Genomic DNA, 60,948 nt, shown 5'->3' with positions numbered 1-60,948 from the left:
TGATGGTGGAGGTTTTTTTTGGGTTTTGGGTGTTTTGTTTTGTTTTGTTGATACGAGGTCTCTCTGAGTATCCCTGGCTGTCCTAAAACTCACTCTGTAGAACAGGCTGGCTTCGAATTCACAGAGATCTGCCTGTTTCTGCCTCCTAAGTACTTGGATTATAGGCATACACTACCACTGTCTGGCTTGAAATGTTTCTCGTTTTCTTATAAACATTGTGAAATTTTAGTTCTTACATGAAGACTTTTTGATCCATTTTGAGTTTTTAAATAGCATGAGAAATAAGCAAATAAATTCAGTCTTCTACACACAATATCCTTTGATATCAAAGAAGAAGAGCTTGTTTAGATTGTTTCTGACAACCTTGTCAGGAGCTGAATGACAATTGGCTACATGGGCTGATGTCAGAGTTTTCTGTTTTATTATTCGGGTTTGTTTGTTTGTTTGTTTTTTACATAGTTCTGGCTGTCCTGAAACTCACTCTATAGACCAGGCTAACCTCAAACTCACAGAGATCTGCTAGCCTCTGCCAGTGATGGTGTTAAAGGTGTGTGCCACCACGGTGAGCTTGTATTATCTTACTATCCTATCTTTCCCTTCCCTCCTCCTGTCCCTCCTCTCCCTTTCCTTTCCTTCATATCACATGCACTCCATTCCTTCCGTTGTTTGATTGATTGTTGCGTCTGCTCTGGCATGGCTGGGCTATTTTAATGTCTATGGTCTTATGGTATAATTTGAAGTTATAATCCTTTCAGAATTACTTTCTCTCAGGAGTACTTTTTTTCTATTGAAGGTTTCTTGCCTTTCTATATAAACTTTGGGATTTTTGTAAATCTGCAAAGGCGGGGATGGCATTGAGTCTGCAGCGGGCTCTTGGTCATATGGCCACTTAAACAGTATTGACTCTCCCAGTCTATAACACTGGCTGGATGCTTTCCACCTTGCCGTGTCTTTGCCATCTCCTTATTACAATGTCTCATTGTTCTTCACTGTACCAAGTGAGGCTCGAGTTTGCCTTCCTCCTGCCCCTGTCTCCCAAGTGCTGGGATTAGTTATACATCACCACACATAACCTTCTGAAGACTCTATCTGTATTTCATTCAGCTTAATATCTTTGGTCTATTGCTATGGAATTGTGAGCTGTAGGTGTCATGATACTTTGATGTTTATTGTGTTTCTGTGATGATCTGTTCATGTTGGGGTGGACATCTCTTTCATTTACTTTTGTGGTAGGGGCTTCTGTGTAAGGAGCTCCCCGCCCTGACTCTCCCTCGCTCCCTCCCTTTCTCTCTAGGCGTGTGTAGAAAAGATTAGCTTTATTTTTATGTATGTGTCTGTGTATATGAGCATATGTGTGCATGCAGTGCCCATGGAGGCCAGACAAGGATGCTGGCTCCCTTAAAGATAGACTGCCTTACGAGTGACGGTAAGCTGACATAATGTCAAAAATCAAACTCGGGTCCTCTAGCCATTCCTAACCACTGAGCAGTCTCCCCAGCCCCAAGCCTTCTCTTTATCGTGTGTCTTGAAGTATCAGTTTGTATGTGGTATGTTTAACTGCAGTTAACTCCGATGTAATCTCTCAATGGTTTCTTCTCTGTGGTTGGTGAGTCTAGGCATAGACTGTATTCTCATAAGCGCCATGTCTCTGAGATAAGTCAGGATGGCTTGGTGTAGATCACAACCTCGATAGCTAGTCCTACAGTGGAAGTGAAAGCCCCAGCCTGGTGTGGAGGAGAATTTTGCAGACACATACTGTTGATATTGTCTGTTAACATTAAAGTGGTTCCAACACTGGCTTTTCCAATCTTGACGATGGATCATAAACTTTTGTCTTCCTTAGCCACTAGTGCGGTCCTTGGTGTTCTGTGTGAAGTGGCAATTGGGACTTCTGCTATGTGGCGCTCACACCCCCATGTGGCGCTCACGACTCTCACATGTGATGTCTATGATATCTGTGTTACTTCTCTTGCTGTAAATGGGTAGGTGAATGTCCCTAGGTAGGACATGAGACCCCTCTAGGTGTACCCACTTAGGGACATCCTCAGCTTGTCCTCACAGTGCAGGTGAGTTCTGGTGCCTCTAATTCTGTCTCAAGTCCTCACTCCTCCAGTGGTAGAGCTTTCTAGTTGCTTTTGCCCCCAACCAAGCAAGCAGGAAAGCCAAATTTTTATTTTATTTTATTTTTGAGACAGGGTTTCTCTGTATAGCCCTGGCTGCCCTGAAACTCAATCTATAGACCAGGCTGGCCTTGGGCTCACAGAGATCTGCCTGTCTCTGGAGTACTGGGATTAAAGAAATAAACCACTACCGCCTGGCTGTCAAGCAAAAATTTTAAGAAATGATAGGCAATATCCTGGAGTGGGTTTGTGTTTATTAAACTTAAAAATCTGTCCAGTCAGGATGAAGACTGATATTCAACAAGCAAATCCACGTGATCTACTATATCATTTTCCTAGACCTAAATCCTCTCAGTTTCAAATCTGAGAAACCACTGCTAAATCCAAAGTCATGCTCTCCTTTCTGCATAGCTTTAAAACGTTTGCAGCTTTGGCCATTATGCCTAGCTCTCTGATCCACTTCGAGTTAGATATTTTCCCCCATGCAGCTAGATATCCAGCTAAAGAGGCGTTTGAATGACAAAGAAAATCAGTGTTCTTTAGGGCCAGTCACCCAGGCTTTGTGCCTCTGTTACATCCGCCCGTCCAAGGCTCCAAATGTTGAGTTCCCACAGGCATGTGAGTAGTGTCTATATGGTGTCACATGTTTGTGTGGGACCTTCCACAGTCTCAGAGTGGTGATCTTTTCCTCATACAACGGAGAACCTTGACTATGCAGTAGCCTCTGGTATGACTGTCATTTCTGCCGGGGCAAGGAGGGTTTGATGCTCTGGGAGTTCTTTCCTGGCCTCCTGCTCCTGACCAGATACTCAGATAATCAGAGTTTACAGCCATCTTTTGGTGCCTACTGACTCTCTCCTGAGAACCGACTCCCTCCTCCCCCCCTTGCACACGCACACACACACACTCACACACACACACACACACACACACACACACACACACACACACACACACACACAGAGCAAGCTGCAGCTTCCTCTCCCTTCTGTAAGCCCTGCCAGCACTGTTCTAACCTCTGTCTTGATCCAGTAAAAGGAGGCACCTTAACAGCAGTGCCCTGTGTGTGGCTCAGCAGGTGACGAAGCAAGGAGGTTGGGAGCTGCACCCAGATGCACTGCTTTAACCCTGTGTCTTGATCCCTTGACCCTAAGAACTGCCTCTATCCTGCTCCAACCACATTGGAACCATTGCCCTTCTCTGCAGTGGCCCTACTTCTGGAAACTTCCTCTAAAAATTCTACAATCCCATGGTTGGTTCTCTCAGCAGGTGACTCGTTTCCCACTTTTAGATTAAAGTGATACTCCTATCTTGGGAAGCCTGTCAGCTTCTTTTTTTTAAAGATTTATTTATTTATTATATATGAGCACACTGTAGCTGTCTTCAGACACACCAGAAGGGGACATCAGATCTCTTTACAGGTGGTTGTGAGCCACCATGTGGTTGTTGGGAATTGAACTCAGGACCTCTGGAAGAGCAGTCAATGCTCTTGACCACTGAGCCATCTCTCCAGCACCTGTCAGCTTCTTAAGGGGTGGTCCTAAGTTTTCTCCAACAGAATCCCCAGGGAACAGACTTCTTGTCTACTTGACCTCCTGAGTCTCTGGTGGAGCCCCGGAGTCTTTGCCTTCATAACCTAATGGAGTATGCTTTATTTAGATGTCACTTGGCTCTGCTCTGGCTGGTCTGGAGACAGAGCCACATATGGGAGCCTCCTGAGAGACCTTGCTAGTGAGGATTAGATTCTTCGAGTCTCAGTTTCTAGTCCTAGGCTTCTGTGGCTCAGGTTCTGCTCACTGCTTTTTCTGCTTATGCTGTGTGTGACCTGAAAAACAGGACTGGAGAGATGACTCAGTGGTTAAGAGCACTGACTGCTCTTCCAGAGGTCCTGGGTTCAATTCCCAGCAACCACATGGTAGCTCATAGCCATCTGTAATGGGATCCAATGCCCTCTTCTGGTGTGTCTTTAAAGGAAAGAATAGCAAAGCAAATGTGTGAAGCATGTATGCAGCCATTAACTTGAGACACACCAAGGCCCTGTTACACTTGGATTGACCCACATCTGTTTCCCAGTGTCTGACGCCCTCCTTGAGGCTGACTATGCTGCCAGTGGGTGTTAGAAACACCATCTTGTAACTTGATAAGGCTCGAGCAAGAGACTACATCATTGTGAAACAACCTCATGTATTTTAGGCAACTAGAAGACCAGGCTGTGATAGATTGAAGCCAGGCCTGCCAAAACCTTGGTCTTATCTCTCCAGAAATATTTCCCTTTCCTCCTTAAACTGACTCTGGTGAATCCTGGGTGTTGAAGCTGAGGTCTGGTACTGATAGGATTCTCTGGGTTAGACTCTAGGTCCACAGTTTCCTGTGGGAGGCCGCAGCCTTTTCTCCCCTAATCTCCTCACAGCTGTATGCAAGAAGTCAGATGCTGCTACACAGGCTGACCACAGAGGCTGACTGGGCCAGCTGTCATACCTCCCTACTCTTAGAGGTCAGTCAGTACTAGTCACAACCGTTCCTGCCTCAGTCCTTCTCAAAGAAAAGCAGAGAAACACATATAAATGACCATGTCTTAGTCACTGTTCCACTGCTAGAAGAGGCACTATGACCAGCATTTAAATGGGCCTTGCTTACAATTTCAGAGGTTTAGTCCATTATCATTGTCCTCCCCCCTCCCCGGCTCTGGAGAAGTAGCTAAGAGGAACATCCTGATATGATGGGTGAGGACACACACACACTCACACACATACACACACACACACATACACACACACTCACACACACACACACACACACTCACACACTCACTCACACACACTCACACACACACTCACACACTCTCACACACACACTCACACACACTCACACACACACACTCACACACACACACTCACACACACACGGGGGGGGGGGGAGATGTGGGGGAGGCTGACATGGCCTTTTAAAACCTCAAAGCCTACCCCCAATGACACATTTCCTCCAGCAAGACACCTCCTAATCCTTCTAATCCTTTTAAGGAGTTCTACTCCCTGGTGACTAAGCATTCAAATCTATGAGCCTGCCCTGTGGAGGTCATTCTTATTCAAACCACCACAGACCCAAAAGGTAAAATGTCCATACTTTTAAAATTTATTATTTAAACCCATTGATATATAATTCACATACAATAAAATTCATTCAAAATCATTCAAATTCATTCAAAATAGTTCAATGGTTGTTTAGCACGTGTACAGGTTGTGCAGCCATGGTAGCAATCTAACTTGAGGGAAGTTGTTCCTCAGAAAGGAACCCCTTATCTATGAAGCAGCTTTCTGCCCCGCCCCCACTCTCTCCTTATACTGTAGGTATTGTTTCTGTGGCAACCTCAGTTACTGATGTTTCTTATAATGGAGTTGTTCATGGTGGTTTGAATATGTCTGGCCCATGGGAAGTGACACTCTTAGGAGGTGTGGCCTTGTTGGAGAAAGTATGTCACTGTTGGGGTGGGCTTTGGGGTCTATGCTCAAGCTCCACTTGGGACAGAGGAGAGTCTCCTCCTAGCTGCCTGTGGATCAACTTGTGTAACTCTCAGCTCCTCCTGCCCCATGCCTGCCTGGATGCTGCCATACTTCCCACCATGACGATAATGGACTGAACCTCTGAACCTGTAAGTCAGCCCCAATTAAATATCTGACTTTAAGAGTGATGCCTTGGGGGCTGGAGAGATGGCTCAGAGGTTAAGAGCACTGACTGCTCTTCCAGAGGTCCTGAGTTCAATTCCCAGAAACCACACAGTGCCTCACAACCATCTGTAATGAGATCTGGTGCCCTCTTCTGGTCTGAAGGCATACATGCAAGTTAAACATTGTATATACATTATGAAAATACATATTTAAAAAAAGTGTTGCCTTGGTCATGGTGTCTCTTCACAGCAATGAAACCCTCACTAATGCCTTCCTTTCGTTGATGTTTTGTGAAATTCACTCGTGTTTGTATGGACCAGTGCACCCCTTCTGTTGTTTCATAGCAGTCATATGTGCATATGCCTCCTTTGTCTGTCTGTCCATCAGGTTGTTTCCTCCTTGGCTGCTGTGGTGGCTAAGTGCTGCTGTAAAGGGTGTGCACATTTCTGTGTGGGTGTATTGCACACACCTAGAAGTGGAATGCAGTCATGCGGTGAACACCTGTTTACCTGTATTTTCCAGAGGGACTGAACAATTGCCATTCCTCCCGGCATTCCCAGGAGTGTGAAATGGGGGCTCATCACGAGTAGTGGTGTTCGATGCCTTTGCCTGTTCTGTTTAAGACTATGTTCTGTTTAATTTTTTTAAAATTGTATGTGTAGGAATGTTTTCATGCTTGCAAGCACAGTGTACATGCAATGCCTGTGGAGGCCAGGAAAAGGCATTAGATCTCCTAGAATTGGCGTTATTGAGGAGTCCCGTGGGGTTCTGGGAACCAAACCCGAGTCCCTCTGCAAGGACTAAAGAACCATCTCTTCAGCTGCCCCACCCCCATCTGCTCAAACACACCTGCAGCACACACTCGCCGTCAATGCGCTATCTCTGGACCAGGCTCTAGAGATACAGCAGTGACCTAAATAGACACAGTCTTCAGCCTTCAGCCCAAGGAGCGCGAATAAGTAAACAACAAAGCCAACGAATAAAAGCACGGTCCTGGGAAATCCACCACCACAAGGTGGCCTATGAGCCACAACTCAGATCTAAAATGGAAAAGGGTCCTGACATCTTGTTTCCCACAGTGAAACCAGCCCAGTCTTGGTGGTCTGAGCATCGAGCAGTTTACACTCAATTCTAAAGCTGACATCCTTAGATCTATAGAAACGACAAATTTACTGTAACACCTTTAGTTGCCCAGTGTGGTGTGCCATCGGCTGCTGGCAGCTGTGGGGTCCCAGTAAGAGAAGACACATCATATGAAAGTTTGTACCTAAACAAAACATAGAAGGGAGTGGGGTCCGAAGAGCAAGGCAGGAGAGTCATTTTCTATCTGATGGGCGCTGGACTGTTAGTGTGAGAAGCTCTAGCGATGGAGGGACAGGGTGGGTGTGCTTAATGCATTTGCTCTGTGCGTTCGGAAATGGCCGGGGTGCGCGCTCTCTGGTCGTGTTTATTGTGCCACGGTACACGAATGAGTAACTATCGACAGGGTTCCTCCCAGGTCACCTACTCTGAAGGGTGAAAACACCCAGCAAAGCCGGATTGGCCGGCTGCTGGTCTGGTCCGCATCTGCCCCCGCGCTCGCTCTCCGGGTTTACCCGTGGCCAGCCCAAAGCGCGACACCTGCTGGGTTCACTTAAGACCCAGGACCCCAGACTGTTAGGCTGGCGTGGATGGACGCCCGGACGCCGGAAGTTCCCTGTGGGGATTTGCTGCAGAACGCGGTGAGTGACGCGTGCCCTAGGGCTCCGAGGACCAAGGTCACCGGCTTTAGGGTATTGGAAGGGATCGAGGCCGCAGCCGTGGGGTTGCTAGGGAACTATAAAGTCCTGAGCCAAAGGCGTGATGGCGGACGCTGGGTGGCTGGGGATGCAACTTATTCCTACAGAGCCTGGATCCTTGTCCTATCTCTGGCTCATCCGCTTTCCCTTCCTCCCCAGCCTTCAGTCCTATCCCAAGTCCCTAGCCAGGCGTCCATCTGAGAGCCTTTCCCTTCCTCCTAGTCCGATCCACGTCCCGGATCCCGCCCACCCCTCCTTTTCCTCCTAAAGGCTCCGCCTCAAGACCAAGCGCCGCCCCATTCCTGCCCCGTCGGGTGTCTAATGGGGACCCTGCCAAAGCAGGGTCTGTGACCGTAGCAGATCTTTACGTTTAAAAGAATCGGTTAGCGTCCACGTCATCTGCATTCTTCTGAAAGGCCGCCTGCCACAGGGAACCTACCTGCACAAAGAAGCACAGGGTCCGGGTTCGAGGACTTGCGCTTCCATCTCTACAGGCACTGCAGGTGTTGGGACAAAGATTGCACAGGATACACTCACGCAAACTGTGTGGATTACAAAGTATCAAACCAAGGCCTCGCAGTCATCGCAGTGGCATTTCTGTGTGGTTTGTGCCATGCGCTATTAAACGGCCAAAGCGAATACAAAGAGATCAAGGGCGAGGGTGACTATTTCCGGCTTTGATGGTGGAGTTTACAGCTCCACTCATCCTTTAGATGTGTCCATCATAGGGGGACAATTTGTTCCTAGGGATGTAGCTGCCTGTAATCCCAGGGCTCCAGAGCAGAGGTAGACAGGTCTGAGTCCCAGGTTAGCCAGCCAGAGGTACACAAGCAGACAGTGCCTCAAAAACAAACAAACGAACAAACAAAACAAAGAACAAAAACAAACAAACAACAACAAAACAAGTGCCCAGCGGCGCAGTCGGCAATACTTTCTAACACAAAGACAAAAGGAAATCACTGCAAGTTGGAAGCCAGTAAGTTTCCAGCCCAGTCAGGGGTACATACGGAGGCCCTGTCTCAATAAACAGCAACAGCTTGTTTAGGTTGTTCCGTGGTGTTTACAACGTCCTGCGCTAATAGTAAATAATTTATTTAGTTACCTGAGATTCATTTTTCAGGCCGAGAATCTACTTCAGGAGGTTGAAGAACATTTCCGAGCTCTGACTACAACAATAAACCTCAGAAATATCCTTTCCTGCTTTTCCTAAGCACCCCAAAGCTGATGGTCGTGGATTGCTGTGGGGTGGCTTCTTGGTCTCTATTCGTATATGACTGTTACATGTGGTCTCCCGGCATTTACACTGGAGCTTCCATGTGGCATCTGGACACATCAAATACCATTCCCGACGGCAGGATTGCTTCCTGCTTGACCGGCAGTGCAGGGCATCTGAACAGCTTGTGCTCAGCTCTGGAGTGGGTGCACCACGCAGGCTGAGAGGATGCCCTGAACGCCTAATTGAACTAGTCTGGTTTACCAGACTTCACAACCATCCGGAACTTTAGAGGGCGGAGTCGATGGTCTCTAGCCAGGAAGGCACGGTTCTCCCTACCTTCATTTAACCAGAAACAAGCAGTTTAGTGTTTTGTCCCAGAAAAAAAGGAAGTCAAACAATTAAACATAATGTGCAGACCCAAACTCTACATGTCCGTGAACTTCTGTATGGCCATTTGGGACTGGGCAGTGAGGGACCGGTGATGTCATGAATTCATTAGAATAGTTAAAATAAAATAGATTTTACAGTTTGGCTAAGTCTAGGTTAAATTGCCCCAACATTTGCCCAATCTAAGGGGTTTGTTTTGTTTTTTAAGCATGATTAAATCCCCTTTTCAGAAAAATCATAGGCAGGGGCTGGAGAGATAGCAGCAGTTAAGAGTACTTGCTGCCCTTGCAGAGAGCCCAAGTTTGGTTCCCACACCCACACAGTGGCTCACGACCATCTGTAACTCCAGTCAAGGGATCCCACACCCTCTCTGGTCTCCTCAGGCACCAGGCATGTTTGTGATGAATATAAATACATCCAGGCAAAACACTTATGCACATAAAATAAATCTTAAATAATAAATCAAGTGAAGTGAGCTGTGGAGATGACTCAGCCTGTGAGTTCACCCCAAGGTACCCATCCTGAAGGGAGAGAACAGCCTCCAGAATGTCACCTGAGTTTAAACCTGCGACACTGTATACACACACACTGAATATTTTTTTTAATTAAGCCATGTTAAAAGTTGGTCTTAAAAAGAGCTTACTCCATTTTATTCATTCATTCATTCATTCATTCATTCATTCATTCATTTTTAAAGGTTTATTTCTCATGTACACTATCACTGTCTTCAGACACACCAGAAGAGGGCATCAGATCCCAATACAGATGGTTGTGAGCCACCATGTGGTTGCTGGGATTTGAACTCAGGACCCCTGGAAGAGCAGTCAGTGCCCTTAACCACTGAGCCATCTCTCCAGCCCTACTCTGTATTATTTAAACTCAGAGTTAAATGCAAAAAAAATTACCAGACTCAGGTCCCTGAGCCCATGTACAACAAGGAGAGATGTTTTCAAAACTCGATCTACAGCTGAAGGCTAAGGACAGCATGCTAAGAAAAGCTGGGGGAGGTTACACTGCCTCGGAACAGCCTGACGCCCTCGCTGTGTTAGGCCTGCCTGCCTGTGCAGAGCAGGCGCGGGTAATTGGACCGCATAGGCATTCTCCTTGACATTGTACTGGAAGAAATGGGGAATCGCATCGAGGACTTACAGAAAAATGTGGATGACCTAATGGCCCAAGCTGGGATCGAGAATTCTATGAAAGAACCAATGGTAAGGGCGTCGCTAAGCCAGAGCATTTCCCCTTCAGTAATCCCTAGTGAATCGCTGCCCCGATTACAAAGTGAAAAGCCTTTCTTACCTGTGAGAGATGCCCCCTGGTGCTCTGTCACAGCTGAAGTGTGGTGATGATCCCTGAAAAGGGACATATTTCAAATGATAACTCGTATCTAAAAATCAGATTTTCAAAGTACTTCTCGCCATTACTCAAGTCAGTTTTTAGGCACGCCGTAAATTATGATGAAGGAAAGGCCGGGACAGCCGCCCGTCACTCCCGTCTTAGACATTTGATTGTTTAAATAATGACTTACGTTGCTGGATCACAACATACCGAACCCTGTTCTCCCCATGAGCAGCCCAGAGGAAGACGCTCAGCTTCTGCCACGGGAACATTCCCTTTCTACGGGATTTCACATTACAAATGTGGCTCCCTTTCTACGGGATTTCACATTACAGCAACCATTGAGGAGACATCTCATACGCTTACTTAAAACCCTTATATCTGATGGAGCAGTGTTTTATCCGCTTCTAAACTGTACAGTCCTTTCTGCATGCCGTAAATGCAGAGTGTTGCCTGCACAGTGCCTGTCCCCTACACACCAGGGGACAGTGAGTTGAGGGTGGTTAGTGGCAGCACTGGTCCATGCCGCTGTCATTGCCTGCGAAGTGCATGCTATTTCTGCAATCTGAGCTCTGGATACACAACTCCTACCTGAGGAAACGGAAAATCTATCACTTAAGAATCTCTCTATATTGGATTTTGACTATATATAAATGTTTAACAATTACAGGTAGTTAGGGAATTTTATTGAAAACAACAGTTGAATTTATTTAACAACATTAATTAATTGGTATATAAGTCATGTAAATGAACTGATCTCTCTTAAAATTCTCTTTCAGACCTGAAGATGTTAAACAAGTCATGTGAAATTGCTAAAATGAGAACCATACTGTATGTCTGAGTAACAGTAATCTATGCAGCATGAATTTTGATGTTCATTTCTTATTTTAATTTTTTGGACACTTGAAATCAAGCCCAGGGCCTAAAATATAAGCAAGTCGCTTCCACCAAGCTACACCCTAACCCACTGAGAGCTAAAATCCTAGCAAACAAAGAACAAAGCAAGGCTGAACCGTAATGGCACATGCCTTAAGCCTCAGGGGTAGAGGCGTGTAGCCAGCCTGGTCTACAGAGCGAGTTCCAGAATAGCCAAGGCTACACAGAGAAACCCTGTCTTGCAAAACTAACAAACACACAAAATGAAATCAAAAGCAATAAACTAACAACACAATCCACAAGGTAACTATTTACCAAAAATGAGACTTGTGAAAAAGGACAAATTATTTTTCAATGTATCATGGATATTTTTCATAAATCATGGAAGAAAAGCAAACGCTCTATTAGTTCACATATAATCCAAATTAAATTTCTACTTGGCTTTAAAAAAATCATAGTCTTCTGATGTAGATGCTTTTACTTATTATTTTATTTTATTTTTCACCCAATATATTTTATCATATTCTCTCCCCCCAATTCTCTTATATCCTTCCCTCTCCACTCTCCAGTTTTATGTCTTTCTTAATTTTTTCCCCATTTTTTGAGAAGGGGTTCTCTGTGTAGTCCTGGCTGTCCTGGGACTAGCTCTGTAGACCAGGCTAGCCCCAAACCCAGAGATCTGCCTGTTTCTGCTTCCTGAGTGCTGGGATTAAAGGTGTGCGCCACCACCACCTGGCCAATATGCTCTTCTAAACATATGAGCCTGCTGATATATTTTTTTAATTTTAAAAAAACTTAAGTGTATGGCAGTTTTGCTTGTGTGTATTCCTGTGCATCGCATGTGTGCCGTGTCTTCAAGAGGCCAGAAGAGGGTGTTGGAGCTCATGAAACTGGAGAAAAAGCTGTTGTCCCGGGTGTATCTGGCTTTTCCAGTAACTACTGTAGCTCCCTCCTGCCAGTCACTCCTGCCTCCAACCCAACATAACCAGGCGGAGAAAACCCAGGGGCAGTTTTTCCTCCAACAGAAGACTTCAGAGCTGAGCCAACTCAGAACATAGGAACTAGAAAGAACCAGACAAGCAAGCAGTTCCATAGCAGCCAGACGGTTTCATCTCTTACCTTGGGGGCAGACGCTTTTTTCCCTCCGGGAGCTTTCCTGTGCCTTGGGATGAACCTCACCCATCAAGGAATCATTTCGGGATAGAACCAGGTCAAGATAATTTGATGGCTACTCGCCTTCTGAATGATCACTCAAACTAGTGATGGACACTTGGGCTTCCACATTTTTGCTGCTGTGGATAACAGTGCCGTACACAAGTTTCTGTGTGGACATTTGTTCTGCCCCCCCCCAACCCCCGTCCATACTTAGGAGTGACAGGTATAATACACTCTCACATTGAACTTCCTGAGACAGCCTCACCAGCAGTTGATGAAGACTCCAATTTCTCCCCGTATTTACCAACACTTGTTACTGCCTGATCTTGTGAAGCCATCGCTGCAGTGGAGGAGACGTAGAATCGACCTGTGGCTGATCCCATGTCCCTCCTGAATTTGGTGTGAGTATTACTATGTTTTCTGGCCATTTTCCCATCTTTGAAAGATTCAAGAATATACCCAATGTCTGTTATATACCAGGTGCTCAGGTCAGGGACATAGATTTAAAAGACAAAACAAAACAAAAAACAAACAAACAAAAAAAACAGCTCCTTATAACACTAAGATGTAGCTCTAAGTATTTTCAGCTTTTTTTGAGATATGGTATCGGACTAGCCTTGGACTCCAATTCCTCCTGCCTCCTGAGGGCTGTGATCACACACATGTGCCACCATGCCCAACTTTATACCACGCTTTATATAATGTATGTTTAGTTAGAAGCCGTTCCCCATCCACCTTCTTCCCCTTTGAATCATCTGGAGAACAGCGATGGCTAACTATGGTAATTTGGTTTATAAAAGTAAATCAACTTGTCCCTCCAGATTCTTTAACTGCCCTGCCCTGCGGACCCCAGTAATGGCCAGACAGGAAAGATGTATATTGATAACCTGATATTTCTTTAAATGATGCTCTAATCTGATGTTTATCAACCTCTGGGTCACGACCCCTTCAAACAACCCTTTCATAAGTATTGCCTAAGTCCACTGGAGAACATGATTCATAACAGCAGCAAAATTAGTTATGAAGTAGTAACAAAATAATTTTATGGTTGGATGTCACATCTTGAACTGTATTAAAGGGTCACAGCATTAGGAAGGTCAGGAATCACTGCTCTAATTCCTAGCAATGGTCAACTGTGGCTCAAAAAGGGAACTCTTCACCCTGTCTGGGCCCCCCACCTTTCTGGACTGTTAACTATCCCAGCTTGCAAGCAATGTGGACTCTGAGTCTTACAGAGCTCTCCCTCTGCAGTTTTCCTCCTGCGAAAAGGAAGACCACACAGTTGCTGACTTTTCTATGACCACTTGGTAGCTGTTGGAGTCCATTCCATGGCTGACCAGAGGGAGCTGCAGTCCAGCCCTCAGTGGCTGGCACTCCAGTCTTACTAAGGCTCTGGCAGACAGGCAGGAAGGCCACCTGAACACTCAGACCGGTCTGCCTCCCCTTCCCGGGCAGCAATGAACCTGCAGTCCATTCATCCTGAAACCCCTCCTCGGTCACAGCCTTCTTCTCCATGGCAGCTTCTTCTTCCTTCTCCATCTTCAGGATCTCCATAAACATCAGGCATGGTGTTCCATGTTGCTCATGGGCCCACAGTCATCAGAGCTATCAAGGGGGTTTGTCTGCTGCATGAAAATGGCACTGTCTACCTAGCACAGAGGAGAATATGTTACCCAGAACAATGGCAAGCAGGTGACAGGGAATGCTTCTGGGAAGAGGCTGGCGGTCAGCCCTGGTATCCATCACCACCAGAAGCGGTTCCTGGAAGGCTCCTTGGTTCTAGTTAGTGGAGGTCCCAAGAGTGGAGTTGTTCAATGGCAGCAGCAAACCTCAGCCCAGGCTACAGTGATTCCAGCTGTGACTTACAGCTGACTCAGCTTTATCAGCTAGCAGCCACTCTCATTATTTAATCCAACCCCATGTGCTGGATTAAATAGGCCTGACCCGTGGGAAGTGGCACAGTTAGGAAGTGTGTCACTGTGGGAGTGGGCTTTGAGGATCCTATGCTCAGGCTGTCCAGTGCGAGTCTGGTCCTGGCTGCCTTCTGATCTAGATGTAGAACTCTCAGCTCTGTCTCCAGCAGCATGTCTTTCATAAGCTGCCACACTAACAGTGGACTGACCTCTGAAATTGTAAGCCAGCTCCAAGTAAATGTTGTCTTTGATAAGAGTTGCTTTGGTCATGGTCTCTTCACAGCAATGAAACCCTGACTAAGACACCCAGGCCCTCTCACATTTGTGATGTACACAGCATCACTTTTCCTTCAGTAGGTGTGCAAGAGCATGTGTGTGCAAGAGCTCTGCATGTACGCTGGAGAACAACGTTGTACTACCAAATGTTCTCCTGTCACATCAGATTTAAGGACATTCTTGAGGGCACCAGACACTGAGTTTTTCCTCTATGCAGAGAATCAATAACAACTCCATATGGGACCATCCATGGCCAGTGAAGAAAGCTCAACTTTCTTTCCCCCCTGACAGGGTCTCAGTATATAAACTAGATGACCAGACTGGCCTCAAAACCAGGTCTGCCTACTTCTGCCTCTCAAGTGTTAAAGGTGTGTACTGCCGTGCTCGACTATACTGTTTTTCTCAATGGGGCATTTCACATTGTAGAATGGCTTATGAATTTGACTTCCTGTGAGCTAGGAACTGTGAATACTATCTCCATCATCCCAAGCCCAGACTCATCTTACAGTCCATTTGACAAGTGCACTTATTTGTAGGTAAGACATCTGCTTCACTCCTGAATTTTCATAATGGGTCAGCTTATGAACAACCTACCAGGTGCCCAGTGAGTGGACCCAGCGAGATGGGGTGGGGGGGGGGCTCTCACTTCTGGCACCAAGCGCCCATTCCTTCGTGCAGGCAGGCACAACAGGATCTGGGGACAGTGCCAGGTGGTGAGTCTGATTGGGACAGCACCTGTCAAAGGGTAATGCAGGTGTCCTAAGGCAAGCTCAGGGAGGACAGAAACCTCCCATGGAGCCGAATACAGACTGTGAGAGCACAGCCTCATGATCCTTCTAACCTTCAGAGCTTGCCGCAGGTGTCAGAAGTTACCACACACTATGGAGACGGAAGAGACAGGCAGAGAGGCCTGCCTGAGTCTGTCAGCTCCTCATATGCCGACCTTTCTCTTCTGAGTTTGTGTTCAGAGAAATGAGAACACGTTCTATGAGTCCCTCCACACTACCAGGAAGAAAGAAGAGGAAACAGAAGTAGGTAAGGGGTCTTGTAGTGGGTGGAATGAGGACCCTGCCTCCTTAGGAAGCCTGTCACAGACAAGTCTGAGAAAGAGCGGAGGACAGCTCACTGAAGGAAGGCAAGTTCCAGACAATTGCTAATTTAGTAGTTGTGTTTTGAGCTCAGCAGACTGGCCTCGGCTGGAAGCAGGAGTGCACAGCTGCATTACACACCTGCATTACAGTGCGACTTCATATGCTGTGTAAGAGTAAGACTGGATCCTCTTTCGGGTTATATCACCCCATATTAATATAGTGATGCTGTAAGCTCAGAACCTCAGACCACGGTGACCAGCTAAGGTTGTACAGAAGTGAGGTGGGCCCTCAGGCACTGTGGCTGTGTTCTTATAACTAGGGATATTTTGTGATTGATGTACACATGATATACACAACTTGTAAGGGGAAATGGCAGAGACTGGGACAATGTGTTCTCAGCCCGAGAACCTCCAGAGCCAAGGAGCCTCAAATGGAACCCAGAACACAGGTTCATACCTGTACAGGTGAAACGTCTTTGCTGAAGCCACCCAGGCTGTGGTAGTTTGCTTGACAGCTCAGCTCTAGCAACACTGGAAGATGCAAACCTGACAGCCTCATGGGACAAACACCGATTTCACTCGGAGAGTGAAGACATTTACAATCAGTACAGCACACAGCAGAGTTCTACTGTTCCTTTGCCATGTTTATTTGCTTCAGGTAGCTAAGGCCCCGTAACCCTCATCTCAACGATCCTCCAGCTCTAAGGCAATGCTCTGCTCAGGCCCTCTCCAGAGGCCGTGCGAGCAGAGCGTTTCTACACGGAAGAGGCGCCCAGTGTCCTCTGCACAGCCTGAAGGCAGTGCTCAGTATCTGTACTTCGTAGAATAGTCCTTGGGAGACACCACCAGACCCCGGCCTTTGCGGGCTCCACGGTAGACGGTCTCTATGATGTCCACCATTTCTTGCTTGTCTTCCATGGCCCAGTTGATCTTGTTGTTGTTACCAGTGCCCAAATCAATCATGATATGCTTGTTTCTGAAAGAGAAAAGATGAGCAATGCTCACAGAGAGAACCCGGAGCACACCTGTTCTCTCTGCTGCTCTAAGCACTTGTGATGTCATTGAAGAGCACGGACCATCTGGAGACCAGTTCAAGACAAAATAAAGACAAACACTAAATATTGTTTTCTAGACATGCAGTGCAGCCAGTGCACACTCTTTCTGCACTATTTTCTGTGCATTTGTTTATATATGTAAGCTAGTTCTTTTGAGACGGGGTCTCTCTACATAGCTCTGATTCTCCTGGAACTCACTATAGACAGGACTGGCCTCAAACTCAGAGACCCCACTGCCTCTGCCTCCTGAGTGTTGGAATGAGGTTGTGTACCACTGTGCCCTGCAACTGTGCATTTGTATCTTAGACTGTAAAAGCCAAAGACAGTTGCATCATTTGGAAAGACAAGCAATTTTCCTGAGAGGTGCTCTAGTTCCTGAGAAAGCGTGTGTAGCCTTCTCATGCTTTGCTCACAGGGCTTGGCAGATTTACCAAAGGCTTTGTAACCGTGAGCTGACAATGATGACTTTGCTTGTCCTGGCATGCTGTGACTGAGAAGCAGCCAATCCTTAGTCACTTTTCCTTCAGAGGATAGGCCTTTTCCCCACACAGGAACCTGTATTGTCCTTCCTGATTAAAGATGTTAGCCCTACTGCACTTGCATGAACTTTTCCAAGTTTCTAAAGATCTGTTTGTATTAGTTTAACTTTTCACTCCTATGGCATGACACATTGGCTTACACTATAGCCCAAGACCATGCTCCACTGGTTCTGAGAGCAATAGTTAGACATGACTTCTCTGTGTCAGGGTAGCATTCCATGTCCTCAGTTAGTGCAGGGTCGGGGTGGACACCCACATCCCCTCCCACCCACACGCACAGCAGCCCTCCGGGCTCTATGGCTTACTCTCTCTGTGAGCTACTGGACATGACTAGTCCTTTATATAGCTGGGAGCGAGCCCTGTGTGATTCAGAGAGGCTTCCAGTCAGTTATATCTGCCCAGGTGTTTTTGTAAAGAGGAGTTTGGCCTCTCTTACTCTGTTCCAGTCCTAAGAGTAAAACCTGGTAGGTGCTCAGTGCACACACTGGTACATAAACTGACTACTCTTGACTCTTGTTCTAAAGCTTTGGATCACAGGAGGAGGATGTTTGTCTTCTTTTCTGAGTCCACTATCAGTCCTAATGACCACAAGACACTGGCTGTCCCTACCCATGTACCAACATTGCTCCCTGCAACCTCCTTCCACGCCTAGTACTGTATCTCTAAGATGGCCCCTCTCTCCCACATGAAGTGAGGGCCTTGTTGCTCATGAAGAGGAAAGAGACTTTGGCTACAGACCGGGAACTACTGTGTCCTACACTTGTATGGAAAGCAGAACTTGTTAGTGAGGAACTTGTTTTTTAGCAGACAAGATTTCCAAACAAGGAAGTGCTGCCTGTTTTCTCACTGTCATTAAAGGAGCAGAAATGATTGGGCACAAGACCATGAGTGAGAAGATTAAATTCTCAGCTTCTTCAGATAATGATGCCAAAGGCTGGAACGATCAAAGAAGACACATGAGATTAGGTGGGTGTGTCTCCCAAGGGTGAGTCCCTCCCAACCTGGAGGCAGCTTCAGAACTGGGAACATCATTTTTACTGCTCATCAGGATTCACACAGTCGCGGAGAGCTCCTATTTTACTCATAGCCTCAAACTGTGGAGGACAGAGAGGACCATGGAGAGAAGAGAATGGCCCCCATTGTGCCTGACAGAGGCAGGTCAACCTGTTCAGCTACAAACATCCCAGAGGAAGCAGGCAGCTAGGAGGGTAACATCAAGCCTTATTAAAACTTGCCTGGCCCTGAGTGGTGTGTGTGCTGGCGTAGGAGTGTTGGGGGTGGAGAGGGAAAGAAGCTCCCTGTTTCTGCTCAATCCCTCTGAGCTAGAACTGCTGGATGGATGCGTAGTCACTCATATCTTCAGCCTCACAGGTAACAACTTCACAGGGAAGGGGTCACTGTAGACCTCAGACCATGCTGATTGGACAATGAGTACGTGAATTGCTGGTTCCAGGAGTGGGGTCTCAAGCGTCCTTGGAAACCTTGGAGAGGGTCCTGGTTTGCTCAAGGGAAAGGTAATCTCAAGGAGTAATAGACAAAACCCTAAAATACCTCCCTGCGCCCTTGTGACCACTGCTGTGACCAATGCTGTGACACCACAGGACATTCCAGACGTGAGTCAAGCTCAACAGCTGGCTTTAAAAAGGAGATTATCCTGGATTACCCAAGATCACACTAACTTAATCCTCCGCTAAGAGGGAGAACTGAAAGTCAGAGGACTGTGCAAAAGGGACTCGCTGACAGACAATGGACGCTGCCTTACTCAGGCAGAGGGGCCTTAAAGAGCAGAGTGGCTCCAACCAACAGCAGCCAGAAGAAAAGCCTCAGATACCCGAATGAACTCCAGACAATGACTCGGCCCACAGTCATGCCTGAGACCCAGAGCTGTGCACTCACAAATGAGCTCATTTACAGCAGTAAGTGTGTGTCTAAGATCAAACACACAACCCTGCTTATCAATTTGGATACTACTTTTGGAGTTCTATGACTATATACCAACTTCTTTAGTAATTACAGGAAAAATTTTTGATGAGCAGAGACAGTTTCAAATAAAGATGTCTTTCCAAATCTCCATGTTGGAGCTGATAGAACAATTTTGATGTATAGAAAGCAAAGCAGTTAAAGTTCAGATTTTCTTCTTGGATTTTTTCAAAGGACACCAAATAAGGCAGTGATAAAATCTAGCAAGTGAAGCTGTATTTTAAAAGGTTTCTTCATCAGCAGATTTTACTTGAGGGAATTTAAAAATGCCAGAAATTATACTTATACCTCACACCAGTTTCTGGAGAGTGTTTCAAGAGTTATTTGTTATTGAGTGAATGTTAAAACTCCAATTGGTACTTTACAACTATTTCAAAGATTCACATTGATTGCCTTGTGATAAAACTGCACACTGACTTCCTTCTGAGCAAAGGGATCTGCCCCATCAATCACGCGAGCCAACAGCACTCCATGAAAGTAGCAGCACTCCAGACAACCTACCTGAAGAAGAACATGACAGTGCACGGGTCATAGAGCTCATACATCTTGTTGAAGTCAGGCACTTCTGTAATATCCACAAGATAAATAACTGCAAAGTTTTTAACCTGGAACGAGATTTTAAAAACTGAAATAAGAGATAAAATTGGCTCTCATTTTATAAAAGTGAAATAAAGCAAAAACGAGACTGTGTAACTGGGCATCCCTCTCACCCGCCTACCAACAAGCCGCTCTTCTACGATCCTGTTTGTACTGACAAATAGTCCATACATTCAACAAGTTTGTCAGACCCCACCAGCCGCTCTTCCGAACGCTGTCCCAACGCTGATCGTCATTACTCCACGGTACAGTTTCTGCAACTTATTAGACTTTTCTAGTCCAAATCAGCTTAGAAAAGCTTTTCAAAAAGACTAAAAGCACCCTAAATCCCATGGCTGTTAACATTTTTGCTAAATTCTCCCCTACCTTTATAGATATATTCTAACACTATAGCACTCTAACAAAGTGTGGCCATACTATGTTCTGCTTCCAGTATAGGCATTCTCGTCCACCAAAGGTAGCTCTTTAGCTGCCTGTTATTCAGCAGATGGCTACACCATGTTGGAGCAGAGCACACTTTGCTTATTTCCTTGCTGAGTTCCTAAGAGCACCAATAATTCCACTATGTATGTTGACTTTAAATTTATATATAAACTTTCTAAGGATAAATCTTAAAACAGTCTTACACAGGGTGTAATGTGTTCCTTAAAAATGCTTTGTGCACTATATGAAGGCATAACACAGACATGTCCTAGGCATGCCATATGCCCCAGGAGTCTTAATTCCTATCCCCAAAACTGAGAAGTGACTCCAGGAGGGTCACTACATGAGTAGTCAGGGTCCATATGAGGTTAGGGCTAGAAGGTGGGTCCCAAATCCACTACTACTATTTATAGGGACAAGGCCACATGCCAGTCACTGGGAGGCATGGGGAGCAGAGACGTGTATACAAGCTGAAGACACCAGTGAAAGTTCGCCAGCAACAGGAGCACCCAACCAACTAACCACTGATCCACTTTCCATCCTTCCTTTAAGAAAGATTAAGTGTATTACCATGGGTATGTGTGGTTGCAGGGGTATGCCCAGCATGCCCAAGGTCAGAGGGCAATGTTAGGAGACAGTTTCTCCTTTTCCCATGGAGATGTTCCAAGGACTGAATTCAGGTTAGCAGGCTTATGTGGCAAATACTTTTACCGTCTTGCTATACACCCACCCTCCTTATTCATTGACATATTATCTCATTTTATATTCAAAAGAACCTTAGCAGGTTGCCCTTAGAGACCGTAAGAAGGTAGCTGGCACAGGTCATACAAAAACACATCTCCAAGCCTGACTCCATGTTTTCTTTTCCCAAGTAGCTTTAATATCCCTAAGGTGTCGATACTGATGACTTGATACCACTTTCCAACACTCAGGGCTCTTGCTATCAAGCCTGACAATTTCAGGACAAAGCTACATGACCAAGGGAATCAACTATGGTGCTGTGTGTACGTGCACGCGCCCACACACCCACACCCACACCCCCCCACACACACAGCCTGTTTATTTTAGGTTTGTATGAGATGGGATCTTATACATATAGCCCAGGATGACCTCACACCTGCTCTGTAGTCCAAGGGTATCTTGAGCTGTGACCGTCCTGCTCTTGAGTACTGGGATTACAGGTGTGGACCGACCTTGCCTGGCTAATACTTTGGCACTTTTTCCCTTTTGTGGTACAGGATTGAACCGAGGGCCTCATGCCTACTAGGTAAGCATATTACTATGGAACTTAATCTCTGACTTCTTTTAAAACAGGGTCTCACTAGTTTTCCCTAACTGGCCTTTAACTCACACGATAGTCCAGTCATGCCCCGGACTTGTGGTCTTGCTCCAGCCCAAGTTCTGAAATGGCAGGGACCCACCATTACACCCATTTCCTTAATTTCCCTTCTTTCTTTTTTAAGAACTATTTATATAAGTACACTGTAGCTGTCTTCAGACACACCGGAAGAGGGCATCAGATCTCATTACAGATGGTTGTGAGCCACCATGTGGTTGCTGGGAATTGAACTCAGGACCTCTTGAACAGTCTGTGCTCTTCACCGCTGAGCCATCTCTCCAGCACCCTTCACCCCCTTTATTTCTTAATCATGGCTAGCCTACCAGTTGGGCTGGGCATAGAACTTAGTGTTTGCTACATGTGCCAAGTCCTAGATTCAATCTCTAGTGTGTTCCCCCACCAAGCTACCTGCAAAAAAGCAACTCTCACCTTCTGTGTAAGGCCAGTGGTGAGGCACGTGCCTAGCATATGCAGATTTCCAGAAGCTCAAAAACAACAAAGCAGAAATGCAGTTTATTAACTTATATGGTGAGCATGGATCTGTTTCCAGTGGTCAGCACAAAGGTGAGCTCGAGACTGCCATTCCAGCCTCTGTTGCTGGTAACATTCCAAGTCAGCAGGGAAATTAAGTCAAAAAGTGACAGTTTATACTTAGCAAGGACTCCACCTGTCTTCAGCTTTAGTAGAGATCTTAACCATGGTACGTCTGGCACATAAATACGTGCTATGTACACGTCATGGTGCATGAAGGGTGTGTGCACATCATGGGGTACAAGGGAAGTGTGCTTTTGTTTATATTAATCAGTCTAGAAACCATTAACACGGCTCCCTCTCACCTCATGCACATCTTGGTTGGGTCTCAGTTCACTGCACAGGTATTTCAGAAACTCTTTCCTATAGAATCACCAGGTCCAGGTCCTGGCTTCTATAGCAACCAATTCCATTCTGGTATTATTTAAAAATAAAAGAGCTCACTACAGAAGTTGAGGCCATGGAATCATCAGATTAGTAGTGGAAGCTATGTTCCATTTTCTGTTCAACTTGTCCAGGATCATAGTTACGTACCAACTGCATATCCATTTAAACATGGGGGGGGGGATTTAGCTACCAGGGAGAGCACCTCAATAAACGCCAACCGGCTTGAAGACACAAATGTTTCTCCTGTCCTCAAGCTTAGCCTGGCTCATCATCAAAGACACATGTCAAGCACACACACAAACATTTCAGGGCAGACTGGCTCAAAGGGTCTGAGAACCTACCATGCAAGGAACTTCTAGATCATGGATGCCAACTCTCAACAGTCTGAGACCTAGTCAGTTTCACATGTCTGTCTTTATAGGTGGTGCTCTCTTCACTGACAGATGTGCAGCAGCGCCACCTTTAATCCCAACACTGGGAGGCAGAAGCTGCCAGATCTCTGAGTTGGAGGCCAACTAGGTCTACAAAGTTCCAGAGTAAGCTATGCAAAGAAACCAGGTCTCAAAACAAAAGAAAAAGACAGACACAAGACAGCAGCCAAACCCCATTATCTAGCTTCTGGATGAGAAAGCAGAATTAGGAATCTCTTCTTGGAGCACCTATTTACAAGGCCCTAGACACAGGCCAGGGTTAGTAGATATCCAAGAAAGGCACCTGATGGCTTTCAGGTACTGCTGGATACAACCTGAGGTTGGGCTGGGGGAGACCACCTCACGGCCACCATTTGCTTCCAGACAGCCCCAAGCACAGGTGTTGGTGCTGGGGCTTCAGTGTTAGTGTAGAAGCCTTTTACAGGAGAAAGCATGAGGGCTAGTAGTCACAGAACAGGAAACCTACCAGTGACAGCCAATGCTTAGCATGTGTAAGGCCCACACTAGAATCCCAGATACCAAAACCCAATCAATAAGGAGGCACCTGTGCTGAGGTCCCTGAAAACTGAAGTCAGACAGGACTAAAAAGCTCTGTGACAGGCTCCTGGGTAAAACAGGGGAAACTGCTTATGAAGCTGGAGTAGGGTATTAACCAAGGAGAACACCAAGGTGAGAAGATCCCTGGCAGACAAGACAGGAAGAGACGATAAGGTGGGCAGGGAAGGAAAGTGTCCAACTCTAAGTCTCCACTCTAAGGATGAAAGGACATGTGCCGAACAGCACAGATCTGCTGATCTTCCTGGCAGGCACCGAGGGGAGGAGCTGCTAAGGTGGAAACATCACAAACCAAAGATCCGGCTTCCTGGCAAGAGCTTTGCTACCTTACCTTGTAGCCCCAGCAGGCCTAGAACTTGCTAGGTAGATCAGACTGGCTTGCAACTCTGCCGGCCTCTAGTTCCAAAGGGTGCCTCATCACTGGGTTAATCTGCCCATTTTGTAGTGGCATGTCAGCATCTTAAGTGTTATAAAGCAGCAATACTCATTTCATGTGCATTACAACAAAGATGAAATTACTAATAATGGAAAGACTAACCTGCCTTCTACAGAATTAACTACCAACCCAACAAAAGGTCAGAATGGGGATTACTTTATTTACAGCCAACTAGACTCCCCAGTCCCCAAATATAGAAACTAGTAAGAGGAATCATATCCTCTCAAAACCGAAAACCTTGGCTGTTTTATAACTCTTCAGCTCAACCTGATGCCCCATAGGGTAGAATGTGTTCCCTCTGCAGCAGTGCCCTTGACACTAAACCCAAAGCACTAGGTAAGGACTGACCAATGAATTTGCACAACAGACGTGTACTCCTTCTTATATTTTTTATTTTTTCAGGTTAAAGATTGCAATTTAATTTCTGCTTGTCCTTTCCTTAAGATCTACAAATTCTGCTTGCATATTAGTCCAAAAGCTATCACCTTCTCCCACCAGGAAAGAGAACATTCTTCTTCAAAAGAGGGAGGGCAGGGCCGGGCAGTTTCCACAGAAAGTATAGGTAACTTTCCCCAACAGAGGCAGAAGGCATGAAGACTAACTTGATGGTTCTGCCTACTCCAAGGGGGGGTGGGAGGGGGAAAGACCAGATAAATAATGGCAAAGGCTGAAAGCTGGGGATGTTCTCAAGTTGTCCCCACTTCCTGTGTGGCATTCCAGGAAACCTGCAGGATACACACAACCAGTCCAGCGCTGAACAGACTGATGGCAGCATGAAGCCAAGAAAGGTGCTGGCACGGCAGTCCTCGGTTCCTTGACTCCTGCACAGCAGGTTCTGTGTCCATGATCACACAGGTTATGCAGAAGGTTGCTGTTAAGTGTTGAAAGGAGAGCCATTCGGGTCACCAGAGCAGGAACTGTAGAGCAAGGTTCCCAGGGAGAATATGGCTAAACTACAAGGACCTGTGGTGCTCAGGCAGGCTCTAGGAGGCAGACTCCAAGGTCTACAAGCTGTCTGGGATATCAGTGCTGTCTTTGCTGTCACTGCCACTGTCACCTCCAGCCATGTTCTCCTGCTGACAGGCCTCTTCAGAACCAGCAAGGGTGCTACCCTGATTCTCTTTGGAACCCAGAACCACGTATCTGCCTTTCTTCAGCACCAGCTGCCGTCTCAGCTCATCCGCCATCTGCGAGAGATCTCGCTTCATAGCATATGCATCTTCTCCATCTGCATAGTACTTGGGCTCCACCTCACTAACCTGGAAGTTCAGAGTGTTGGAATAAAGGTGCAAAGCTGCCCGGTTGCTCTTCCTGACATGCAGGGATACATACTTTGCACTGAAGTTCTCGATCATGGCCCTGGAGGCCTGATCCATTAGCTTCTGGGCCAGGCCAAGGCGCCGATGGGAGCGTTTCACAGCCAGTGAGGTGATGTGTCCATGAGGGACATCATCAGGATCCTCTTCCATTTTGGCCAGGACATAACCCACGATCTTCCCATCCTCATCCTCAGCAATGTAGGAGAGCTGGGGCCACGAGAGGCCGTGGTAGAAATAGTACTTCATCTGGTAGTTCTCGGGCAGGCAGAGCAGGTTGCAGTGCTGCATGTTCATCAGGTCCTCTGGCCGAGCCCGGCGGATGTTCATATTGGCGGTAGATAGGCCTGTCAGACTCCGGAGAATCAGAGATGCCACAGAGCACAAGCGACACCAGCACCGTTTGCCTCGAGGAATTGACACAAAGGTGTATTTCAAAACTCAAGAAACACAGCACTGTCATCACAAACTTATCTCTGCAGAGTATGGATTATCAAATAGTCCTTAATCTAACTACATAACCTTAATTTTGTGCTCATGCTTTGAGATGCTCTTATCCAACAGTCCTTTAGTGAGGATGGGACACAGTGCAGGAGTTAGAGAAGGTGCCAGCGCAGCAGCAGACTTCCCTAGCCCCCTGCAGATTCCTGAGCCTTCTTGGACTCTATCTGCACCAGCTGAGTGTGCAGAGTATCTCAGAGGAGCTGCGGGGACTCTGCCTCATGCTTCCATGCAGGTAAGATAAAGATCAGCAGCAAGGATTCTGTTACTATCCATCCATTTATCAACTTTCAGTTCACTAAAATTCCACCTGTCTTATCTAAAACTCCAATACAATTTTGAAAATCTCAAATAAAAATAAAGAAATACTGCTTGCATATGCCCAGTTGGTTTGTTTCCCATGGCTATGTCACAACACACAATGTGCACGTGCTTCTTAACAAGCACACACCTGAGCCAGGGGAACTTTCACATCACATCACTAGCCTGTTATGCTTTTGTTTTTGTGAGATAGGGTTTCTCTGTGTAGCCCTTGCTGGCCTCAAACTCACAAAGATCTATCTGCTACCACACCCTCTCTGCTCACTTGTCTCACTTCACGGTTTGTAGGAACCTTTACACTAACCTGCCTTGTCTCCTCTTTAGCCAGCTTTACGCCCCCTTTCACCAACAAGCACAAACTAGTAGAGGCTGCCCAACCAGCTTGTGGAAGTGCCTGGCTGGAGCCTGCATAGTCCGCTCCTGTTAATGCCAGCTCCACTGTCAGCTAGAGCCATTCATAACCCACAGGCTTGCTTGTGTCTGACTCCTCACCTAGCCGAGCACTGACTTCCAAAGATCAAACACAATCTTTGCCATCATGGACAAGCCAAGCTCCCTAATATTCTTTAAACACTCTATACATGTTATTTGCCTTCTATAATTTTCTAAAATTTTATGTTTTTGTATGCACAATGCCTGTATATGTGGAACATACATGCCATCACACGTGTAGAGGTTGGAGATAAGGGAATTGGTTCTTTCCTTGATTTGATGTGGATTCTGTGGCAATGCCTCCATCTGTTGAGCCATCTCACCAGCACAACATGTTTCTTTCAGAACATACCGTCACAATTCAATATACCCCTGAAGATATAGAATACTGATCTCTAAAAGTACTTTTGTGACAAAGTATATTCCTACCCAATGGGAAAAGAGATCACAGGTACATGAAATAGCCTTTCTTCAAAACTGCATCTTACAGAGAACGGAGCAAGCTCTAGATCTGTAGGTGCGTTCCCTACCACCTTCCCTTCTTGAGTATTTAACTCAGTAACTCCAGCATCAGGTGGAGGTGCGCACTGCAAGAGGAAGCAGCACGCTGGCTAACGCAACATGTTTTGGGAGAACAGGGACACTCAAGTCCAGCCTGAACACATACAACTTTTACTCACTTTAAAACAGCTGGGATATCCAAACAGGACTCATACAAGATGAGGAAGATCTCCCACTATCTTCCATTTCTGTGGAGGGAGATTTTTAAATAGTTATACTGTTCTTTATACTAAAATCTTAAATTTCAAAAATTTATATCGAATGCTCCCTGGATTTTCCAAAATTATAAATGTATATTTGCTGGGTTATAAAAAAGCAGAACAATACTAGTGATTTTAATATATTAAAAACTTACATTTTTAATGACTATACTAAAACATAGTATAAAAGTTTATTAAAGGTATGAAGAGACTGCTTAGCAGTTAAAGACCTTGCAGGACCCAAGTATAGACCCCCCAGAAACGCACATAAATACCAAGATATGATGGCCTACCTTAATTCTGGTCCTAGAAAATGGAAGACAGGGGATCCTAGAGCAAGCTGGCTAGCAAGACAAGCTTTATTGGCAAGCTCTAGTGTTAAGGAAAGACCCCACCTCAGTGAATGACGAGTGAAGAACAACTGAGGACTGCCACAGGGCACCTGCCTAGCATGCCAGTACCACAGAGGCAAGGAGGGAGCTCATTAAGAATGCAATCACATTTTTTGGATAAAAAAGGCAACTTAAAAGACTAAAGAAAATATTTTCAAAGGCGACTAACCCAACACCAAGTACAGCACATGTCTGGTCAGTAGGATGGCGGGTGCTGTCCTCACCTGGTGAAGCAGTGAGAAACAAGCATGGGAAAGTTTTTTTAACATTTATTTATTTATTTAATGTGTGAGTACACTGTCATTATCTTCAGACACACTGGAGGAGGGCATCCGATTTGATTATAGATGGTTATGAACCACCATGTGGTTGCTGGGAATTGAACTCAGGACCTCTGGAAGAGCAGCCAGTGCTCTTAACCGCTGAGCCATCTCTCCAACCCCCAGGAAAATCTTAAATTCTGTCTAACAAGGAAAAGCCAAGGACCCCAGGCATGGCCATCCTGACAGGAAACTCACTTGACACTGCCCATACCACCTTCCTAAATGGTTAAAGGACAGCTGTCTCTAAGTAAAGCCGATTCAACGGTGAATTACTTGGGGTGATGCTTCAGTGGATCTCAGTGTCTGCCTTTGTCCGAGGGGCCCAAGCGTCTCATTTGTCCCTCCAGCCTGACATGAGAGAGAAATGATACCCTCCTTACCCCCAGCCACACCCCAGGCCTTCACTGTGCTGGAGTCCAACAGGGCAGGGCTAAGAAGTACCGCTGCCCCGAGACTAATCTCCACTGAGGAGCTCCTGAATTCCCTCAGGCATCTTTAATAAGAATCTCTGGGCCTCAACCCAGACAACAGTGTTCCTGAGACTCACTTCAGCACTCCCAAAGACACCTGTGATAACTGGATGTCAGAACTGTCCTCCGCTGTTCTCTCCTAAACACGAAAGCAGAAAGCAACCAGCCAACAGAGAGCCAAATGATGCTGCTATTCCTGCACATACATGCCCCCATGTGTTACTCCAGAGAATTTCTTCTTATGGTGATTGTTGTTCAGTGGCAGTGCACCTGACTAAAATGCCCAAGACCCTGGCTTCGCTTACAGCTCAAGCAAACATAGTAACAATCCCATGGCAGAAGTCATTTGAAAGGTAAGAACTACTTTAAGCCAACTTGGGTTAGCATGGGGAGAGGGAAAAGAGTTTCAGCATCTCCACCAATGCTGACTCTTCTTTAACACAAACTTTCAGGTGGCAAACGCCTAGCTCTGGAAGGTGGAGGCAGAGGCAGGTAGATTTGTCTGCGAGGTTTAAAGACATGTAGATGCATGTCTACATAAGTTCCAGGGCTATGTAGGGAGGTCCTGTCTCAAATAAATAAATGAACATTCAAATTACTTATGGAATAGTATCATTAAATATTACTGTCTTTGCCATTTGACCTGTTGTTACAATCATTAAAAGAAAAACAAAAAAACCAAGTCATCCTAAAACTGTGAAGAGCAATTCACAGAAGAACGAGCCCCCGACCCAGTTAACAGTGCCCAACAACTGCACTTCCACTGTCAGGAAATGAGTGCCGCCACCCAGCTTCTAAATGTGGAAAATTAAACCCCGGTTCTGCCCAAACACAGCTCTACTTTCTCCTAACACTTTCTGTATTTGAATTACTGCAAGCTACAAAGCAAGTAAGTCACAAAGTGTTTGGAGGTTCATGCCAGTCATCTCAGGACTTTCGAGGAGGCAGGGAGAATGAAATAATGTTCAAGGTCTGCCTGGGCTGCACAGTGAGTCTGTTTCCCCTCTCTCCCCAAGGGGCAGGGGGAGGGTGTTTAAAGTTTACCAAGGTATTAACCTGCTTCAAAGGCACAATAAATTTGTAAGGTATCAAGAAAAGGCCAATACTGTTAAACTAAGCTACTTAAGTGTGTTCCCACATCCCCAACAAAGCCTGCAAAGTCATTCTGTTCAAAACATACACACACACAGACAGACACAATACAGTAATAGTTTTTGTTTGTTTTTGAGACTGGGTCTTATATAGTCCGGACTGGTCTGGAACTCAAAATCATCAGTCTGCCTCAGCTTCTAGAGTGCTGGATTAAATGTGTATGCCACCGCTCTGGGCCCTAGTAAATCCTTTTAAAACCACGGTCCACAGTGGTGCCCTGTAATCCCAGAACTCTTATGAAACTGAGGCAGCGAGTTCAAGGTCTGTCTGATTAAATACATGAACCATCCTAGGACAATCCCCTTCCGTAATCTCAAAACCAAAATTTATCATCACAACGAGTCACTTATTTTTAGGTGGAAGACCATAAATTCCTTCAAATTTTAAGAAACTCTAACCATTTCTGGCACAAACCTTCCCCGTACGAATATATGAGCCCTGTCTATCCATAATGGTCTGCATGGAACACAGGGCTCAGGCTTGAATCTCAAGTCCAAACCGCCCGGCCGGGCCTAGCAGGGCGAACACTGCACATGCGTTACCTTTTCGGCGATGCTGTACAGAACCTCGTCCATCTTCATGCAAGTGGGGTCCCAATCGTGTCCGAAGCGAATGACGACCACGCGGTCCTCCTCCGACAGGATGGCCTGGTCTACCTGCCAGCCATTGTGCAGATGCGGAAGCATGTACGACATCTTGAGCGCGCCTGCGCGGCCTCACGCCGCGAGCTACCTGTGGGTGGAAAGAGCTGAGGTCGCGACCCCATCCGGACCCCAAGAACCCGGCCTGCACCCCAGACTCTCTGCCTAGAGCCCCGCTGCAAAACCGCAGGCCATGGCCACCCCAACCCCCCACTGCGGGCCCAGGACCCGAAGCCAATACAGGGCCTCGGCTCGCACCGGAACCACACCCCCGTATTTCCACCTCCTCAGGGGCCATACCCCGGTGGCCCCTACCCCACGAGGGCCACACCAGACGACCTCTAACCTCGTGTGAGCCCACACGGCCCGACCACCGGGTCCTCCACCCAGCCACCAGCGCCTCCCGCGCCGTCACGCGCTGACGCTTTTCAGCGCTGCTGCGCAGGCGCACGTCTGCGTCACGCGCAGGCGCAGGGAGGACGAGCTCCACCTCTGGTTTCTCTAAACGCCACCGGAACTGTCTGTGCTTGAGTGTCTGCGGCCGGCTTCACAGTATTGAGCGATCGGTTCCCTAGGACATCGTGCTTGCCTTCTTGGTGGCTCGGTGCCTCTGCCGAGGGATGCCCGAGTCTAATCTCGGGTTCAGTTTCGTTAGCAAGTGCTCCAGAGCACCGTAAAGACCCAAGCGTCCCCATCGTGTAACGCGCCTAGTGTTGTAGGGTGGTGGTTTGCCATTATCATTGTTGTTGTTGTTGTTATTAATGCTTGAGAAATATGCCAAGTCTTTGGCCAAACTTCAGCTGTGTTCCTGGTTTTTTTTTAAGAACTATTTTTTAAATGTATTTATTTTATTTATGAGTCTACTATAACTGTCTTCAGACACACCAGAAGAGAGCATCAGTTTCGATTACAGATGGTTGCTGGGAATTGAACTCAGGACCTCTAGAAGAGCATTCAGTGCCCTTAACTGCTGAGCTATCTCTCCAATCTCTCCTGTTCTTTTCCATAGGCCTACTAATGCATTCTTCTGCAATACCTCTCAGAGTCATCAGACACTCCTGGATATGATGAAGCTTTTGGACCTGTACTACCCCGGAGGTCAGATGTCCTTGGCTTCAGCCATTATCCTAATATCTCTTTTACAGATCCATCCCTCTTCCCCCTAATGTTCCATAGTTGGTAGTTGAACACTTTTTCCTCCCTACAAGACCACGTTGCAGCGTTTCTGAACCATCATCATCTTAAACTATTACACATAGAAATGATTTTCTTTACTATATCTGTGTGTGTGTGTGTGTGTGTGTGTGTGTGTGTATAAGTTTGCCACTTGAACCATTTACTGGCATTAGTGTAAGTATTGTACAACCATCACCACTATCCATTTCCTGATAGAAATTAGAAATTAAAAAGCAGCTGGGTTGGAGAGATGGCTCAGTGGTTAAAAGCACTGACTGCTCTTCCAGAGGTCCTGAGTTCAGTTCCCAGCAACCACATGGTGGCTCACAACTATCTGTAATGAGATCTGATGCCTCTTCTGGTGTGTCTGAAAACAGCTACAGTGTACTCACATAAATAAAATAAATAAATCTTAAAAAAAAAAGCATTGGCTGAAGAGATGACTCTAAAATGAAAAGCATTTGTGGCTCTTCAAGAAGAGCCAGGTTCTGGGGCTAGAGAGTTGGCTTTGAAGTTCCAGAGGACCTGGGTTCAATTCCTAGCACCCACATGGGGGCTCGAAACTACATATCGGGAAAGGAAAACAACAGTGGAGGAAAGTAAAATAGCTTTCCTGCCTAGCTGTGGATGCCACGAATGGCTGTAAAGTACATTCCGATGTCTGCCTTTAAAATCCCACCTTCACCCCACTTTCTGCACAGCACGCTATGTGGTTCTAAATTCATCAAAATTTGGATAGAGTTTGTCTTTGGTCTTTCCCAGTGGATTCAAATGCCACACACAGGACAAAGCCAGTTACTCTGTTCCCAGGGCTTGTGAACTGGTTGTTTTTCAATGTGCTGCCATGCAACAGGCCCCTTGGCTAACATGGGGAAACGGCAGTATCGTTCTGAGTTGTTTACACCCTACTGAAATAGAATAAAGTAGAAAAGACCAGTTGTTAGATTATTAAATTCTGGTTCATTTTTGTTTGTTTGTTTTGTGATTCACTTAAAGCATGCATGACTCCCTTACCAGCTGGAACCCAATGACCAGGAGAAACAGCTGAAAAAACAGGTCATTGCCCTTAACAACTGACTACAAAAGCTCAGCCGGCAGAAAGCAGCTTTGGGTGAAAACACTGCGGTTAGTTTTTAGTTTGAATGTGGATGAACACTCTAGGCTAGGTCTACTGATTTCCTGGTGGACCACATTATCTTCCATCTTGTTAAAATCTGGTATTTATACCCCTTTACTAAATTTTCTCCCCAGTGATGAAATGGCTGCTTATTTCAGTTGAGGTGAGGAAAAGGTAGAGTCATAAAACTAATGATAGTACTGAAGACAACACAGTCCCCAGGAGACTGCAGGCAGTGGATGGAGTTAGGCCCATCTCTCCTCGTTCTCCTCACCCAAAGTGCTTGGATGCAGAGCCTTCTTAATTCTTTGTCAGCGTTCTACTCTGGTTTTTCACGTTTAAATAATCTTAAAACTAAAACATTAAACCAGAGATAGTATTATATTGACGACCACCATACAGCATTTACATATCCGGTGCATTGCATGTTTCAGTCACGTTAAGCTTAAAAGAATTGTCACCTCAAACATTTGTTCCCTCTTTAGTAGTGAAACGATCAAGAAAACCCTTCCAGCTTTTTGAAATGCACACTACAATATGGGCACCAAGGCCTTGCTTTAAAAATAAGCTGGGTGGGGCTGAAGAGATGGCTAAGCTATTAAGAGCACTTGTCTGCTCTATCGGAGGGGTACTGGGTTTCCAGCAATCCATTAGTCAGTTCTCAACTCTCTAACTCCGGTTCCAGGGGATGCCACACCCTCGTCTGGCTTCCGGAGGCACCTGCATTTACGTGCCGATGTCACACACGCATTTATGGAAGCAAATAATGAAAGAACTGTACAGATTTAAAACAAACAAACAAAAAAACCAGGTGATTTGGGGCCCTGCCACACTGCCCACTGTTTGCGCCCCGCCCACAACAGTCATAACTCTGCGCCGCAGCCCCGCCCACAAGTGGGGTTAACCCCGCCCACCCGTGGCCCCGGGCTTTCTGCTGTCCCGTCGCGTCTTCAGTCGTCTCGCGCTTGCTCGCCCGTCCGTCCTGCGCCCACTCGTGCGTGAGGGCTCCGCGCTCCGAGGCATGTGGGCCGGCGTCGCGGGCCTGAGAGGCTCCTGCGCGGGGCTGCAGGCTCTGCGGTGCGGCCGCAGGGCCGCGCTTCTTCCCGGCCGCCCACCGGCCCTGCACACCTCGGTCGCCTCCTGTGGCAGAAAGAACTTGCTCAAGAAATTTGCTTCCAAAACCAGGTATGCACGGATCAGGGTCCGCTGCGGGCCTGGTCGCCTGGTGCACGGTTGGATGGAGGCAGTTTCTACAGTGAACTGATGTCTACGAGGGGTTGGGCTGGGATCTTGGGGGCAGGTGTCTGTTCGTGTTAGAAGATGATTATTGGCAGATTATCTCCAGCTTAACCTTTGACAATTTCCACGTTCCCTCCACACTTGAAGTCTAATTTTTGTACAGTGTTAGGACTCCTGAAACCTCACAGTGCATAAAATTTGTGTTAATTAGATTTTATTAGTAATAAAGATCTAAGATACTTTGATTTGACTGGGCAGTGACCGCACAGGTCTTTAATCTCTTCTCTCGGGAGGTAGAGTCAGGCAGATCTCTGATCTGAGTTCAAGGCCAGCCTGGTCTACAGCTTTAGTTCCAGGATAGATAGGACTAACCAGAGAAGCTCCGTCTTCAGAAACAAGACAAGAAAAAGTTGTTTGTTTATAATTTCCACAGCATCTTAGAATCTACCAAGCCAGTTTATATTGGGGGAGGGGGTGTTTTAACAAATGATTTTATAGGTAGTTTTCGCTTTATGAAGAAGTATGTAGTTCTGAGACTGGCTTCAGATTCTCTATCAGAACTTAATGTGCTATTCTTAATGTCTTTTCCAATCCAGACACAGTAGCTCGCAGTCAGTCTTTCCGTGTTTGACAGCTCAAACAGTTCTGGAGAATCCTGGTTGGAGGTTGTATGGTTGTACACTAGTGGAATGTGATATTTTTCTTCATGGTGATATGTGGGTTGTGGACTTGGTGAGAAAGTAACAGAGGAAAAGCACCATTTTATCTGTCCTATTGGTATATATATAGCTGTGAGTTTCCTGCCGCTTTATCCTGTGTTACTGAAGGATCTCTATAGCCAGTGTGCACCCCACTGTTCTGGGGGTCAGCTGTCCCTTTCATCATTTTTGGTAGGAAGTTGCTGTGTGTTACCCTTGACCTTAAGAGGTGAAGAATTATGTCACAGATTATTTAGAATTCTCGGTGGGAGGTGTCCTTCGTTTATTAATGCATTCGTTGGTGTGGACTTGTGGTGAGCAGCTGTTGTTTTATTTTGCTCAGAGTGTTCTGTCTTTGGCCATCAGCAGCCCCTCAGCTCCTTTGCTCTCTTGGTACACCCCATATGTTTGGCAGCTACTTTCTGGCACTTCAAGATGTCCTAAGCTCATCCTATATATGCCCTCTTCAGCTCAGAGAGTCAGCCATTCTCATGTGGAGCCCAGGGTACTGGAAGGTGCTGGAAAACATGGTCTGGGGTCTTGGTGCACTCAGTTTTGTTTTTTGTTTTTAAATTGGATATTCTCTGTATTTTCATTTCAAATGTTATCCCCTCCCCCCCCCTGCTCCCATCCTCCTCCCCTTGCCCCTCCCCCTCCACTTGCTTCCATGAAGGTGCTCGCTCTCCCAATCACCACTTTAGTGCTTTGGCGTTCCCCTACATTGGGAAAAACGGCACCTTCACTGGACCAAAGGTCTCTTCTCCCATTGATGCCAGACAATGCTATCCTGTGCTGCATATGCAATTGGAGCCATGGGTCTCTCCGTGTGTGCTCATTGGTTGGTGTTTAAGTCCCTGGGAGCTCTGGAGGGTTCACTTTTATTGTTAGATCCAGCCTTCGGTCCCTCTTCTTCTAAGCATTTTGTACTTCTCTGGGCATTTGCCCTTTTTCCCCACTTTCCTGGAACTTGGTCCCGTTCTGACAGTGAGAAGTGAGACCTCCCTCAGTGTCCTAAGTGTTCAGTGGAGCACACACCAGAACCATCAACCTTTGTCTTCATGGACGACCCAGTGGGGCATAGCGTTTTTGTGAAACCTGGAGATAAAATCTAAAGGCCTGTCTGACCTTCCACTGTAGCCAGACACAGGTCAGAATTACAGGGTTAAGTGTCTTCTGCCCCACCCCCACAGCCCTGCTGTTGTCCAATAAACTTCTGTGGTTGGCAGGGTCCCATTAGCACACCCGTGTCCAGCGAAAGCACCTCACACTTGAAGTGCCTTTTGATGTAATTTTGGCAAAACTTTTTTTTTTAACTTGTCATAGCTATCTCATCTAATTCTTTAAAAAAGGAGCCCCATCTCTTTTTAAAGATGTATTTTATGTGTTTGAGTGTCTGTGTATGTGTGTGTGTGTGTGTGTGTGTGTGTGTGTGTGTGTGTGGTTTTTCAAGACAGTTTCTCTGTGTAACAAACAGCGCTGACATTCTTGCATCTTGCTCTGTAGACCAGGCTGGCCTCTGACTCACAGAGACCCTCCTGCCTCTCCTCCGTCCTGAATGCTGGATTTAAAGGTGTACACTGCCACCGCTCAACCTTTGTACCTGAGTTTTAAAGTGGTGGTCTTTTAATTCTAATACTTGGAGGCAGAGGCAGGCAATCTTTTGTGTTCAAGGCCAGAAAAACAAACAAACAAAAAAGAATTTGTTTATGTATGATTTTGCCTGCATGTATGTTGCCTGCACGTATGTTATGTGGGGTGTGTGTAAACCTGGTATCAGTGGAGGTCTAAAGAATTTGTCAGGTTCCCTGCAACAGTGATCTGAGACACCATGCCAATGCTGGAACTGCACCCACAACCCCTGAAGGGCTACCTAGTGTTGTTAACCACTGAGCTATTTCTCCAGCCTCCCCCTCCCAACTTAATTTTCTTGATATAGAAAGAAGTTTTGGTATGAAGGTCCATCCCTGGGTCCTCAGTTGACTCACAAGCCATCCAAGTATGAGTTCCTCACGAAGAAAACTTTAAAGAAGACTAGGAAGGAAGACAGTATTCGCCTAAGGGTCCTGAACGGCCTTCTCTACAAATCACTGACAGAACTGCTGTGTTCTCCTGAAGTGAGCCAGGAGGTGTATGACTTGAATGTGGAGCTCTCCAAGGTGAGCAGGGGTCAGGGTTGGGGGCAGGAGGGCACATGCTTAGTTTTGCCTGAAGCCATCACACCTTCGGTCTTGGTTTGGGGCTGCAGAGGTGCCAAATGTAGTTTAAGTTGTGGGTCAAGGTGCACAGGCACCTGGGTGAGGGACCTGTGACTACCTAGTGTCAGCCAGGGCAATAAGACAGAGCATTAGATGTCGCTTAGGACTGTCGTGAGGGTTCCACACGGCCTTTGTTTTTATAAAGATGGTGAGGGGCCCTCCATCTTTCCTAGAAGGGGCTGTGAGCAGTGCTGTGAGGTACATGGGGGTGAGCTGAGAGAAGGGTTGTGAACGTGGGTGTCTGTGACCCTACTTGCCCTCTGTGCTCTCTGGCTGGCATCACCAGAATCAGTTACAAGAAGCAGAAGAAGCTGAAATTTCATCTCCTCCATCCTGTGTGAACTGTGTACAGTGTGTGCGGTTGGGGACATTTCAGGTCTCTGTGACGTCAGACTTCTCAGCCTGCCGAGTGTACTGGAAGATGGGTGTCTCCGCAGAGCAGAACAGGCACACGGAGGCCGTGCTGCAGAGGAGCGCTGCCTACATGAGGTGATGGGTTTGCTTCCTACGAGTAACGCCTCCTACCTCAACCTTAAGTGCCTTGGCCGCTTGTGTGTAGGTAAACTTTATAATTTCTCATTGAGGATTTTTGCTTTTAAGGAAAAATCTTAGAAGCATCTCCTTGATTCTTAGAGTATCCATTGCATTTTCCTCTAAGACCTAATCTAATCAGATTTCTCAGAAGTGTTGTGGGGCTCCACGGGACCTTTCAGAGCTCTGTGAGGCAAGAACTATTCTGACTGTGTTAAAGCTGCCTCTTTATTCCACTGCAGCCCAAGCCTACAAGACACACAGTGGCTCATTTACCTAAAAGGCTCCTGGATGAACAAGGAAAAGGGAAGCACAGGCAGGTCTCTAATGGCTGCTGAGGCACTCCCCGGATGACAGAATGCCTGCAGCTCCTCAGCTGCAGGGTTTTGGTGGACATCTCTGAAGAATGCACACGTGAACCACTATAGGGCAGGCTGGTCATGCCCAGTGCTAGTACAAAATTGACCCTCACAGAACTTGAGTACTTAAGCTTGATGTGCGGGATCTCACTGACCTGAAGAACTTTGAGTCAGTTCTTGTGGGATCATAACTTTACAAGTGCCACACAGTCCTGTGCAGGGGTTTGGCCTAGTGTCATCTAGTGTCATCCACTTGACAGACGTACAGACGTAAGTCCACACAGCAGGGGAGAAGGCTGGCTCACCTGCCAGACCCTGACACATTGTAATGTGATACTGGATTGTGTTAGGTTGCATGGAGACTCAAACGATTCATACTTTCCTAAGGACTTTAATTACATTTCCCCTTCCTCTAGTCTATGTGAGGCCACAGTTTCATGTGTTATCTGTTGCGGTAAATATTAAAATGAGGGCTTAACCTTTTACTAGCCTCCAAGGTCTCACTCGGAGACGAGAACAATGCTCCAGTGTGGAGCTGAGCACATGGGCTCTGTTACGCTGTCCGAAAGCCACTCTCTCCGTTCCCAGATGGTTCACTCTGCCCGCCCTGTTGCTTCTGTCCCCGGTGGATGCAGCCCCTCTGTGTTCCGTTCCTCCACCGCCCGGCACAAACGTGACTCCAAAGCTTATCAAGCAGGTTTATGTATTAGATTCTCAGTCCACAAACCCTCTACACAATAAGCTTGCATCCAGTGGACAAAGAGACAGACTGCCCTTCTATGTGTATCAGAAAGAATAGCAACAGGAAGGAAGTGCGGAGTGGAGCACACAGACAAGGCCACTGCTCTCCACACGTCTTTAAAAAGTCAGTTTTTCATGAAAAGTATGTCCAAAGCTAGTAGACTTACTGTTTAATGACTTTTAAAATATGTCATTTTTAAGTTTCTCAGATTTAATTTCCGGAGAAGTAAACATCCATAGAACAATGTAAACAAAAGTCGTTGGTCGTTATCAGTGATTTCTTACAATTGTAAAGGGTCCTGAGACCCCGAATTTTGAAAGTTGATGAGCTGCTTGGACATAATGAAGTTTATTCAGTGTCTTAGTAAGGTTTCTGTTGTGTTGAAATTCCATGACCAAAAACCAAGTTGGGAGGAAAGGGTTTATTTGACTTAAACTTCCACATCACTGTTTATCATTGAAGTAAGTCAGGACAGGAACTCAAGCAGGGCAGGAACCTGGGGGCAGGAGCTGATGCAGAGGCCATGGAAGGATGCTGCTTACTGGCTTGCTTCCCCTGGCTTGCTCAGCATGCTTTCTTATAGAACCCAGGACACCAGCACAGGATGGTTCCACCCACAATGAATTGGGTCTTCTCCCACTGAACACCAGTTGAGAAAATGCCCTAAGGCTGGATCTCATGGAGGCATTTTATAACTGAGGCCCCTTCCTCTGTGATGACTCTACATTGTGTCAATGTTGACACAGAACCAGCCAGTACATTTAGCTTATTCAGTTAAAAAGAAAGAAAGGGAGGGAGAGAGAGGAAGTGTGTGTGTGTGTGTGTGTGTGTGAGTGTGTGTGTGTGTGTGTGTGTGTGTGTGTGTGTGAGAGAGAGAGAGAGAGAGAGAGAGAGAGAGAGAGAGAGAGAGAGAGAGAGAGATAAAGAGAGATAAAGAAAGGCTGAAACCCAGCTGGCCATGCATCTTAACATCTCAGAGCCAGTGCCTCCCACAGACCTCCTGCTCCTCTCCCCTGTAACTCTTGCCCTCCCTTCATATATTACTCCATTTCAGGAAGAAAACTGTGCTGGAAACTCACATGTGGGGCTTGTCCAGCGTGCCTGTTTGTCCGGCTGTGTACTGTCTCATGTTCCGTATGAGGGTCGCTGAGCCTCCACTTCCAAAGACAGTGTCTGAGACCATCAAAGAAGGATCAGAAGAAAGTTAGCAGAGTGAAACACATCCTTGAGACTATTGTGGTTACCCAAAATTTGGTGTCAAAGCTTCAAGGGATTGTAGGGCCTAGACCTCATTTGTCTGGTCCACATCATATTACTGAGCTGTACCAAAATCTTTCATGTCTAGCTTGCAGAGATGTCAGGTTGGAGTCTTCAGGGAGTGTCCACTGAGTACAGGATGCTGTCCATCCATTTTAAACGTGTTCATTAGGCCTCTGCTGCCTTGAAAGAGTGAGGACCAGCTGCCGTATGGTGCATCCTATATGATGAGGCAGCATAGAAAAGGTTTCACCAAAGCTTTGCCTCCCCCCTTTGCCCTGCCCCCTTCTGCTCCAAAATGAGCAAGTCTCCCATATCTCCCGGTAAATTTGTGAGTGTGATGTAGTTTGTGTTTGGCTCCTCTCCACTAAATGTCATGTGCTCTCTCTTCAGGCATCTTCTGATATCACAGCAAACCCTGAGGAATGTTCCACCCATAGTGTTTGTTCAAGACAAAAGAGACATAGTCCTGGCTGAGGTGAGCTTTTACAATAATTAGCCCTTTAAAAAAAAATCTCATGTACACCAGAATGAGCTTTTATTTATGTGTTTATTTGCTGATTTTATGAATTTTTTATTTTATGAATATTTTATGAATATGAGTGTTTTACCTATGTGTATGTCTGTACCACATGCATATATTGTCCTCGGAGCCCAGAAAAGGATACTTGATCCCAGGAACTAGTGTGTGGGTGCTGGGAATTAAGCCCAGGTCCTCTGGAATAGCAGCCAGTGTTCCAAACCACCAGCCCTATTTATTCACTTTTTGTGTGTGTGGAGTGTCTTAGTTAGGGTTTCTATGGCTGTGATAAACACCATGACCAAAAAGCAACAGGGGAGGGCAGAGCTTACTCCAGCCAACAGTTCTATATGAGAGTCCATCGGTGACGGCAGGCGGGGTAGGAATCAGACAGGACAGTAACCTGGCGGCAGGGGCCATGTAAGAGTGTAGCTTGTCGCCTTCCTCCTCATGGCTTGCTCAGCTAGCTCCCTTATACACCTGAGGACCACCAGCCTAGGGGTGGTGCCACCACAGTGGGCTAGGCATTCCCACATCAATCCCTAATTAAGGAAATGCTCTACATGCTTGCCCAAGGCCAGAGCGTGTCCACAGGGACATCTTATCAGTTGAAGTTTCTTCTTCTCAGATGTCTCTAGTTTATGTCAAGACGGTATAAAACTAGTCAGCACAGTGGGTGTTGGTCAGAGGACACCATTCTACTGTGTCTGTTCTGAGGATCCTACTCAGGTTGTTAGGGCCAGAGAATTGCTGTAGGAAGACTGCAGACTCAAATAGTATGCAAAAGCTAAGAGTTTATTCTGCAGAAATTACCAGCATGCGGGGATCAACATTCATCAAAATGGCGACCACCAGGGGAACTCGCAGGTCCCCTTTTATGTAGGGCTAGGGGAATTTTCCAGAAGGGTTAGGTGACCTCTGATGTGATTGGCTAGAAGTGCAGCAGTGGCATCAGTACAATTTTGATTGGATGCTAAGTTGGTTTCACTATATTTTGGAGACCTTGGAAGAGTTTCAGAAACCACTCCGTTCTGGCTTTGTTGTTGAGGCTTGTGAACATCTTTCCTGCAGCTGTCTGAGGAGCTAGCTCGGCTCCAGACTTATCTCCCTACCAGGGGTCACTAACCAGTGACCCAGCCCAGTGTGCTTCCCAGGAATTGAAGATTTTTATTCCCAAGGTTTTTGAACCTCTCAAAGTCACCAGGCTTGGCTACAAGTGGTAAAATTTCACGTTTTTGTTGGTTTACTTTCCTTTATTTTTAAGAGTCTCATTGTGTAGAGAACTCGACCATACTGACTTTGTACTCATAGAGATCCCCCTGCCTCTGACTCCCAAGTGCTGCTACTTTTGGCTCAGTTTGACCCCACAGTGGGCTTTAGCCTACGGAGACGGAGACAACCTCATATCTGTTCTTGCTCTGCTAGAGGCTTCCTGTCCCCAAACACTCAGAATTCTGTGGCCAAATGGAACTATTTTGCAAAAGCACCTTAGAAACTAGTAAATGTTAGTTATGTAATTCAACCAGTGTTTATTTTCCTCATGGACCTGCCTAATGTTACAAATTCAGGAGCCTCAGCTGTTAGGGAACTTGGGACAAATTAATGGAGCAGTGAGGGTGTGAGTCTCTGCGTTGAGAAGGCACCTGCAGTGGTGTTAACTGAAACCAGGAGACTTGTGCTGGGTTGTGCCTCTGTACGCTGGAAGCAGAGCGCGAGGGCCATGGCCTACCGTCCCCTGTGCATCCCTTCAGGTAGATCGGTTACTGGCTGTGGCTGACTTTGGACCCCCAGATGAAGTGGATGACTTGGACCATTTGAGGTGAGGCTTGTGAACATCTTTCTGTTACCTGTGGCGGATGCTTAAGCCACAGCAGCCGCTCAGCCTGTGCCTGTACTAGCCCACATTGCCCCATGATACCTGCCCCGGGTCCAGCACATGTGTCTGTAGTTCTGGGTGGCTGTCTATATACCACTATGCTCAGATGAGGAAAGCTGGGGATGCGCCCATTGTCCATATGAGCCCCTGCCTCTGAAGACCCTAAACCAGGATCACCTTTCTACATTCTTGTCACCCTCGGACAAGGTCAGAAGAGCCAGAGTCCTATGCAGGTGGTTACTCCTTATACTGTGCTTTGGAACTTGGTTTGGGCTCTGTGTGAAGGCTTCTCTTCTCCCCACAGGACCCCTGATGCCCAGGCACCTGACTCCCTGGAACCGACCACACACCCAAATCTGTGTGGGATTGACCACGAGGCACTGACTAAGCAAATCCTGGAGTACAAACGCAAGAAGGAGCGAGGGCCCCAGTGCACGAGCCTGGTGCCACCCTCAGGACAAGGGCAGGCGCCTGATCCGCCTCGCTTGCTCTGGAAGAGAAAGAAGGCCCTATCCCACCTGCACCAGGATGCTTCCCCCAGAAGCTTCCTTTTGGGTGAGGAGGATGAGGACGAGGACAGCAGTGCAGAGTGGGAATGTCACACCCAGGAGGCAGAGGACGAGTGGGAAGAAGAGGGTGGAGGTGACATTGCACAGCCCAGACTCAGTGGCAGAGGAGAGCAGGGGTAGGGGGTGGGGCCTCAGAGCTGCCCACCCCTGCCTGTGGGTCCCTCTGCTGTTGGCCACTCAGCAGCTTCCCAGGTGTCTGTGCCTCATGCCTGGAGTCACGTGCGTAACTGAAAAAGGAATAACATCTCCGAGACTCTCGGACCTGGTGCACTTTACCTCATAGTCACTTGCGGAGGCAGCCTAGCCTCAGCAGCGGGAGGGCTGAGCACAGAACCCATCAGACTGCATCTGAAGTCCTCTACAGCCAGGCCTCAGTGACTGGTCCCTGGATGACTTCTCTTCAAATAAACTATTTTGTATTTATTCGGAGAATTTTGTGTATGTGCGCAGTGTATTTTTTAACATACTTGCTTCTCCCATCTCCCTTCTTATTGCAGGGTTCCTGCTCCCTAAGTTTCTCAGCTTTATGCCTCACTCAGTCTAATTGGTGTTACGTGTATGTAACTTGGGAATGAGGCTGTCACTGGTGCACAGGCAACCCACGAGGGCTACACCAGTGCTGCCCTAAAGAAAACTGACCTTTCCTCCCCCCAGCAGCCATCCGCTGCTAATAGGTCCTTATCTAGAGCCGGGCTCGACCTGTGAGCCCATCCTCCATCCACGCTGAAGTGGTGACTGGTGATCTTGTATGGGCCAGCTGCTCTTAGCTCATAAATGCAATGAACTGTCATGTCCAGGAGACAATGTTGCTCAGCAGTTCTTTCTGACCTCCAGCTCTTACAGTCTTTCTACCCTTCTCTTGAAAATTACTCCCTGAGATTTGAGGGAGACAGGATGTGATGTAGCTACACCCCATTTAGGGCAACAGTGACCTCTGGACTCCTCGTCGCTTTGACCAGTCATGAGTCTCTGCGTCCTGCCGCCCACTTCTCTGAAGAATCTGACTACACTAATCTGTGGGTATAAAGAAGTATTTAGAAGGCAGTTTGATTCTATATCCATCTAGTAAAATGATAGTAGCTGGTTCTCCAGGGCCTGTGACCTCCCAGCTTCAGGTTCTTGATCAAGGCTACAGTACCAGGCATGAGTTTCCTTCTGTAAAATGGACCTTAAATCTGATCAGAAAGTAACTATTACTGTAACATTCATGCCTCTGTTGCCTGTCTCTCCAGGGTAGCCATTATCACACAGCTCACAGGTTCATAGCTACGTAAGGTGTTTGATGACTCCTTGCTGCAGCCTGCGTAGCATCTAGTGCTGTGAAAGCTAGCCAGCAGGGACAACACTTCCAGGTCCAGCACCCACTTGAGTACTCCATGTCCTATGATGATCAGCAATAGGGTGTTACCATCAAACTTTGTGGGACAACTAAGAGTATTTTTGTGGGGAAGTGTCTTAACCAACAACTTGAAGGCTTTTTTAAAAAAAATTCCCATATAATACACTCCAACAGCAATATTGCTTCCCTCCTCCCAGTGCCTCCCCCACATCTCTCCCCAGATCCATGCCTCCCACCTTCAGAAAAGGGCAGGCCTACCAGGGATATCAAACAAATACGGCATATCAAGTTGTAGTATGACTAGGCAAGTGTCAGCCCCCACCCCTATTAAGGCTGGATGAGGCAACCTATCAGGGAGAATAGGGTCCCAAGAGCAGGAAAAACAGCTTTGTGAGGAGGCCGTAATGGAGCAGTTTCACAGGGTGAAGGGGTACCCAAGTGACCATGGCTGTGACCTAAGTATGATTACTCCGTGGTGACAGACGCTTTGCTTCTGACTCCCTGTCCCGTGTGTTTCCTAAAATGTATCCTGTGCCAGCTGACCTGCTCTTTACTATCAGGGAGTCTGGCTCTTGGACACAGGCTATGCACAACTCCGTCGTGCTGAGTTGTTTGTATGAGCTCCAAGGTGAAGGCTCAGTGTACTGTTGATGCTGCGTCTTGTAAATTACCTTCTGGTTTGGTTTAAACAGCAGAACAGCAACAAGAGGCTCAAAAAACGTGAAAAATGTGAGAACACGGTACTTGGACAAAACATGGTAAAGGATACTAATTTCCAGTGAGCTGAAACAAGATTACAGGCCACGTGTGGAGCGCTGTTGAGTGGGGCTCAAATTGCTTCTGCTTGTGCTCAGATGGCTCCAGGTGCCACGGTATCTGATCACTCCCAGTAATAGTGACATCCAGCCACCAGCAGTCGGAGCCAGCAGGCTGCTAGCCTCCAGGGCAAATATCTTTTTTTAAATAAAGATTTATCTCATGTATGTAGGTACACTGTAGATGTCTTCAGACACACCAGAAGAGGGCATCAAATTCATTACAGATGGTTGTGAGCCATCATGTGGTTGCTGGGATTTGAACTCAGGACCCCTGGAAGAGCAGTCAGTCAGTGCTCTTAACCGCCGAGCCATCTCTCCAGCCCGACAAATGTCTTTTTCAAGTTTTATCAAGTCAGCATCGGTAAACAAGGTGTGGATCCTTGTTACCTACAGATTCTGTGCTCAGGATGTGACCTACTTGTCACTACACTGTCAGCTATCCCAGGACCCACACAGAGAATTTGACTCAGCTCAATGTGGGCTCCAGCAGAGATGTCTGCCGTTAACCTTAATTGTGGGTCCTTTCATGGACTTCTACCTTAGTCACATCTTGACACATCTTAGTAGTAGTTTTCCTGTTTAGAACAGCTCCCAGCCGGCCACGGTGACAGAGACCCATAGTCTTAGTGTGTAGGAGGCAAGGCAGGAGAATTGCGTTGGCATCCCGGATTATACAGCGAGACCGTCCAGCCCTCCCATAACATCCTCACCTAGATTCTAGTTATACGCGGAAGCACAGCCTAAATTCTTACATGCAGCCTCAAGACTCTACCGTAAGAACATGCATCTGTGTGAGTTCCTGGTGTGTCTCATGCCTCTGCAGTTTGCCTCATGCATATACGTGTGTCTAGAAGTGCATGTGTAAGTGCCTGCATGTAGTTATGCACGGACATGCCTATGAGTAACCGCATGTAATGAATACAGATTGAATAGCTGTGTATGCATGTGTGTCAGTGCCCATATGGGGATGTTCATGTGCATATGTGTGAATATGAGTACATGTGAAGGTGTGGATGCCAGTGTGCAAGGGTGTTTGCACGTTAGGCCAATGAGTGACTTCTCTGTGTTCTTATGTGGATGCCAGTGTCTGAAGACCTGGATGTACTGTGTTGGCATAGACTGTAAGGGTTCCAGGGCTGGAGAGATGGCTCAGAGGTTAGAGCACTGACTGCTCTTCCAGAGGTCCTGAGTTCAGTTCCCAGCAACCACATGGCAGCTCGCAGCCATCTGTAATGGGCTCTGATGCCCTGTTCTGGTGTGTCCGAAGACAGCTACAGTGTACTCACATACATCTTAAAAAGGGGGAAAAAAGGAGTCTGGGATTCTGTGGCACAGTGCTGGGCTCCACAGGGTTGCTGCTGGAAACCTTGTCTTAAGATGTGGTTGTCTGGGCAGCCTTGGCTCCCTGGGAGCAGTTGGCAAAAGGGCTTTCAGAAGGTTTAAAGAATGTTCTGCTGTGGGCTCTGAGGTAACAGCAGCACAGCAGGTCCTCCTGGCTTGCAGCTCCTCCCTCTAGTGAGACCACGGTCTCTGATTTGTGACAGGAATTCTGAGATGGTTAGAGTCACAGGGACAGGCCTCGTCAACCCCGAAATATCTGATGGAAGGAATCTCAAGTGATTTACAGATGCGTGTCCAAAACCATTCTGGAAGATGACTAACAGCCAGCGAAGGCTGGAAAGCCAGCCCTGAAAGACCCTGTCCAAATTCAACCAGTTTGCTCTCTACTAGAGTGACTTCAGGTTACAAGGCTTTCATACTTGACCCTGTTGGCTCTTCAGGAAACATCAAAATAGACACCAGATTTGCAGACATAATGCAGATCTGGGTTGGGAATAAGATTGGCTTGGTTGGCGGATGTGAAGTGAAGTGTAAGGCATCATGTCAGACACTTAAGATTTTCCGTGCTCTCAGCAGAGTGGCAGCCCCCCACACTCACTTAAGGTGCACACCCGGGAAGAGAGACTTTACCCCTTATCCTCCCTGCCTGCAGAGGAGCCCGGGTAGTTCAGTTTTGAGGCGTGCAGTTCAGTGTGACAAGCCCCTGTTACATTTGGGTGATGTCTACACAAAGCTTGGCAGGGATTATATTATATTATTATGTCCACATACCTTGAGGCCACATTGTCCCCAGCTGGCCTTAGGGGAGCTTGTGTTAGTGTCCTATGGCTGTCTAAATGAAGTACCACACTAACGTGCCCCAAACAGCAGGAACTTAGTATTGATTCTGGAAGCTCCAGGGAGGGTCCTTCTGTTTCTCCAGCTCAAAGTCCTAGAGCTCTGCAGACTTTTCTAGGTCTCCACCTGCACCTGCCTACCGTCTTCCCACATCCAAACCTCCCTCCATGGTTCTCTCATGAAGACGCTTGTTTTTTTGGGAGCCCACCAGGATGACAGCGGTTTGAGATCTTTAGCTAATTGAGATCTGTGAGGACTAGTTCCAAAAGAGCTCCCCACCATTCTGTGAGCACTGCCCACCTCTACTGCCTCTTTCCCGCCCTTCCTGGAGCTCACCTTTTGACTCCCTTCAGTGGGGAAGGAAGGGTAGAAACCGGGACAGAGACAAAGTGACCCACTGCTGTCTGGTGCTACAGAAGAGCTGGACAGCTCTGGGCACACTATGCAGAACTTGGTGGCTGTAGTTTTCCTAGATGCTGGGAAGAATTGTAGGCAAGGACTAAGATGGGTGCCAGCATCTAGGCAGTGAATGAGGAAGAGGCGGGAAAGAAGGGCCTTGGGCTGCCTAACTGGGATCATCTGTCTGGACAGAAAATCCAGTTTAAAATTATGATGTTAAGATTCACCTTGGTGGGGGCTGGGAAGATGGTTCTGCTCTTCCAGAGGTCCTGAGTTCAATTTCCAGCAACCACATGGCTCACAACCATCTGTAATGGGATCTGATACCCTATTCTGGTGTGTCTGAAAACGGCTACAGTGTACTCATATAAATAAAATACATTAAAAAAAATGGTGCTGCCAAGGACCAGCCTCAGCCTGGAGAGGGGTTCTGAGGAAGGGGTATCTTGAAGCAGCGAAAGCAAATGACTTGAGATAAAATCGTGGCTCAAAGCTGGCGGCCTGTGCTCTGCTTGATACAGCTTTCTAGCCGGCTTTTGCCCTGATCTTTCTTTTCTCTCTGATCTGTTTTTCCCCCTCTGGGGTTCTCTCGACAGCTCTCTCAATGTTCTCCTCCAGACAGTTCTCCAAGCAATTCTCTCTTGCTATTCTGAAAAACTTTGGATAGCTCATCTCATGTAGATCACAAACCCAGTCTTTTATGTTTCAATCTAGTCATTTACTCCGGGCTCCTTTAGATTATCCTGCCAATCACCATCTGTGACTCAGCCCCTTAAGTCTTAGGAGACAGCAAGCACTCATTTTCTTTTAACCTTGCAAAAGAATTCAGATTGGCCTGCCTTTGTTAAACACCTGTGGATAAGCTAGCTGGGTGGGACCCTGTTCTGAAACTGCCATTTCTACAATGCCTGGGCCTGGACTCCCTGTGTCCCAGGCTGATCTTGCCTTTGTATCTCTCTGACAAACTGACTCAGTCAATGCCTTTGTTCCTTTAGATTCATGAAGCTCCTCATATAGTTCATATTGCATCCTTAATTTTTACATAGTTGAGAAGTTATGTATTTTCTAAGTTTTGTAAGCTGCTTTGAGCTCATTTTTTAATTTTTTTAAAAGATGATTTATTTACTTATGTATATGAGCACACTGTCACTGTCCTGTTAAATAATAAAAATGCAAGTGACCAGTTCCAGGACACCACACCACGAGACCCCCAGCTATTCTCTGTTCCTGGCAGTCTCTCCACCACCATTGCTAGCCGCATGCTGTGGCCACACTCTCCTTCCCCGCCAGCTCTCTGCCACAAACTCTGCTCATACTCCCAGTGACCGCCACCCCCCCACCCCGTGGTTATTGTCACAATTTCCTCTAGCTCAACAAAGTCAAAACTCTTGAGGCTTTTAACTCATCAGTCAGATTTATATCAGTAAATTCTCACTCCACAAAATGTCCACACAATAAACTCAGAGCCCATTGATAATGATATAATCTGCCCACCTAGATAAGACAAATGGACCTGTAATAACCCATCCCTTATAAGACATTCATAGCTACCTGTGGCTATTTAAAGCCACACAGAGATGGGTCAACTTCTTCTTCCACCACCTTGGCTCTCCCCTGTCTTGGCTTCTCTCCTCCTTTCCACAATTCTGTCCTGCCTTCCTTCTTCACTGCCCAATCACAGGCCTTGCCTTATCTTGTGCCTGCCCTCACCTTAATATCAACCACAGCTGTCTTCAAACACAGAAGAGGGCTTTAGATCCCATTACAGATGGTTGAGAGCTACCATGTGGTTTCTGGGAATTGAACTCAGGACCTTTGGAAGAGCATTCAGTGCCCTTAACTGCTGAGCCATCTCTCCAGTCCAAGCATTCTTTTTTTAAGACAGGTTTTTGCTGTGTTTCTGTAACTGTCCTGGAACTCACTCTGTAGACTAGGTTGGCCTCAAATTCAGAGATCCTCCTGCTTCTGCCTCCAGAGCACTGGGATAAAAGGTTTGTGCCACCACCCCAGGGCTGGTTTAAGCCCACCCCCAGTGACATACTTCCTCCATCAAGAACATACATACTCCAAGAGGTCATCCCAATTCCAACAGGCCACACCCCCTAACCCCTCAAGTAGTGCTATTCGCTGATGATCCTGCATTCAAATCTATGAGCCAATGGGGACCATCCTTGTGCAAATCACCACATACTTGTACCTGTTGACCACACCTCTGCAGCGGAACAGGAAGCCTTTTCTGGGGTGGAGGGAGGTGGGAAGCCCTGGGTTCTACAGATTCAGTCTGTATCAAATCCCAGTACTTCCAGGCTCTGTCTTCCATTTGCTGCAGATCTGTAGCTCCTTCCCTTCCCTAACAGAGATTTAGGCTGATGTCCTTTGAGAAGCAGGCCTCACCACCTGTCTTAGTCAGGGTTTTTACTCCTGCACAAACATATCATGACCAAGAAGCAAGTTGGGGAAAAAAGGGTTTATTTAGTTTACACTTCCATATCACTGTTCATCACCAAAGGAAGTCAGGACAGGAACTCAGGCAGGTCAGGAAGCAGGAGCTGATGAAGAGGCCATGGAGGGATGTCACTTACTGGCTTGTTTCCCCTGGCTTGCTCAGCCTGCTTTCTTATAGAACCCAGGTCTACCAGCCCAGGAATGGCTCCACCCACAATGGGCTGGGCCCTCCCCCCTTGACCACTAGTTGAGAAAATGCCTTACAGCTGATCTCATGGAGGCATTTCCTCAAGGGAGGCTCCTTTCTGTGTGATAACTCCAGCTTGTATCAAGTTGACACAAAACCAGCCAGTACACCGCCATTTCCTTTCCAGTGTGCCTGGTTAGAGTGGCTACTGCTTTACCCAAGTAGTTCTGACACCAGGTATGCTCACTAGCTCTCATCACAGGTCGTTGTGGGCATGGAGTATATTGTGTGTGTGTGTATGTGTACCAGATGTTGTCAATCAGGTATTCTTTTCGATCACTTTCTAACAGGAGATAGGGTCTCCTGTTGAATCTGTAGTTAGGATAACTCGCCCAGTGAGCCCCTGAGACACCCCCATCTTATACTAGCCCCCAGCACTGGGGTTACACATATATGACACTACACCTGGGATTACACGCATGCTAGAAATCCAAACTCGGGTGTTTTAACCCTTGAGTCACCTCTCCACACTCCAGCACCTGACTAGTTCTTAAAGTCAATCCAGTGTTCTAAAGCTGGCTTAAAATCGTGGCTTCGAGCGAGTATCCTTGGGAAGCAGTGGCTTCCACGTGTATTCTGTTTAACTGTCGATACTCAGGAAAGATGCTGCTGCTGTTTGTCATATTATTTTATCTGAAACAAATAACTCAGGTGCATTTCTATAGTCTTCCTTTCATGTTGGGTTTTATGATCCCATGGAGGGACACAATGATATTTTTATACCCAGCCCTGGTAGAACCTGCCCCAGACTAGAAGGGGACCCCATTGCTTTCAGCCTTTTACAACCTCAGGTTGAGGGGTAGGAGATTCTGGGACACCTTCTTGTTGCTGTCACTGTTCATTAATTGTGAGGAGATTTTGTCCCTGCTCTGACCACTCACAACTGAGCCCCGTCCTATGATTTTAAGCAGCCCGGGGGGGGGAGTTCTCTAAAAATCTGTTGCCTATATATGTCTTCCCATAAGGCTCCCTGGCTTCCTGTGCCCAGAAAATCTGCCATACTGGAGCTCTGAAGCTCTATAAGGAGGCAAACTATACCAGGCACCAGATACAGGAGGGGCCCATTTCAGACTGACCTTGCTGCTTGGGGGAGGAATTGGACCTGGTGTTCACTTAGGCACTCTGTGTCTGTGACCAGCCCTGGCATAACGGAAGCTGTTTGCCAGTCTCTATACCAAGACACAGTGCAATACCCAGAGGGAATACAACACAGTCACGTCAGAAGATTTCTGTGTGCATGTAAGGAAATCCCAAGAAACCAAGACCAGAGTCTCGTGACCTCAATTTCTTCAGAACTATGGACTTGCTCTTGGAATGTGCTTTCATTCCTCTCCCAGGCCTAGTGGATAGCAGTGAGTTTTCTTCATATTATTCATTACAGCTGGCTTTTGTTACTTGTTTATATACCTCTATGGGAAATATAATTTTCCTGTGTGTGGTTTGCCCTGTGATTGTATGATTTACTCATGCACCTCCTGTTTCTGTTGCTATCAGTCATGTGATCATACCCCTCAGGTGCCACTCCAGTATGGAGCCAGGCACCAGGTCCCACATGATCCTCTAGGTGGTTAGTTACCAAGCCTAGCACCCACACATCTCGTTCCTTGGGCCCTGAGCACCCTCACTTCGTGTGGACAACAGAGATGAAACTTCACACTCCAGCTGCCGCTCAGCCATTGCTTTCACACACTGTTCTCCACAATCTGGTAAAATCATGACTCAACAATCAAACAGATTTATATGTTAAATTCTCAATCCACAATATATCCCAACAATAAATTCACTGCCAATTAATAAAGATATAAACCGACCACCTAGACAAGATAAAATAGATCTAGTTCACCTTGATCTGAACCATCCACCCCTGCCGTCTCCATCTTGAGTCTCCTGCTTTCTCCTCTTCTGCCTTACCAAAAACTTTGTCCCCGCCCCACTCTCTACTGTCCAATCATGCATCGCCTTGACATCAACCTACACTCCTCTTAACCCTCAGAGTAAAAAATTGGCGGGTGCTCTGAATAAAGTTGGCTATTGTGTGAGATTTTAGTCAGCCTCAATTTTAGACTTTATTCTCCCAGGTTCCACCACCTCTAAAGTGGTAAACACTCGGACATATTTTACACTTAACATAGTCCCTTATCCTGACTAGAGTCCTATATTCAAACTTCATCCCTTACCTCAACATGACTCTATAGGGACATCAAGAACCACAATCTGTCACAACCTCACACACTAGACATATGCTCACACCAAGACAACTCTGGACTGAGACACAGCCTTCCCCTTACACAAAGTCCTACACTGTTATAGTCCTACATCCAAAGTCCCAAACCTGCAGCCACACTTCCTCCAACAAGGCCACATCTGCTAATCCTTCTAATCTGTTTCACTCCCTGGGGTACCCATCTCTGCCATGTTTGTTCTGTATCTCTGTGATCCCCAGGGCACCAGCTGAAAGGCGGTCATGGTGTATGTGTCCGCTTGTCTAGAACGTCTCCACTCCACACCCAGGCTAAAGCCCTCTGCCTGAGGAGCAATTCAGATCAGAGCTAGCCCTGTAGGCACCTTGAGACTAGAGGCATGAGACACTCCCACCCCTCCCACCCCCCACCCGCCACCTTCCACCTCCTGCAGGTACATGGGCCGTGGGACATCAGTATGTTGTTGTGCAAGAGCTTCACTTGGGAGAGAGGAAGGACAGAGGCTGAGAAGAGTACGCAGGCCTTCGGGTGGCACACACTTGAGCCCCTGTAGGTAGTGTTCAACAGTTAAGGGGCCCTGGCAATTCAGTAAGTTCTTCCATGTCACTCCTTTGTTGGTGCACGTGATCTTAATGTGATTTAGGTATGTATAGAGGGAAGTACATGGGGGTCTGGGTGCCCTGTCAATTAGAGGTCTCAGGCCAGTTGCTGCCATTAGACAGATGAACTGGGTGCCTTCTTCTAGCCATAGTTGCATGTAGCTCACGTCTCTGAGCTACATGAGCTCTGTAGCTCAGTCTGTCAGGCTTCCCACAGTTCTAGCCTTCAAGCCCTATGCTAATGGTTCAGCTCCTGGAGCCAGACCCCTGTTCCAGAAGGGCTGACTTAACCTTCTGACTCCAGAAAAGGATCCCTGGGAGCTAGCTAAGCCTTTTCTAATTCACGTTCGTGCCTTTATCTCTTCAGCTGTCCTTCACTGGGGAATAGTGGTGGTCGTGCCATCGGGAACCTTATATCTTAAGAGATAGGAGCACTTCTGCTGCCCACATTTTACAGAGCATTCTCTTCACCTTTCCCCATGTCGTCTGCCAAAGCCACTCAGCCTAGGTGGTGGTTTGTATAAGAATGGCCCTCCTGGGTTCATATATTTGAATGCTTAGTCGCCAGGGAGTGGAACTGTTTGAAAAGGATTAGAAGGGTTAGGAGATGAAGGCTTGTTGGATGGAAGAAGTGTGTTATTTGGGATGGGCTTTGGGGTTTCAAACACCCATGCCAGGCATAGTCTCTCCCTCCCAGCTGCCCAAGGATCAGGATATCGACTCTCGGCTACTCCTCCAGCGCCCTGTCTGCCTGTGCTGCCATCCTCCTCAGTGTGATGATAAGAGACTAAGCCTCCGAGACTGTAAGCCAGCCCCCACTTTCATACTTTCTTTTTATAAGCGTGGCTTGGTCACGGTGCCTCCTCACAGCAAGAGAAGAGTGACTAAGTCTGCCTAAATAAATCAGACTAAGGAGAATTGGAAGCTCGGTGTCAGCCTGGGCTACACACAGAGACCTTCCCTCAGAAACCAAGACTGTAGTGTTGGAGAGATGGCTCAGTGGTCAAAAGCAGTGTGCTGTTCTCCCGGAGGACCCGAGGCTGGCCTTCAGTAGCATGTCAGGTGGCTCACAGGCTTTTGTAATTCTAGCTTCATGGGAAACTCAGTGTCTCTGCTCTCCATGGGCAGCAGCCTTCACACGCATACCACACGGGCACATACCTATACACATAATTAAAATATAACAATGTTTAAAAAAAAAACCTAACATGATAAACAAATGAATCAAATAGTTACTGAATCAGATTAATGCAGATCGCTGCTAGAAAGCCAGTAAGGGATTTCCCTCACTATGGCCCTGTCTGTTGCTGGGTTTTATAATCTCAGGCTCCACATGTAAGGAAACCTGCTCGGAGGCCTCATATCACTGTTTATTAGAGCTCTGTATGCTGTCCAGGGACCATTCCCGGGTGGTGCCTGTGACAGTGTGGACAGCGCTCTTGCACATGTCACATGACACCTGTCAATGCTCCAGAGTCCTGAGGTCTTGTGCAGCAATGGACTCAGGTGTTTTAGGATTTTAGAAATTCTGTGATGCAGCTTGATTGAAGGGGAGGGGGGAAAACCAAGCCAAAATCAAATTCTGTTTTCTGTCAGTGTGGTGGTGCAGGCCTTTAATCCCAGCACTTGGGAGGGAGAGGCAGATAGATCTCTACTAGTTCAAGGTCACAGAGTGCTTGAACTACATAATAGAAAGACAATACACACATACATACTTATACTCACACACATACACACATACATACACACATACACACAATACACACACACATACACACATATACATACATACACACACATACACACATATACATACATACACACACATACACATATACACACACATACACACACTCATACATACACACATACACACACATACACACACACACACACACACACAGAGAGAGAGAGAGAGAGAGAGAGAGAGAGAGAGAGAGAGAGAGAAGGCAACAAAACAAAAGCAGACAAACCCCTCTTTCTGGGGCTTATTAAACAGTGTTTGTGATGTTTGTCAGCTTGGAATCTCAGAAGTGGATTTCCAGGTGCAGCGTCTTGTGGCGTGTTTTTGCCTCTTTCTCGTTCAAAGACTCATGTGTAAGCAGAGAGCTTGAATGGCGAGTGGCAGGGATCTTTTTAATAGCTGCCCTCTGCTGCACACGTGAGGGAAGGGTGGTCGGCTTGAGGTGGATACTTGGCCTTTATCTGCATTTTCTCCAGTCGTTTGGCCTGTCCTCGGTTAGCACTGAGTGTGATAGATACTCACCTCTCCTCCAAGATGCCCTCAAACTCACTGTAGCCAAGGCTGGCTTTGAACGCCCAATATTTCTGTCTCCTTGTGTGGGATTCCAGATAGACCGGCACCATGACACCAGGCCCCGGTGTTTCATTTGTAAATGAACCGTAAGAAGAACTTGCAAGCGGCCTGCATGTTCTCTCTCTCTCCCTCCCTCCCTCCCTCCCTCCCTCCCTCCCTCCCTCTCCCTCCCTCCCTCTCCCTCCCTCCCTCTCTCCCTCCCTCCCTCCCTCCCTCCCTCCCTCTCTCCCTCCCTCCCTCCCTCCCTCCCTCCCTCCCTCTCTCTCTCTCTCTCTCCCTCCCTCCCACCCTCCCTCCCACCCTCCCTCCCTCCCTCCCTCCCTCTCTCCCTCCCTCCCTCCCTCCTCCCTCCCTCTCTCCCTCCCTCCCTCCCTCCCTCTCTCCCTCCCTCCCTCCCTCCCTCTCTCCCTCCCTCCCTCTCTCCCTCCCTCCCTCCCTCTCTCTCTCAGGTAGGAAGTGATGGCTGGCATTTCTTTTGGTTGTATGCTATTTCAGAAACCCTGAATCTAGCAAAGATGAGCTCAGTTAGAACATAAGGCGTGTGCCATCCTCCGTCAGCTGTTATTCAGCTTAGGGCCTCTCTCAGGTGTTAGCTGTGCCCGTGTCTGACGGACAGCCAGCAGCTTGACCTCGGCCTCATAAGGGCTTAAGGATGTTCTGAAGGGCATTGAGAGGTTGTGTGTGTGTGTGTGTGTGTGTGTGTGTGTGTGTAGGAGGAAGACAGATAATACTGCTGGCTTTCATAGACCTCTTTTGAGTGTTTGTCTCTGATATCTTTAAACCCAGCCCCCTTCATTTGAATAAGGAAGTCATGCTGGAAATCATTAATATTCTTTAATGTCTTCCAGATTCTGGGGACTCCATAGTTAGACTTATTGGTATTTCTGCAACATGACTCAGGACTATTCTTTTTTTTTTTAAAGACTTATTTATGTATTTTATGTACATGAGTCCACTGTCACTGTCGTCAGACACAGACAAAGAGGGCATCAGATCCCATTACAGATGGTTGTGAGCCACCAAGTGGTTGCTGGAAATTGAACTCAGGACCTGTGGAAGAGCAGTCAGTGCCCTAACCACTGACTATTTTTCATATATGAAGCTTATGAGAGGCATCAAGTCAGTTTTTTTGTTTTGTTTTTTCTTTTCTTTTCTTTCCCTTTCTTTCTTTTATAGTAGCTGTGACAAACGTCCGAAAGAAGCAGGAAGAAGAATTGATTTTGACAGGTTCTCATAGGTTTCAGGTTAAGGACAGGCTCTGACGCTACGGACCACAGGGAGGCAGAGCCTAATTGTGGCAGAAACATGGTCCTGAGGACTCCCTCCGAATGACATGTTCCTTCCCACAAGGCCATACTCGTGAAAGTTTCCAGCTTTGTCTGAAACAACACAGTGGACAAAGGACCAATCTTCAGTGGGAGTCCTCGGCCAGTCTTGAAAGCTGCATAGCTGAGACCTTGTCTTCAAAACCAAGCACTGGCTCAGTTAACTTCTTGAAGACTTGTCTTGAGCTGAGGGTGGCTCACTGGGCCAGGGCACTTGCCATGCCCGATAACCTGAGTTTGATCCCTGGGACCCACGTGGTAGAGGAAGAAAGATGATAGCAGCGGGCTGTCTTCCGGCCGCCACATGCACGTCTCCCGCACCACACCACGTGCGGGTAAGTGCCGGTATACATATATGCAAAATGTAAACATCCTTATTTTTATTTATTTATTATATGTAAGCACACTGTTGCTGTCTTCAGACACACCAGAGGAGGGCATCAGATCTCATTACAGATGGTTGTAAGTCACCATGTGGAATTTGAACTCAGGACCTCTGGAAGACCAGTCAGTGCTCTAACCACTGGGCAATCTCTCCAGCCCCCCCCAGCCCCCCAATGCGTTTTCTTGATGCCCTCAAGTTTTCCCTTTATCTAGGAAGTGAAACCTGATATGTTGGTCACTGGGTATTGTGATTTGAAAGTGAAATATTCCCCACAGGCTTATGTTTTGAAGATTTGGTCTCCGGGCAGTGGGGATGTACTGAATGAAGTTTGTGGGACCTTGAGGAGGGGGAGCGTCACTGGAGAAAACAAGTTGCAGAGGCTGAATGTGAGGTCTCACAGCTTACTTCCTGTGTCCTCTCTGCTTCCTGACAGGGAGCAGTGACCAGCTCTGCCATTTCTGTGCCGTGCTTCCCTTGCTGAGGCAGACTATGTGGTGGTGCGGCGTTCCAGCGCTTAGGCCCCTGGGAGTGAAATTCTTTGATGGATTACTGGGAGCCGGAGGTATGGCCTTGTTGGAAGAAGTCTGTCACTGAGGGTGGCTTTAAGGTTTCAAAGTTTGGAACTCACATGAAGGCCAAGCTTCACATGTGCTACATATGTGTGGGGAGGCCTAGATCCAGTCTGTGTGTGCTCTTTGGATGGTGGTTCAGACTATGAGAGTCCTGAGGGTGCAGTTAGTTGACTCCTTTGGTCTCCCCCAGGGCCCACAATCCTTCCTCCTATTCTTCCATAAGAGTCCCCCAGCTTCAGCTGGGTTGGCTGTGGGTGTCTAATCTGACTGAGTCAGCTCCTGGGTGGAGCTTGTCAGAGGACAGCCATGCTAGACTTCTGACTGCAAGCACAACAGAGTATCATTCTCACGACCATCTGGTGGTTTCTCTTTATTTTTGGCTAATTCCAACTGAGTGGCCCACTCTTGAGTGGTTTTGAACATCTGAACAGTGGCTGGCGGAGGAAAGGAGATCAAGCCCAAGGGTCCTTGCTGTTAAAGGGAGAATGGCTGAGCAAACCCAAGGGTCCTCATTGGTTAAAGGGGGGATGGCTGAAGTGGAAAGAACATTGACTTTGGGGCAGTAGTAAGGCAACTTCTTAATCCCCTGGAGTCAGGCCTTTTGACTTGGCACTTGGGAATCTATTGACGTCTCTAGAGTAAAGGCTGATATTGAATCAGCTTCATCAAGCAGAATGTTATACCAGACACCTTGCTCCAGTGTGTGGGCGCGTGTTCACTGTTGGCCCACACAGGAGAAGATGAACCTGATCCTTGTCTGTGGGTCAGAGTAAACCATGGAATTGGAGTTACACTTAGCTGCCGTGTAGATTCTGGGAGTTGAACCATGGTCCTCTGTAAGAACAAGTGCTCTTAGCCATGAAGCCATCCCTTCAACACCTTACTTTTTAGTTTTTGGGACCTTACTATGGGATCCTAGCCAACCTAGACCACACTATGTATAACTACCCATCTTTAGACTCGGAAAAATGCCTGCCTCTGCCTCTCAAATTCTGGAATCAAAAGTACGTGCCACCATGGTTGGCCAACTTCTTTTTATTTTGAATGCTAGGTTCTAAGCTGTACTTGTTTTGAAAATGGTGAGCATTTTGGTTCTTATGAGAAAGCCAGAAGATATTTAAATGACTATTATGAGAAAGGACAAAATCTGAGCCAGGAATTGTATAGTTTTGACTTGTTTTCTATACAAAACGTGTAGTTTAAATTTTTGTGCATGCCTAATCTCAAATGTTTGCTCGATTCCTTCCGTTTTCACGGTCGCTCACCAGCGCATCTCTGTACAGGCAGTGGCGAGCATAAATATGTTTATGGTTCATGCTAGCTCACTGGTCGGGCGATCTCGGCAGGGAGAGAACCACTCACACATCTCAGGGTGTAAGTCTGAGTCCTCAGGGTAAGGATCATCCTAATTTTATTTTAAAATACATCATACACATGTCCCCTAACCACCTGGCGCTCTCAGAGCTAAGGGTGCCGCTTGGTGCCCGAGTGCTTGGCTAACGCCCTCCAGGACCCGAGCTCCATTACAAACACTGTGGTACATAACTGACAACAGAAACCGAGCTGGGGCTGAAGGTCCTGGTTTACAAGTGAACAGAAGCTGGGTGTAATTTCTATCGATAGTTTGTTCATGTGTTGGAAATCATTTTGCTTCTCCACCAGGCAGAGGCAGTTGACTCTCTCTATTTGCAGGAGCTGTTTCTTACAGTCATGGTAGAGGCTGATTTTTTTGGGGAGGAGAGAGCAGCGGAACTTTATTGATGGTATTCAAGAGAGTAGGGAGGGCTGCCTAGGCCCTGCCTATTGTTATGCGGGTCTAGGATGGAAATTGTGAGGGGGCCAGGTTGGGATGGGACTCCTCAGCAACTGAGGGCTTCTCTCTTGCTCTCAGTGTCCTTACTGGGGAGGGTGGTCCAGGGTTTCTTACTCCTTAGAGGCCATGTAGGCCATGAGGTCCACCGCCCTGTTGCTGTAGCCATATTCATTGTCATACCAGGAAATGAGCTTCACAAAGTTGTCACTAAGAGCAACGCCAGCTCCAGTGTCAAAGATGGAAGAGTGGGAGTTGCTGTGGGAGTTGCAGGAGACAACCTGGTCCTCAGTGCAGCCCAGGATGCCCTTTAGTGGGCCTTCAGCTTCACCACCTTCTTGATGTCATCCTACTTGGCAGGCTTCTCCAGGCGGCATGTCAGATCCACAACGGATACACTGGGGGTAGGAATTATTTAATAAAACCTCGTCTTACACACATTGTGGAATCATCATGACTTTAAACCACAGACAGCAGCAACAGTGTGCCTGAATGAAGCTTCTCCTAAGTATACCTCTTCTCCATGAGGCATGTTACAGTCACCTGTGGTAAGGACACGAGATAGCACGTTTGTCCTACGCTTGTGACAACTTAAAACAGTAGAGTCAACAAGAGACACAAGCGTATGACAGAATATGACAGAGACAAGCAGAGGATCCTTGTCTCTAGGACGATCTGAGGTAAGATGGCAGGCAGATCATGGCCCTGTTGGCCCAGCAGGGTGAAGCTACATCTGTCAGGGAGATTGGCACTGCGTAGCTCTGGTGAGGCTTTCTAACAAGACAGCAGTGGGGATGGTGACTCTCTTGGGAGCTGGAGGGATGCTGCTGTTGGCACAGCCCGGGCAATTGTGGAACATGAGCGTTCCCTACCTTGGTACACAGTTGGTGCTGATAACACATTTTACTTAGTAGTCTAGCCACTGGCGCAAAAATGACCAGGCTGTGCTTCTCCCTGTTTCCTGTGTATCTCGCCACCTTGAGCTTTCGAGGGATTTTTTACCTTTCCCCGGATGCAGGGTGATCTGCTTCACCTTGACTCCAAGCCACTGCTTGCCCCACTTAGCCTCTCTGTCTGAGTCTTGCTGCCCATCTCTGAAGCACCAGGCACTGGGAACCTGCTCCTGCGGCTTCTCTGGGTGACTTTGTGCTTGCTTTAAAAGGGAAAGCACTCCCTGACTGCTATTTGGATTTCTCACACAGTCGCTCACATGGGTTCTTTGCTTTGTCTCATTTCCTAAGGCTCAGAACTTTGTCCAGACCTTTGTAGGCTCCTAGTCAAGCATCCCTGAACTGATAGGTTGAATGGAACTGCACTCGAGTCTCAGGAGACCTGAGCCCCTGGGGTGCTCTTAGAATCGGGCTCACCACCTTGTTCTTCACCCCAAGGCCTGGTGGTCTTGATGTGGGTGCATCATGAACCCTGATGGCTTTAGTGAAGAACAGGCAGAAGAGAGTCCATTCTGTTCCTGATCCAAGCCACGCCCTCTTGACTGCTAAAGGTCAGCCGAGTTGTTCTCTCTGCCTCCTTAGTCAATTCTGATTGGGAGGGGGTGTGGCCTAAGAGTGAGAACAAGGG

The 60,948-nt window shown here is 47.1% G+C and overlaps 4 protein-coding genes across 8 annotated transcripts; 2 read left to right on the top strand and 2 right to left on the bottom strand.

The window, feature by feature from the left end:
• Positions 1-7,455: 7,455 nt before the first annotated feature.
• Positions 7,456-11,409, top strand: HSBP1L1 (heat shock factor binding protein 1 like 1; the record flags this gene model as incomplete). Its single annotated transcript, XM_080919714.1, has 4 exons — positions 7,456-7,506; positions 8,684-8,750; positions 10,262-10,377; positions 11,284-11,409. 4 exons carry the CDS (start codon positions 7,456-7,458, stop codon positions 11,287-11,289), a joined length of 240 nt encoding a protein of 79 aa, XP_080775840.1. The 3' UTR covers positions 11,290-11,409.
• A 5,028-nt stretch (positions 11,410-16,437) lies between these two features.
• TXNL4A (thioredoxin like 4A) lies at positions 16,438-30,831 on the bottom strand. Of its 4 annotated transcripts, none has more exons than XM_080920220.1 (4): positions 30,743-30,831; positions 30,298-30,487; positions 19,890-19,993; positions 16,438-16,790 (listed from the first exon to the last, which is right to left on the bottom strand). In XM_080920220.1, exons 2-4 carry the CDS (start codon positions 30,448-30,450, stop codon positions 16,619-16,621), a joined length of 429 nt encoding a protein of 142 aa, XP_080776346.1. In that variant the 5' UTR covers positions 30,451-30,487; positions 30,743-30,831; the 3' UTR covers positions 16,438-16,618. The 4 variants fall into 4 exon arrangements, with proteins under 4 accessions (XP_080776346.1, XP_080776347.1, XP_080776349.1 ...); XM_080920223.1 differs by lacking the exon at positions 16,438-16,790 and adding an exon at positions 27,338-27,406; XM_080920222.1 differs by lacking the exons at positions 16,438-16,790; positions 19,890-19,993 and adding exons at positions 25,740-25,810; positions 27,338-27,406.
• Positions 24,510-25,733, bottom strand: LOC308423507 (N-alpha-acetyltransferase 11-like; the record flags this gene model as incomplete). Its single annotated transcript, XM_080920219.1, has 1 exon — positions 24,510-25,733. One exon carries the CDS (start codon positions 25,731-25,733, stop codon positions 25,092-25,094), a length of 642 nt encoding a protein of 213 aa, XP_080776345.1. The 3' UTR covers positions 24,510-25,091.
• A 2,799-nt stretch (positions 30,832-33,630) lies between the features above and the next one.
• Positions 33,631-43,158, top strand: RBFA (ribosome binding factor A). 2 transcript variants are annotated; one of them, XM_080920553.1, is made up of 6 exons: positions 33,631-33,874; positions 36,563-36,782; positions 37,258-37,370; positions 40,164-40,248; positions 42,042-42,109; positions 42,471-43,158. In XM_080920553.1, exons 1-6 carry the CDS (start codon positions 33,711-33,713, stop codon positions 42,853-42,855), a joined length of 1,035 nt encoding a protein of 344 aa, XP_080776679.1. In that variant the 5' UTR covers positions 33,631-33,710; the 3' UTR covers positions 42,856-43,158. The 2 variants fall into 2 exon arrangements, with proteins under 2 accessions (XP_080776679.1, XP_080776678.1); XM_080920552.1 differs by having other exon boundaries at positions 37,168-37,370.
• The last annotated feature ends 17,790 nt before the right edge of the window (positions 43,159-60,948 follow it).

The sequence above is a fragment of the Micromys minutus genome (assembly GCF_963924665.1).
Source record: "Micromys minutus genome assembly, chromosome: 8".
In the NCBI taxonomy this organism is placed as follows: Eukaryota; Metazoa; Chordata; class Mammalia; order Rodentia; family Muridae; genus Micromys; species Micromys minutus.
The sequence above is the reverse complement of the archived record's forward strand: the minus strand, read 5'-3'. Positions and strand labels throughout refer to the sequence as shown.

What these genes read in the sequence shown, in the direction of transcription:
- RBFA (XM_080920552.1), top strand. Translation starts at nt 33,711, where the DNA reads ATGTGGGCCGGCGTCGCGGGCCTGAGAGGCTCCTGCGCGGGGCTGCAG. An exon ending in GAGACATAGTCCTGGCTGAG is followed by an intron (nt 40,249 to 42,041) that starts GTGAGCTTTTAC and finishes GCATCCCTTCAG; the next exon opens with GTAGATCGGTTACTGGCTGT. An exon ending in GATGACTTGGACCATTTGAG is followed by an intron (nt 42,110 to 42,470) that starts GTGAGGCTTGTG and finishes TTCTCCCCACAG; the next exon opens with GACCCCTGATGCCCAGGCAC.
- TXNL4A (XM_080920220.1), bottom strand. Translation starts at nt 30,450, where the DNA reads ATGTCGTACATGCTTCCGCATCTGCACAATGGCTGGCAGGTAGACCAG. An exon ending in TGTACAGCATCGCCGAAAAG is followed by an intron (nt 19,994 to 30,297) that starts GTAACGCATGTG and finishes ATCTCGTTCCAG; the next exon opens with GTTAAAAACTTTGCAGTTAT. An exon ending in ACTGTCATGTTCTTCTTCAG is followed by an intron (nt 16,791 to 19,889) that starts GTAGGTTGTCTG and finishes TTTCTCTTTCAG; the next exon opens with AAACAAGCATATCATGATTG.